This window comes from Pimephales promelas, chromosome 7, assembly GCF_988280905.1.
Source record: "Pimephales promelas chromosome 7, fPimPro1.hap1.1, whole genome shotgun sequence".
NCBI classification, from domain to species: Eukaryota; Metazoa; Chordata; class Actinopteri; order Cypriniformes; family Leuciscidae; genus Pimephales; species Pimephales promelas.
Window position 1 is genome coordinate 17,184,167 of NC_142775.1, and position 70,839 is coordinate 17,255,005.

Here is a 70,839-nt window from a genome sequence, read left to right on the forward strand (position 1 = left end):
TGTTAAATGGCAACAGTTGTTCTAACCCTAATTGATGGAGTGTGTAGCTTTTCATTTCTTAAACAACCATGGAAGACTCATCATGGCTATATTCCAGGATGACAAAGCCAAGATGCATCATACCCAATGGTTGGGCGGGAGCTTGAAGAATCATTCTCACACATGAATTGGCACCTCTGAGTCCAGACCTTAAATTCATTGAAAGTCTTGCTGGGGGAGACTTTACAGAGTGCGCAAATCTTGCATAGTCAATACAAGATCCTGACCAAACACTTATAAATGTTTGGATATATACACTTCTTGAAGGAAATTAAAGTTGTTATTTTTCTTTCTCTGGGCCGGGGAGTGTATGTCATAACAATGTATGTTGAGGATATGACCTAAAGTGGTCATACTTTATATCTGGTATATTTAATTACTATGTACTTACATAAAAAAAATGTTAGGTACAATATACTTAATGTGTTAAGTGTTATATTGCAAAACACATTTACTGCTATTGAAGTGGGAAATGGGTTAGGAAGTATAAGAAAGGGCAAAGGAAGAGTCAACAGTGTAATTAATTTAATTACATGCAGTTTTTTAAAAAAATATTAAAAAAAATATATTAATACAATGTTAAAATGTATGAAGAGTTCAGATGCAAAAGCCTCTAAATGCCATTTGAAATTTTCATCTTTAATGATGATTTTTATCAAACTTGTATATTTAAGTTCAGTAATTTCACTTAAATAACAATTAATAGATAATTATTATTGCCATTTAAGTGAAATTACTGAACTTAAATATACAAGTTTGATAAAAATCATCATTAAAGAAGAAAATTTCAAATGGCATTTAGAGGCTTTTGCATCTGAACTCTTCGTATGTAAACAATAAGTGCATTGTGAATTTAAAGGAATATTGCAGGTGCTCTGCTTTAACCGAGGAGTTTAAGTGTGCCATGGTCAGACTGGAAATTACCTTAGCAGAGTTACGTGACAAATGTGTAAGGGAGGCAGGACCTGTGTTAAAAACTGGTAGAAAGTGGTCAGCAAAGAAATCTGTGGTAGAGGCAAAGGCTGCCCTTCAAATAGAGTATATCGTGGGACAGGTACAGCATGGAAGAGGGGGTTTTGGGCTCAGGTTAGCTCCTCCTAAATTTCACAAGGCAAGCCCAGCTCAAAGAAGGAAGCTGGTAGTCAACAAGGTGCGAAAGTAAGAGGAGAGGATGGTGTGTATAAAGGCCATTTACCAATTTCCCAGGCCAAGCAGGGAGAGTGGATGAGATGGGAGAGTGTGGAACAACACAAGATCAGCTTGCAAGACCTTTGCTCAATAGAAGGGAGTAGGACCAGTTTCCTCATCAGGTCAACATGATGTACTCCTATATCCACAGAACCTAAACCTCTGGGTAGGAGAGGATCCCTCTTGTCCTTTGTGTTCATCACCTGCCACATTTTGACAGGATGTAAGGTGGCTCTTAGTCAAGGTCGGTTTACTTGGCGCCATGACCAAGTACTGCAATGTTTGGATTTAGCATTGGAAGGCAAGCGTAACATGACCAATAAGTTGCCGCCTGTTCTAGGCAAAACATTACACACAGAAGACAACATTCCTCCGCCCAGGAGAGCAACTACCAAGAAAATGTGTAAAAACCAGTTTGCGCCCAGGACAACTAGAAGCTGCTAGGAACTGGAAAATGCTGGCTGATCTTGATCAACGGCTTATTTTTCCACCTGAGATTGCCACCTCTAATCTCCGACCAGATATTGTTTTGTGGTCTGCATCAGCACGCATTGGTTAACCGATAGAGTTAACAGTGCCATGGGAGATGCTGTATATAAGGCATATGAGAGGAAGAAACTGCGGTGTGCTCATCTGGCCCCTGAAGCAGAACAGTGAGGATGGACAGTCCAGGTCTATCCAGTGGAAGTGGGTTGTCGAGGATTTGTGGCACGCTCTACAACCCGGTTCCTCAGAGACATCGGATTCAGTGGCCAAGAGTTGCGTCGCACAGTAAATAACTTATCTGAAGCAGCAGAAAGGAGCAGCAACTGGATGTGGTTGAGACAGAATTATTCTGGTTGGCTGTGTACAAGCTGCCACGCTACGGTTTCGTAGAATTCTTGAAAAACTCAAAGAGTCTGTTGGTTTATTTGTATAGTTTGCATAGTAATTACAGTTATTACGTTCCTGTGTATATTGCGTGAATGAGGGTTGGTGTTTGGGCAGATATTGAGTTTTGCGGTAGGTAGTATGCCATACGGAACTGTTGCCACTGAACCTACTTTAACGAAGACAGTGAGGCTCGACAGCTGTAGTCAAACATGTCGGCGCGTATGGTTGGTTTGCGGCGAGATTGTGAGATTTTGGTTAGGTCACATGTGAACTGTGAGGAAGGAGCAACCTCAGCAGCAGGAGGGATGTGAAGGTCAGTAAGCTGGGCTGAGTTGAGTGGGGGACGGAGGGAGGTGACTCTGGGACGCCAGAGTCACTGTCGAGCCCTCTTGAGGTGTCGTGGGCTAGTTGACGAAACACTGCGGACGGAAGTTGTCCACTTGAAGACCCTAGAGATGTTCCCTGCTCGGTTCAATCCTTGTCGTGGTGGTCCACTGGGAGACCAAACTTGTAGCACCAAGTACACTGCCAGCCGTTAACGCCGGACAGAAGGAGATTCACATCACCATATGGAAAGAAGCATAAATGAAAAGCTATAAAGTGTCACTTATTTATTTTCTTTGATTTCAAGTGGTGCTCAATGCAGAGACAAATGATGTCCAGCTCCACCTTTTTGGATGTCTAATGGGTGGAGGGATATGTGTAGGGTTAGGTTTTGGTTGGATATTCAAGCTCCACCTATTATGCCCAAAGTATATTAAGAGAGGGGGAGCTGGACTTCACAGTCCACCCTGTGGCTCTGCAGTAAGCAGCCTTTCATTTATTTTACTGTTCTCAAAGCCCTTCTCAAGGGGATATTAGGCACCGCCTCCCTAATTGTGCATCCAGGAACGTCATGGGGTCTTTTCAAACCGGCTCCTGAAGTAGATCAGAAGTGTCTTTGACTGCTGTCATTGAAATGTGCTGGCTGTGCCACTCTGGATGCTCCTCAGATGGAAGCTGGCTTGTGAACAGGAGAATTAGTCATGGGCTGCACACCATCCAAATCCAACATACTCCCCTACTCTCACGTGCGCTTGAGTCGAGATCTGGACACCTGTTCTACGTTTGTGCCCAGTTTAAAAAGCTCCATTTCTACGCCAGAGAAGCCTTCGCCTCAGCTCTGCCTTGAGACGGCCAGTGGGAAGCAAACTTTTCTGAGTGGTAAGAAATTAGTTAATCCATACTAAAAAAATATGGATAGTGATACACAAGAGGAAATATTATGGGAGGTTGTGTATCAGAACACTTTAGCAGCTATTAATATGGTTAAAGTTAGGGAGAGGTTTCGTGGTTCAGATTAAGGGGTAGCATATTTTTGGTGTATTCAGAATCTGCTAATATGACTTCACCTTAAGTGCACTGTCAAATGGTTAATTTAAATGTTACAAAGTCATATAAAGTGGGTTCGATAATTTTGTAGATCTAACAATTGGTAAATTATACTTTTGCAGATGAATGGTTATGTTTTCTGTTAATCGGTTTGATGCTTTTGTAGAAAATTGACGGATTTGCTGATAGGTGGATACTAGAATAGACACTTTTGCATGGGTATTGATACTTAGATTATAGAGAGATAGACACATTTGTTAAGATAAATACATGGATAGATAGTTTTGCGGTGGGATAAGGACGAATAGTATTGTAGATGCAATGAATACTTTGCAGATATGGCATATCATATGGATGGAATGCATCATACTTTGCAGACAGATGGAAATATAATTTGCAAAAGAATAAATGGATGATGGACATAGTTGACATGCTTTAGATGGGTGGATCGATACATTTGCAGATAGGCTAAAAATAAAGTTGGATACTTTTGATGGATGGACAGAAGGACGTCACATTTGTTTAAATAAATAAATGGTGGATTAGACATAGGCCTATTTGGTTAGATAACTAATTGAGTGGATAGTAGGCGTAGGCTACTTTGGCAGATGGGTGGATAGATAGTTTTGCAGACCTATATGGATGGATAATGGATGGATTGTAAATGGATAGAGATGTAGGAGGCATTGCAAACAGAAATATGGATACGTTTTCAGACAGACTGTGGTAACGTGTTTCTTGCAGTTCCTAATCCTGACTCTTACGGGCGCTCCGTGAGTCAGCCCAGCAGCCCGGACGGATGGAGCACAGTCAGCACCGCCAGCCCGTTCGGCCTGGCTCGGCCGTGCATTAAGCCGAGCTGCACTGACAGCGACTCCGAGGACGACGCGGCAGCCGGCAGTAAACAATGAGTGTCGTCATCATGGTCGTTGTTTTTATGCCCCTGGCTTCAACCCGCTAAAATGCAGATATTTTTTTTTTTAGCCTACTCAGAACAGAGTAATAGGCTACATTGGAAAACTTTAGTATAAAACATAATATAATACATTCATATAATATACCAATAATATATTAATAAGTAGGCCTATCTCGTCGGTGTCTTTTAAAATTAAAAGATTACTTAGGCCTATGCTACTGCCCAAACCATATTCAATTTAGCTTTAATTCATAAAAAATAACGTAGCATGACTCCATAGCTCTGTTTTACCAATTTATTGTAGGCTATAAATAAACAAAATACAACAACCCTATTATTGTTCTGAAATGACAAGAGAATTAACACCAACGAGCAAGCCTCGCGGTATTTAGTGGTGAATTCCCGCGAGAGTTGGGGGATTTCGGACAGCGAAGAGGGCGAAATGGAGAAATGAGGTCTGAAAAGGAGCAGAGGGCTGGAAGCAGGGAGAGAGGCAGCGTCGAGATCCAGTTCAGGGACTGTCAGAGGGAGCAGGACAACGTTACGGTGAACCCGAAGCACAAGGAGGAGAAAAAGGAGATCTTCTCCAAGGTAAATGGCGCAGTTGTTTGGATGATGATGATGATGATGATGGAGGGAACGGGATTCAGCACCATAGACAGCGAAGACACGAGAGCCAGTCGAAACGAATATTGGCATCAATCACTTCAAACACAAATGCATTCGCACATTAAAACAGTTAATTACCCCTTTGAATACATTTAAAAACCCAGGTGTTGAATGGATAGGCTACGCATAGCCTATATAGGCTAATTATGGGGAGAAAAACAAAATATATATATTATATCCCAAATTATCTCTTTTATTATATATTATCTCATGTGTGTGTAAAGGGATAATTCTGTAATTTATTCATTATTTAATCGCACTCAGGTATCGCACTTTCTTATGTGGAACACATGGAGAATTTAATGGACACTGTAATTCTAAATTCCTTAAACAGAATAATAGTGATTATAGATTTATGTACAGGGATGTTGGACTGTCCAATGGGACCAGAGCCCTGGAAACAAGCTACTGTATATAAATTAGACAAACAATTTGTGAAGAATTGAAATTAAATGAGAAATGTCCCAGTTAGGATAAATGTCTCTCTTTTTTCTCTTTTGCAATGTTTAAAACACGTTCATTTAGTACAGTTTTCTGAATACATGCTTCTTTTATATAGGTTGTCATACGCCGACTGCCACCCAGTCTATCAAAAGACCAGCTCGAGGAGCATCTGAGTCCTCTTCCATCTTTTGACTATTTTGAGTTCTTCCCAGCTGATCAGAGGTATATTTGGTTTGTGTATGAATATTCTGTAATTGTGATCACTGTCACTCTTATGCATATGCATGTTTTTATATATTAATTCTCCGCAGCTTATATCCGCATCTCTTCTCAAGAGCGTACATCAACTTCAAAAACCCAGAGGATATCATTATTTTCAGAGATCGTTTTGATGGCTATGTATTCATTGACAATAAAGGTGATTCATTTTACTCTTTTTAATATTTATTCACTCTCAATCTAGTTAATCCCACTTATAGTATAATAGATTTACTTTTTACAAAAAGCACAACAGTGGGAATATAAATGGTTTATATTTAGTTTAATATAATTTATAACAGGTCTTTAATATATTAATTGTATTTTTATTTAGGCCAAGAGTATCCAGCTGTTGTAGAATTTGCCCCATTTCAGAAGGTTTCCAAGAAAAAGTTAAAGAAGAAAGATGCTAAAGCTGGAACGATTGAAGAAGGTATTTATAATATTTAATTGATAAAAAAATGTATATACATTTAAAGTATACATTAAAAGTGACTTTGCTGATACATGGCGAAAAGTTAATAAATTTGTTAAACACTTAAATCTTTTTTCAGACCCAGAATACAGGCGATTTCTGGAAAACTACTCTTGTGATGAAGAGAAATCCATGGCCAACCCAGAAACACTATTGGGAGAGATTGAAGCTAAAACCCGAGAGCTTATAGGTATGGTTTTGGAAATCGTTTGGTGCTGTTATCATTTGTGTAGATAAATGTATGCCCTGGACAAGTATTACAAAGCTGGTCCTATTTCATTTTGATGAGAACACTTTTTGATGTTGAGAAATGAATAGAGATGTTCGATCATGATATTGCTATGTGTTTCAAAATAGCGGTTTTCAAAAAAGTCTGTGGTGAAAATCACCTGATCTAGAACAGAACATATTTTCAAATGTGAATTTTAAAATGTTTGTGTGATTTAAAAAGATAATCTGCTGGATATTTTAAGGACAACATATGTTATACCTATGTTATACTGCTCATTAAAAGAAAAACGCTATTCAGATATTTCGGAAGGGAATCCAAATGGCTACATATAATGGTTCTCTTTCTTTCTTTATGACTATAAATTAAGCTATATGTTCCCTCTGTGTGACTTTTTTTGTAGCCAAAAGGACGACACCCTTGTTGGAATACATCAAAAACAAGAAATTAGAGAAACAGGTAAGGGCTCAGTGTGCACCATGGTTTTCACTGCGGTTTTGTACTGTATATACATGATTCTTTTCGATTCTAGAGAATAAGAGAGGAAAAAAGAGAGGAGAGGCGTAGGAGAGAGCTGGAAAAGAAGCGGCAAAGGGAGGAGGAGAAGAGGAAACGCAGAGAGGAAGAGAGACGAAAGCGGAAGGAGGCCGAAAAGCAGAAGAAACTCTCTGAAAAAGAGATTAAGATCAAGGTATGACTTTAAAGCGTCATTACATCCTGACTACTTCTAACTTGTGGTTATCAGTACTGAACTGTAAACCAGTTTTTACTAAATGAATCCAGCTTTTGAAGAAGTGTGACCGAGACGATGACGTGGACTCAGAGAGACTGAAAGATAAAGGAGACAGCGGAGAGATGGAAAAGAACAGATGGGAAAAGCCGGCAGGTCACACTAAGTCAAAGGATTCGAAGGATAAGTAAGAGCTACCATACTTGGACCTAAACAAAAAGTTTCAAATCTCTATGTAATTTCAAAATGCATCTTAAAGGGATACTCCACTGTTTTTTTCATATTAAACTATGTAAACTAAAAAAAACTTTTGCTGATATTTTACTCACCACCACTCGAAAAGAAATTAAGGTTTTTGATGAAAACATTCCAGGATTTTTCTCGTGTCATTTGGTTCAATCAACGAACGAAATGAATGAATTGACTCGGGAAAAGATTCGTTCATTTTTATGAACGAGTTCGAACAGGAGAGTCACGAACGTGCATCACAGAACAGAGCAAGACGACCATTTGAGCTTATCAAACTTAAACTTTTTTTTTTAAATGAACGATTGTTTCGCTTGATAAGACCCTTATTCATCGTCTGGAATCGTTTAAAGCCCTTTGAACAGTTTGTAGTTTGCACTGAAAGTGTCTTTTGGACCTTGAACCGTTTGGTTCCCATTGAAGTCCATTATATGGAGAAAAAACCTGGAATGTTTTCATCAAAAACCTTAATTTCTTTTCGACTGAAGAAAGAAAGACATGGACATCTTGGATGACATGGGGGTGAGTAAATTATCAGCAAAAGTTTTTTTTTTTTTTTTTTTTTTTTAAAGTGAACTACTCCTTTAACTAGCCCAGTTCATTCAATAGGGGCCAAGGAGAGAAGCGACCAAACACCTCCATGTTTTCCCTATTTAAATACAGTTACTCAAGCAGTGTAACTCGACCTAGGACGGTGACATAAAATAAAACGTTGCACTTTTCTAAGCATGTAAAATGGATAACCATATTGTATGGCGGAATACCATAGCAAGTGCTTGGGAGCACTTCGACTCAGCATAGTAATGTCGCTTCTCTGCTTGGCCCCTATTGAATGAACTGGGCTAGTTAAGTGCTATCAAAGTGTCTCGCGCGCCAGAGACGAGAGAGGAATGTATCAACTCGTCTTGGTTAAGGGAATAACATAGTTTAATATGAAAAAAAAAAAACGGTGGAGTTTCCCTTTAATGATCTTATTATTAAAATGTCAAATCTTTCGGTAAAACGACAGACCAACAACTGATGACATTTGTTTCTTTTTTGATCAATATACAGTATTTCTCTCTGATGTGTAGGTCACAATACGGATTAAAATATTATCCGCTACTTTTGTTTCTCTATGGATTTTGAAACATTTTGTTCACATCACATCACATCATATAAAGCAGAAATATCTGCACTATTTCTAGGTCACTAATCAATCAAATTTGTGTCAAGGATCATGTGGATTTTTTCTTCGATGTTTGTTCTTCCATTAAGGCCCAAGATGCTCTTTAGATAATTCTCAAATCATACTGGAGAACAAGGTCATCAAATTTAGCAGATTTTTTTTTTAATGTAATGAAGTAATGAAAATGTATACTTTGAAAAGTTACTGAAAAGGACCCCACCATATACACATTTATTTATCTAAGTGGGCTTTCCACAGCAGGAGTCAAATCGAGAGTGACAAGGAGCAGCGGGAAGGTCACGGCCGTCGGCAGAGGGACAAAGAGCATCGCGGCAGAGACGAGGAACGTAAGCGTCAGAGGCATCACTACGAGTTTGACAAGTTCATGCGACGCAAGGAGGAGACCAAATGGGGCAAAGGCTACTGCCAGGACAGGGCCAAGAAAGAACAACATCATGCCTATTCCTACTGCCCAGAGACTGGAGACAAGCTGGGAAAAGAGGACAGAGAGGACATGGGCAGCAGGAAAGAACGGATTCGCAATAAGGTAAATAAAAACTAACAGAGTAGCAATGTCTCAACCACAGGCCATTTGCAGTCATCAGTCAGTTTGTCCGGTCTGTGTAGCAGATGAATCCACTAATGCTTTCAATATTTACACACCTGTACTTGATTTATACATCATTATGTCTGTGGGAAATACAATACGATTCTGCCTCCCTCCAGGGGAGTTCAATGCAGCCTTCACTGATGTGTTGAGGTAGTTAGCTGTAATTTGGCTGTTGGCAATATTATTGACGGAAGACAACGTGTCTCTCAGTCTGTGTTAGCGCATCAGGAGAAAAGGACTTCCCAGTCTGAGGGGCCAGACCAGATAGGAGGGGCTCTGCCAGCAAAGGTACAGCTAGTTTTTGAGCCTTTCTACCCACGGGAGGGGATGCTTCACATGCTGTATACTGCGAGGCCTCGCACCTTACAGTGCCAGGCGTACTTGATGACAGCAGAATGTTGGTTAAGCTGTAATGGCACAGACGAGGAGCCGTTCCCAATAAAAGGAGCTTATATAACTGAAAACGACGGCCCTGTTCCAAAACCGAGTGAGTTGCCTATGTAGGCAGCATTTTTAAGGCATTGGACAACAAGAAATGTAAAATGTAATAGTCCTTATTTTGGCCAAATTCAATATTATCTTTCATTTATGTATCTCGTTTCGCAAAAGGCTATCCCATAATGCATTGCGACACACTCAGGGGAAAAAAATCCAGTCAAGATGGCAGACGAGAAATGTTGATTATATATTATTAGAGTTGAAAACATATTAGATTAAACATCTCATTTAAACCTGTAAATCCATTCAAGAAGTCTCCCAAGGTGAGAGAAATTTTAATTATGAATAATAGTTTTAAAAAAAATTAAAATAGATTCAACATATTATTTAAACCAGGAAATAAACTAAAAGTTTATTATTAAATTATTAAGGCTGTCAAACGATTAATCGCGATTAATCGCATCCAAAATGAAAGTTTGTGTTTACATAATATATGTGGGTGCACTTTGTATAATTATTATATATATATACACACACATGCATGTATATTTAAGAAAAAAATATTTATATTTACATATCATATAAATTATATATAAATCTATATACAGTATATACATGAAAATATTAATAATATTAATATCTTAAATATATACAAGCATGTGTGTGTATTTATATATATATATATATAAAATAATTATACACAGTGCACCCACATATATTATATAAACACAAACTTTTATTTGGATGCGATTAATCGCGATTAATCGTTTGACAGCCCTATAAATTATACATAAAGTCAATACAAAATATTTAAGATTCTGATCTATTTGGGGAAAATAAGGTGAGCTTGATAAATTGAGAGAAATTGATATATATATATATAGTTAAAAATGTCTATAAAATAAAAAAGCTCCTCTTCTACTCAATATTTGTGTGGTTTTATACTTATTAGAAATTGACACTGTTAGTTAGCAACATGTTATTGCCAAACTCTATTGAAATGAATTGAAAGTCGAGTCTCCTTTGCCTTTCGCATTGAGTTGCTGATACGTAAAGCGTTACAATTTTATGACAGTTGTCTTAAAACGGCAGCTCCCTGTGTAGACAATAAATTGCATTTCGCTTGGTTTTGGAACAAATCCTAAAAGTATATAGAAGAACACTTAAGATCTCGCTCATTGTAACCACATTGAAATGCTTACATGCTGGATTCTGATTCAGTCATTTAGCAGATGCTTTCATCCAAAGTGACTTAGCGTACACTTATTTCCAGAAGTGATGATAGTCTGGTTATTAGCCCTGAGCTTTAGCCATTATGTGTCACCCCCGTCACCACCACCGTAAACAGATACAATTCAGTATAATGTTTTTGTTTTGGACTAAATGGATTTTGAGGGGCTGTCAATAGCTGGTTGTCTGTCTTTCTGAAATGGGATTAAGACGGGGAAGGAAATTGATTATACTGTATGCATGAACAGCACTTTCTTAAATAACCTGCCATGAAAAAGCCGTGTTGTCTGCGTTTGTGGTATGAAATATGAGTGTATTGCTTTTGTCTCTTTTGTCTTACTCATTTCACGGCACAGGACCGACCAGCGATGCAGCTGTACCAACCCGGGGCTAGAAACCGCAAGCGCACGGGCTCCGGCAACAAGGCCTTTGACTTCTCGCCGATCTCCCCCGATCACGGAGGAGAACTTTGCTACAAGACAGTCATTGGTACAGGCTCAGAAAAGAGTGCTGACGAGTGAAAAAAAAAATACCATGACAGGAAGATGTTATGCCACTATAGGAAGAACGCTGAACTTCAACCTTGTTGTTTTGTCTTCTGAGTCATCTGTGAGTATAGTGCATCGAAATCACCGCTTAATATTTTATACACAAAGTCAACAGTGTCATAAATGTAAAATGATCCACTTCATTGATACAAATACCTCATTATTGACAGAGATCAGATTTGTATGCCTTTTGTAGTGTAAGAAATTGATTCCATTAAACAAGATATATATATATAGAGAGAGAGAGATTTTACTGTAAAGAAAATCAGTGTGTTGTGAAATCTGTATTTTAAATAAATGTAATGTGGGATGGGGAACAGAGACATATTTTTTTCTTTATGGATATATTAAATGCTACATTGTATTAATGAAACATTTAAGCATGTAACTCTTAATTTCACATTTTCACACTGTAATGCCTTTGAATGATGCCTCTATTGTCCCTGATGTATAGACGTTCTGGCTTTTCTGCTTTAACAAATGCATCTCTCACAACAGGATATAGCAAATTTCTTAGTATTGTTTCACCTGCGGGCCAAGAAGAACAATTTTTTTTTTGTTAAAACTGTGTTCAATTAGGTCAAATAAGATGTTGTTTTGTGATATTTCTTATCAGTGTGCATGTTTTTGAGAAATTCAGCGGTGGGAGGCTACATGGGGTTCACTTGCCTTACCTTTGATTTGCACTTAAAGATCCCGTCCGTTATTATATACAAAAATACAGGTTTTTAGTTAGTAACAGTAAAATTACTGTTTAGTTAGTATGGAAGTAAAATAATGATAAAAGTATTTGAAACAAAAAAGTTTTACTTCCATAAGTTAGTCCAACAAAAATGTGAAGTCTGTAGAATACTTTAAAAATGTGATATTGTATTTGATGGATTGATCATTTGTGTACAATAAAGATATATGATTATATAAAGTAATATTTGAATGTTATTATTTTTTTTTATTTATAAATTATATTTTGACTTTTACACTTTAAATAAGTTTGATTAAAAAATTACAGCTTTTTATTTTAAAGAAATGTTAAAGTAGTTTTGAATTTTGAATTAAAAAAAGTAATTTAAATAAAAAAATTTATGGCATTACATATGGGCATATGATAATAGACCAAATTGTACCATAATTAAAGTTTCTCGTTTGCACTCGAATTGCAGCTGAAATAATACTAAAGGACAAACTTTTCTCAAGGCTGGATTTCTTTGTAAGATTTATGGCTTTCACTTGCAAAACATCTCAGCAGCTTAAGTTTGCTCTTTCTGAGTCAATTCTATACCAGAATCAGTTTGCACTGAGAAGACAGAAATTAATAGAATTTGCATGTTTCTCATACAACTTCTTTAGTTCCCACACTTTCAGACAGAGAAAGCAAGTCATAATGACTTTCCTGTATGTTTTTCGACATGACTATTTGCCTCTAATTTTACTTTTAGCCAGTTTTGTTCATTCCTATTGCCCCTGCTTTTCTCGCGCTCTGTGAAATGTGAAAAAGTAACGATGGAAGATGCGATAAATCATCCTGTACAGAAGCAAAATGCCACTTTCTAAAGAAAATAGTAGTTTGCCGTTCTCCAAGGAAACACATTTATTTTAGGTTTGTTTGTTTTCTAGTTAAGTGCATTAATAACCAACATAAAAGTAGAGCCCACAAAGCAAACAGGAAACAAGATCACAGGTATGACTGAGATTAAACACCCTGAATGAGTTTCTTGACTGTAGTTTCCTTTTTTTGCTTTTCTTTTGTACAGTTTGTAACAGATACGTGTATCAACACCAGATTTTAAAGGCTTGGCCAATGAAACACTGAAGTTTCTAATAAAGCATCTACGAGTTTACTAATAAAAATTTGCCATATCCCAAAAGTAAAATATTCATTTCACTGTTTGTTTAGGGTGGGACCCCTCAAGACTACATTATTTGGCGTCAGGAAAGGTGTGTGCCTTTATTTTTACTGGTTTATGTGGCGTATTGCCTTTCACCACATCCTCCCACATCAATTTCAGGCTTCGAGTTCGCAGTCATTTAAAAATTCAAATAAAAAAAAAAACATTCAAAAACACGTATCACTATCGAGAAAGAGAAACTGTGTAAAACCAGCCACCAATGTCATTAGAGGAACTTCCTCTGGATGCTATAAATTCAGTTTTGTTTGCAAACTGGTAAATGAAGATGTTATAACTTTGATAATGAAATACTTATGCAATTTCTTATGTTTTAAATGTTCATGTTATGATATTTTGAAATGAAATATGTTGTTAAATTTCACACATGAGTAACTCTAAACTTACTATTTTGATCTAAATGAGTAGTCAGGCGGTGTACTTCCTCTCATCAAGAGGTTTCCTGAGTCTAACAGTCATGCCTGTAGATTAACAGCCATCAACACACAAGGGAAGTCGCACATGCTCTTTAAGGTATGTACACAAGCCTGAAATTGCTTTTTAAAATGATGTATTTGCTAAACTTAAGCCAGTATACTTCACATTCATAATCCCAGATTTTACAAGGCTTTCCTTAAAGGTAAAAGATCATTGTCTATTGGGAATTATTGTGAAATCGTACATTTTGTGGATGTGCTCTGCTTGTTAGTTAGAACTGATTCATTGTTACCTGACTGTTTCGCTGCTCTTGTGAAGTTAGACCTGTGTGATCGTTTGCGAGACGGATGATCACAAAAAAATCTCAGTCCGTAATTCCCCCGGATTTGACAAGTACTTTAGAAGTATTGAGTTGCAAATGAATCTCATTTTGATATAAATAACATCAAGTTAAAAATATAGTAACTGATAACATGTATAAACTCGCTGATCTCATACTATCAACATCATTTCACACAGAGAGCCTTTTATAGTTTTGTCTAGCAGATGAGTCATGATGGTGTAACACTTCATGGGTTATGAGAAAGTACCTTGAAAACAAAACAAATTTTACTCTGAGATCCAGTCATGTGTTTTTTTTAACAGTGTAAAATATGGAATCATTATAATAATTTGGGTGAGTTCTGTTCTCCATATAAAAATGTGTAAATGGACATTTTTGTGTTACTTTTAACATTTTTGCGGTTTTATGAATTTGTGTTTGTCATTAAATATGACAAACCTCATTAAATATGATAACAGGCACCATGAAATTTAGTAATATACTTTTTTCTAGGCAATAACTGTGGCTACTGAATGTTCATGCTTTTTTTGTGTATCTTAGGAAATTTGCTTTAAAAAATAAACCTACGCTTTAAAAAAATAAACCTACCATGAGAACTGTTATTCACTGACGTAAAAGGTGTGAAAACTAGACATGGTTTCACCTACTTTAGAAGGGTCTACATGTAGGTCATTATCTACCCATGAGAATGGTTTCACTGCAACAAAAAAACAACAACATGAAAGTGTGATCATAGGTTATTAGCTTAGACATTTAGACAATACCCATTGCTGCTTTTTTGTAATTCTGTTAATTATGCAAAATTCCAAATCCAAAATGACATGCAATACAATATACATCAATTTACACATTCCCTGTGAATCAAATTTGAGTATTTTGCAGGAGCCCTTGTGCAAAACCTACTTAAAACTTGCTTATTACTTGATGAAAGAAACAACCATATAAAATACTTTGCGAATGATGGCATTGAAGGACAGTTTGTGTAGTTGATATTTAGCATGGAATTCAAAAGGCGATTGAAAAAAATCCAAACAACGGCAAAAAAATGATCTAATGAACAATGGTTCAGTTAAAGGGGTAATTCACAGATCCTGTCATCATTTACTCACCATCATGTTGTTCCAAACATGTATGACTTTCTATATTCTGTGAAACACAAAAGAACATCAGTGCTTTTTTTCGTCCATAAATTGAATGTTAATAGGGTCCGATGTTGTTTGGACACCCAACACCTTTTATAATATCTTTTTTTTGTGTGTGTGTGTGTTATGCAAAACACAGAAAGTCATGCATGTTTTAAGCCACACAAGAATGAATAAATGATGACTGAATTTCTTTTTTTTTTTGGTTCAACCATCCCTTTAAGTCTACTTATTAAGGTCGCACAAAATAAAATAAAAAAATTAAAGAGCAGAAAATAAATGACTCAGATATAGCGTTGATTTTCAAACAAACCCGGGAATACATTTTAGTCACTATATAATGATACCCTTTAAGTTTGCAGAAAGGTGGCGTACCCATTAGTTGGCACCATGACCTAAAAAAAAGCTTATTAAATCTTTGAATATCTCTTCAAGAAACAAGGACACGGTTTCAGAAACATTACTTTACGTCAAGTGTTTGAAACTACAGCCCACCTCTACTATTTCAATCTGTGCAAGGCAGCCGCACTACAGCTGTAATGACTATGAAATCTGATGCTGGCACACTTTGTGGCATTAAAATAATTTTTCACTTCCTTTGAAATAACACGAAAAAAGTCCCTTGCTCGAGACTGATCGTGTGAATCATTACAGTTAACGTTTGTGAAACAGCTCTAAAGTCTTACAATAGGCAGTGATTTGCTGGTCATTTGTGCTTTGTGTGTATAGCTCCATATGTGTACCTGCTGAAGTAGCATGTTTGGAAGGCCTATAACGTGGCCCCAAACTTCCTGTTCATGCGAGAGTGTTATGAAGCATCAGAGGTATATCTCTAATGTGTGAGTGACTGCAGGTCTAAAAACTGCGAAGACTTTTCAGCAACGCATTACAGTGTCTTAGGCAAGTTATACTAAAATAAAATAAAATATTTATTTGAATTACATTCACAAATTAAATTATAATTAAATTATAATTAACATATTTCTCTTTAATTATTGTTATATTTTTATTACATATTATCAATGGTATTATTATTAATTTAATTTGTATTCAAATGCATAGATTTATAATAATATAATTTATATAATATAATTTACTACATAAATTATAAAACTTTATGGAAAAACTACATGTAAATTATTATGCATTATAATGTATGAAAATAATTTGTAAAACAAGTGCTCATAGTACAACTACACTGTAAAAAGTTTGCTGTAAACACTTTTACAGTAACCAGTAAGTTACTGTACCAGCAAGTTACTGTAAAAGTGTTTACATTATCAGTACTGTTATTTCATTTACAGTAATACAATTGTAAACTGTATTAACATTTACAGTATGAGTACTGTATTTTTCATTAACAGTACAAGTACCGTATTTTAATTTACATATACTGTACATATACTGGAATAATACTGTATTTTGTATTTTTATTTACAGTATTATAATTGATTTCCTACAGATTTTTTTTTATGATTTACAGTAGAAAATAATTACAGTAGTAAACACATGTTTTCCCATAATCCTTGGCTCTTTACAGTATTATACTTTTGGCACATTTAAGAGTAATATAATGTGCATATTACAGTAAAATACTGTTCAAATTAAAGTGTACAACAAATAAAATAGCATTTATTAAAAAAAAATCCCCAAAAGATCGCTTGATATTTAATTCATTTCGATAAAATCATTTGTCATTTTAATATTGTACATTTACTGTCTTGTTCCTGTCAGTGAGCCGGAATACCAACAATGCAGATGTTTATCACACAGTTTGTGGTTTTAGTGATGAAGTTTGGTTAGTGTAATCTTACAGTCTCTTCAACCTTTTCCAACAGGTGGAGAAAACAATCATGAATGGTTCGCAACCAGGCATCGTCAAAATGGACAATGCCACCTTGGCCATGTTTGACAACAAATTAACCAGCGATATTGTGTCAGCCATCTATGTCATCGTGACTCTGTTCAACCTCAGCGGTAACGGCGTGTCTCTGTTTCTGCTGCTGATGCGCACCTCTCCGAAAACCCCCTCCATCATCTTCATGATCAACCTCACCCTCACTGACCTGATACTAGGCACCGTGCTCCCCTTTCAGATCGTCTACCAAATGCAAGGCTACAACTGGACTTTGGGCACGGGCATGTGCAACGTACTGACTGTGGTATTCTACGCCAACATGTACTGCTCCATTTTGTCCATGACTGCCATTAGCGCCGACCGCTACCTGGGGATTGTGAAACCGATGAGTTTCAGAGAGAGGAGGGAGAAGAAAGCATTTGCGATTATTGCCTGTGTACTGATGTGGCTGCTGGTCCTTGCCATTCTGAGCCCTCTGGAAACAACAAACCTGACATACTATGTACATGAGCGCAATATTACAACATGTTTTGACATATTGAAGAAGGACATGCTCCCTAGCGTCGCTCACTGGGCGGGATTCCTGTTCGGCATGTTCATCGTCCTCTTCCTCTGTCCGTTCATCGTAACGGTGTATTGCTATGTTAACATCATCCGTGTCCTGATCCGAAGGACCAATAGTCAACAGAAAGGCCGTGCCGTGCGCCTGGCGTGCATCGTCCTGTTTGTGTTCATCTTTTGTTTCGCTCCCAATAACATATTGCTCTTGGCCCACTCAATCGCAAGGCTGTACTTTGACAAATCTCTCTATATCTATTACAAACTCTCGCTGTCTCTTAGCTGCATTAATAGTTGCATAGATCCATTTATTTATTATTTCGCATCTAAAGAGTTTCGTCGGAAGCTAAGGCAAATTCTGCGGTTGCAGACTCTCAGCACTGGTGAGACTCAAATGATTGAGGGTCACAGAGAAAGCTTTTTCTCTGGACGTTCAACGTACAATGCAAATGAAGACTGTGACAATTTTTAACATTTCTGTTTTACTTTTGGTCTACTTTTTATGTTAAGATTCTGGGGGAAATGTCATAAGAATCCGAAAATCTCGCACTGTTTCTAAATGTGTCAGAGCACGAGCGCTTACACTATAGGCCGCGGACACTCTGACATGGTGTTTTAGCATTTATAAGTATCGGTTTCATTCAAATTCATTCCACTTCCCATTTATATTTTTTTATTGTTGTTGTTTTGTTCTGTGTTGATCTCCTGACTGAGCAGCTGAGGAATAGCATGCTGCTCACGTGCATTAGGACGTGTGATATTGTGTATCTTTCTTTTTTGGTATCATCCGAGATCCTCTTACCAAAACGGTTCCCATATTCTTCATACAATGCTGTGTGATTATACTTGTGTATCAATTTCAGTGATTTCAGATCTGATTAAAAAAAAGTAAAGACTTATTTTGGCAGCTATTTTTGACATTGTTGATTTGTGAATTATTTTTAGACTGTGAAATGTGTAGTTCCTATGATTGAGCCATGGTGTTTCAATATTTATCTTACTTGAGCTGTAAAAAATATTTTGCTTAGTTACCTGTTGTGTATTTTTGTTTGTATTGCTGGGCATAGGCCTAATGAAACAGTTTTAATATTTTGTAACACAGTATATGATGTCATATGGAGCATTTATTATGTCAAGTTAATTTGAATAAATACATGTGAGTAAATAATTAGCATCTATTGTCACTCTAAGATTATGGGCTATTCAACAAAATCCATGTAACAATCACCTAATGTCTATTTTCAGTTCGGCTACATGCTCCAAGAGCAAAAGACGATGTCACAGAAAGGTCAGGATTTGTTTTCAGTTCCTACGAAACAGAACTATTGCATGTCAAGCAATGTATACTGTGTGTGCAGAGTAGGAACATGTAGCTAGTAATACATGTATGGAACAATTTTTAAAAAGTAAAACAAATTAGTACGAGGCTTCGGAAAAATCAGTTTGTCTTGATATAGCCTTAGTCCGCAGCCTGCACTAAAAGGAAATGAAGCAGGTTGCAAATACCACTTCAAAGTGTGCTTAGACAGGTAAGATTATGGTTCAAGAGAGCGCAAGAAAGAAAGCATATTCCACAGATTTAATCATTTATAGGCCTAAATCAAAGTTACCAACAGAGAAGTAATTTGTCTTTTAGACAATGAGGCAGAAAATAAAAGCAAAAGTGTGTCTGCATCTATATCATAGAGGCAAATATTACTTTTGAAATATGAAAAGGGTTGGTAGAATGTTTGGGTAAGCATTAGGCTACAATTCTAAATAAAATACATAAATGTTTTGTTTTCTTTACAAAAAAACAAAAAACAAAAAAAAACAGAACAATAATGCGCATTGCATTTCTGTTGCACATTATTATGTTTTCCTTTAAAGATTTCCACGAACAATGATGACAAGGTTTATTATTTGCTTACTTGCAGTGACAATTTAAAATATAATTAAAATATAATTCTTAAAATTTGTCTTGAGTTTGGAGGATTATCATCTGTCTAATCTGACTCAACAGCTACCATTTTGAGAAAAAAAAATGCTTTATTTAATAATTTAGTAATCATGAAAAAAATTATTTACATGGCTTACACATTCATCAACATGCTTGATTTAGATTTTCACGTTTAGATTTGGAAAAATGTGTTGTTGGCTATAAATTTTATTTGCCATGTAGAATGACTGTCTATGAGACACGAGACATCCACTAACGTTACCCCTTAGTACTATCTAGATTTCTCCACTCTTTCCAATATTTTAAAAAGTAAAGCCGTGTCATCATCTTACCATTCCAAAAAGCTCCTTAAAACTAGATCCGACCGAGTTGAATTGGAACTTTCGAATTGGAAATGACGCGTAGGAGGACTAGGACCGCTTTGTTAACCAAGTTGCTTTGTTTCTTTGCAACAGTAGGTTGGTTAACTTTTCACTAATAGGTCTAACTGATTATTAACGCACAATTACTATAAGCCACTTTTGGTATAATATTTTATTTGACATTTGCGTCCTATACTGCTGCAGCTGATTTAAAAGCAATGTTCTAAACTAAACTCTCTCTTTATACTGAGTGACGTTCTTCTTACATTAGCTTACTGCGCATGCGCGTGGTAGACTCCTCCTCTTCAGGACCTTGCTCAGTGCTGCGTTAGTGCGTTTCGGGAAGCGCAGAGTTGAGTGGAACAGTCCTTTCCAGGTAAAAGCCTTAAAAATACTGATCAATTAACATTTGCTTCTTTTAGATATATGTAATTGTCAAAATCGATCTAAAATAAAACATAAATGAATAGCGCTCACGATCACGCCAAGTCTTGCATGCATTCACGGTATACTCAGAGTAACTTAACTAAACACTCTTTAATGCAGCCACGATGTGCATTCATCTTTTTTCTTAGAAACGGATAGGCTGATGTTGAATTTCCGAAAAATAGTTATAACGACATTATGACCTGGCCAAACGGTGGTCAAGATCACCTTAACCTAGGTTGCTGTCACAAAGAACATAGACATTTGATGGTTCAGCACACACAGTTGTTGTGTAGGTAAACTCCATGTCCATGTACTGCACCTGCTGTAAGTAACTTACAGTAAGTTTGATGATTTTGACACGAATTAAGTGTTTCTCTTGATTCCCAGGATAGACTTCTGGAAGTGGCAGAAAGGAGAGAGATACCACCATGCTGTTGAATCCAGTAATATCCAAGCTAAGTGGAAAGCTTGTTGTCCTGGCTAGTGCATCTCCAAGACGGCTGGAGATTTTATCGAATGCTGTACGTTTTTTTTTAAGGTTACAGAGGCAATGAACTTAAAATTATCAGTCGTTCGTCTTTATCTTTTCTTCTCCATCTATGAGGCAGGGTCTACGATTTGAGGTTGTTCCCTCCTGGTTTAAAGAAACATTGGACAAATCCTTGTTTAAAAATCCATATGAATATGCAGTGGAGACGGCTAAACAAAAGGCTTTGGAGGTGGCTCAACGAATGCCATTTGTAAGTTGTATTTGAAAACAGCAGCTGTTCTCCAACTTTGTTTCTGTCAATTTTTAATGTACCTTTTATTCTGTATGGGTTCAGAAACACTTGAAAACTCCAGATATTGTAATCGGAGCAGACACTGTTGTGGTAAGTAGCTGTATGTTTTTATGTCTTCTACATTTGATATTTAGTCCTGAAAAGTGCCTTGCTGAATTTGTCGCCTTTCATTCTCAGACAGTTGATGGCTTGATCTTGGAGAAACCAACGGATAAGCAAGATGCGTATCGTATGCTGTCCAGGTGCATTTTCATTTCTGTTTTGTCTTGAGTGAGAATTTATTGCATATAGTATTTCAGGTGCTAAATGAATGTATTTCAGGTTGAGTGGTAAGGAACATAGCGTCTTCACGGGTGTTGCAATTGTGATCTGCCATGAAAACACTGGTATGTGATTTATTTATTTTTACAATTATAGTCTTGTATTTATGAGATAGACAGATCATTTAAAAACAATGATTTGTTCATTTTTGCAGGTACAGATATGGACTACAAAGTAGTTGATTTTTATGAAGAGACAAAAGTTAAATTTGCAGAGTTATCTGAGGAGATGCTCTGGGAATACATCAACAGTGGAGAGCCCATGTGAGTTTATGAGATTTTGACATCCTAAATTCTTTGAAGCTCGGTGATCACATTTTTTCGAGCTTGGTCAGCATTTTTGAACCTGTGGAATTTGAACCTTGGTGGAGTTGTTCATTTTATGTTTGCTTTGACGTGCTGAAAATGACATGTGAAAAGTCAGCAAAGTACATTTCAAGTAAAGAGATCATTTTTGTCAATTTTGATTAAATAAGACCATTTTCTGTAGTCTGGTATTTCACCTACCATTTAAAATTTGGTGAATGGCAGGACTGACAGATTTGTCTATGCTTGACAGGGACAAGGCTGGTGGTTACGGGATCCAGGCATTGGGTGGCATGTTAGTGGAGTATGTGCAAGGAGATTTTCTTAATGTGGTAGGCTTCCCTCTTAACCATTTTTGCAAGCAGCTGGGGTTGATTTTTAACAGCCCACCTGACAGTCCCACACACAAGAACAAATGGGATTCGGATGAGTCTTGGACTCTGGTTAACAGCCTTTCTGAAGGTGCCGCAAATGTGGAGGTTAAGCTATTGGAAAATGGGAAAGATTGCAGTAGGATGTCGATGCAAGATCAGAATGTGACGGGGCCGGAGTGTGCCAAGTGCAGCAGACAGGATGTCCCCCACAGTATTATCAACTTACTGGATGGGTTCAAAGCTTCAAAGGTAACCGTGATTAGATTACTTTAATGATTCACTATTACAGAAATGATTCACAAAAAAAATAAATAAAATAAAATTCTGGCATTATTACACACCCTCATGTCGTGCTTAAAACTGTTTTTTTTTTTCTGTTTAAAACAAAAGGATAATTTTTGAAAAATGTTCACATAGATTTTTTAAATTTAACTATAGTTCAGAGTTACTATGGGGTTTAGTCTCATGGAAAAACAAACCATTAACACATGCACTATATTTCAAGTCTTTTGAGGTCAGAGTGTTTTGAGGTCTTTTGTGTTCAACAAAATTGACTGGCACTAGTGTTAGATTAGATCAAATCCCCAAATCAGAAATGTCAAATCCCATCTCGGATGCCAGATCTTCTCAAAAGTCCAAAATTGTCCAAAATCAGTTAAACCTGTAAACAGAAAGTCTTGTCTGGTCTTTTGCCTGATAAAGCTAGAGAAAAGCAGAAGCAGGAGGCGAAGTGATGATGATAATTATAAAAACAGCAGAGTTTATTGAATAGTCTTAGTTGCGTATGTTTCAGACTTCGTATGTCCAATACAAATCCCAAGGGGGAGAACAATAGAAAATTACTGCTTGACAACATCGTCATGTGACGTTAAAAACCTTGAAATGGAGACATTCTCGTATCTCCTAGTCATAAAGACAAACATCCCTTAAAACCACACAATCATAAGATTTAAATAAATCTTTTTTTTAATAAAAAATCAAATGGTAATATGAATAAATGGTAAAATTAAAAAACAAAGAAAGTAAAACACAACACAGATGTATTTATATCTCTCTCAAAGTAACACTCACACAGGTTGCTATTGAAAATCTTTAGATCCTTTAAATGTTTGGGTAAAGCATCCCTTTGAGATGTTTATTTAATTTAGGCAAAGGAATGTCCATTTTAATATATACATGGTTTGTATGATTTATTATTTATGAAGAAATGTTTGGTAACAGTTCTACAATGCATTTCGACAGACTCTATTCACAGCATCCAAACTGAAGGTGTTTGATGTGTTGAACGGCTCTGAAAGTCTGACATTAGAAGAGGTTGCTGTCCAAATCAACGCCTCTGTTTTAGGCACCGAGAGGCTTCTGGAAGCTGCTGTCTCTTTAGGGCTGCTAGAAAGGGTCAAAGAGCGAGATACAAGTGGTAAGATTTACGCACTGCCATTTTACTCTCACATATGGTGCTAGTGCCGTAGAAATCACATGTGGTGGCCCTAAATGTGAGTTTCGAAAGCTCTGAAAGCTCATTGTTCATTTATAACCTACAAATACTTTCTCTGTTCATTGAATCAAGGCACTTGCATGCATGGATGCATTTCCTCCTACTGTATGATACATGTTCTCTTTGTTATGTCCGGAGGTGGACTGTGAATGTAACATTGTTTATTGTCTATTACAGTGTACAGAAATACAGAACAGGCCAGTCGCTTCCTGGTATCGGACAGCCCAGTGTCTCTGCATGGCTACATTCTCCACTGCAATGATATGGTGTGGCCTCTCTTCAGTCATCTAGAGAACGCTGTCATGGAGGGCATCAGCCAACATGAGCGGGCCTTTGGGAAGAAGAATGAGGATGTGTTTCAGGTAGACGCACGTTTTTTGCTTACCTCACCCATGGATCGTGCTCTTTTAAAAGCTGTTGACATTCTAGTACTGAGTAGAGCTTTTTTCGTTTTCTAGGATGCCTATTACAGTAAAGATGAAGTTAAGATCCGATTCATGGATGCAATGCACAGCATTGCAAGAGTGACTGGAAAAGATGTGGCAACAGCGTTGGATCTTTCTTCCTATAAAACAGCCTGTGACATTGGAGGTATATGATCTTCCCCTCAGAAATACAGATTAATAAGAGTCTTATTTTTTAGAATACAGTCCACAACTATTTAGCAAATCAAGTAAAAGTGAGTGGGGAAAACACTAAATGAATTTGACAGCAAAATCTATACCAAAATGTATTTAAAATACATTTATTTCAATCTAATTATACTAGAAATCCATTAATATATTTACTTACATATCGCTTGAGACTTACTGATATAAATATTATAATTAAACTTTATTTGGAGTACTTCTTTATTGCACATTTATTAATATTAAAGGGATACTCCACTTTTTTGGGAAATAGTCTCATTTTACAACTCCCCCAGAGTTAAACAGTCGAGTTTTACCGTTTTCAAATCCATTCAGCCAATTTTCAGATTTTTAGAAGAATAACAGTAGCCAGACAGTTTCTGGTCTCATTGACTTCCAAAGTATATATTTTTTCCTACTATTGGAAGTCAATGAGACCAGAAACTGTCTGGCTACTGATATTCTTCTAAATATCTGAAAATCGGCTGAATGGCATCGAAAACGGTAAAACTCGACTGTTTAACTCTGGGGGAGTTGTAAAATGAGACTATTTCCAAAAAAAAAAAATAATGGAGTATCCCTTTAAGCCTAAAATGTGTCTTAATATCACTATTAGTAAGGATGGTGTCAGTCTTTAAATGCAAGATATTTAAAGTATACCTAAATTATACTTGCAATAGTTCCACTTTAGGACAATCAAATACACTTAATTATATCTTTAGTTGGGGCTCAGCACTTTTTCCGGATAACTAAAGTACAATTAGTACTAAATTAGTAGTTCCAATTTTGCAGACTTTAAGTATATCAATTTAGCCAACAGTACAATTGCAGGGTATTTATATTAAGTACATAAATTTGTAAATGTATTTATACTGTACTTAGCATAAAATAAATGTATTTAAAATAAATTTTACTGTATTTATTTTTCACTAACGCTAATATAATTTCAATTCAAATTGAAGTAAATTTTAAAATGTTTTAAGAAAATTAAATTAAATTAGGAACGAAAAAAAAAAAAAATATATATATATATATATATATATAAACATTTTGGTAGATTTTTTTTAATGCTCAGGATTAGTCAAAATTCCCCAGTCATAAAAGACCTACAGGTTCCCATTGAGTCGTGAGCGAGTGACCATGAGATATCACTTGAGCTTGAGATTTGAAGAGCTTGTTCTCAAAAGCTGCTTATCTGAAAAGGAGTTGCGAGTTTGTTATGCAAATTATATGTGCTTCTGATTTCCAGTTTGGGCTTTTTATGCCAAGGACTTCTGTATTTATTGTATTCTGTTTATTTTCTTCTCCCGCGTTGACCTAAATCAGCCTCACGAGATGAGCATATTAGAATAATTTCTCAAGTATCATGTGATCATTTCTCAAGTATGAAGTAGAGTAATGATGTTGAAAATTCAGCTTTGCCATCACAGGAATAAATTACATTTTATTACATTAAAATAGAAATAATAGTTATAGTATTTCACAATATAATTTTTTTTAACTGTATGTGAGAATAAGCCGTTTTTTTACCGATTTATGAAATGTATGTTTTATGGTATGATGCATGTTAAGAAAAGCGTTCTTGCACAGGTTGCACTGGTGCCATGGCGTACGAGTTAACTAAGGCCCACCCGGGACTGTCAGTTATTGTATTTGACTTGCCACAAGTCATTGAGATGAGACGCCACTTTAAACCTAAAGAAGATGATGACAGGGTGTCATTTGTTGCGGGTCAGTGAATACTTTATATGAGCTTTTTTATGATGAAGTATTTTTTATAATGTATTAATGAGGAATTTTGAGTAATGTGCAAAAGGCCGGATAAAAATCTAACATTTTTTCCTACTTTAATTTTTTTCAAATTAGGAGACTTCTTTAAAGATGACCTGCCTAAAGCAGACCTGTACATTCTTGCACGAATCCTCCATGACTGGTCTGATGAGAAACTGCATGTATTATTGAGCAAACTGTCCAAAATGTGCACACAAGGTAAGTTCTTTAAAATGTGACACTATTAAACTCTTAATGTGTAAGCCTTATTCTGAAGTATCAAAATGATTGATGCCAAGGATCCTCTAATACAGGGGTGGGCAAAATCTGGCCTAAGCTAATCAATGTCACAGGGATTACTAGAAAGTTACAGGCTGGTGAGTGGATCTTGAGGGCCAGAGTTTTTCATCCCTGCTCTAATATGATGATCCTTTTGCAAATTGCCCTGTAGCGCCCCCTTGCGGCCCTCTGGGGGTTTCTGCACCCCTGCTTGTAAATGTAAACCCTTGGCCTAATTCAAGTGTCTTCAACCAACAGCCCACGACCCCCTAGCGGTACTGCAGTGGGTCCTCTAATTGATGTTTGATCAAAAATATTTATTTATTTTTTTGTCAAAAAAAAAAAAAACATGGAGGGGGGAAAAATCACAAAGTTACATTTAAGCACCTTGAAACGAAAGCAAGAGCACCCTCAGTTGATGCTGTTCTAATAAAATATTATCGGCCAAACAGATTGGAAAACACTCCTATTTACAGTGTGTTTTTGCATCGGTGAGAAATGTAGCCAATCACAGACATGTTTGTTGATCTTTTGAGCGCAATGTCCAATCAGAGGTGTTTACGTTAGAATCCATTCGCCGCTCAAAACGCCAGAGTTTTTGTTCGGTGACGAGTTTGGTCACTCTTGCGACTCTCATTAACTAAGAAAGACACTATGTACTGTAAGTTAGAGATTCATTATGCAGTGTATAGACAACTTCTTTGATTTTAATGGAACGTTGTAAGATCGCGAACTGAGATGGGTGACAGCTTTTAAGTGATTGTAAAGTGAGCGTTGTTTCATGCTTTTGAGGATATATAGAGGACCAATGGCCAATTACACGCTGAAAGTGACATCTACACATAAATGAAGATCAGTGATAACTAGCCGCACTGAACAAAAAATATGGCATGTCAAAATAGATACGCGCAATGTAAATGTAGTCAGACTAATAGATTACTAGAAAAATATTCGTATTAATATACTTTTTAAATTCCATTCCAATTATTTGTGAAAGTAGTAACTTGTAGATAATCTTAAATGCCTCACTGTACATTGCTATTTGTGTTATTACATCTGCACTTTACTAGATAACACGCACTTATTTCACATACTCGGTAATTTGATTCTTAATTTTCCATCTGACAGTCAAATTAAAATGTGAATTTTTAATAAACTTGTAGCTAAAGTGCAGGTAAATGTTTAATTGTCCATCTGATAGATAAAAATAAAAATATATGACTGCAAACAACAAATGATATTTATCGCAACGTGTTGTTTAATATGATGAGTAATATACAGACAGCGATGCATGTGCAACCACAAAATTGTGTATAGTTCTGATCTATTGTCTTAACATAATATAACTTATTCTTGATCATAATATGGCTAGAAGGTTAATATGTAGCTCTGTTTGACACATTTTATATCGGAGATCCCTGCTCTGTGTTTCTTATCGCCTACGGGGTCGTTATTATAATCATTACGAATTATGAACTATGAATTTTCAAATAGCCATGCTCTAGAGTCGACAATAAGGATGATTATGCAGATACTTTATTGATCTGCAAGTAAAAAAAACATTGTTTTATTACCAAATCTTGTCATACACTGATAACTACTACTGATAATTATTGGTAATTCAAGTGTGGTAACAAGTGAAAATGTATTGAAGATTTATTAATGTTTGTTGACAAATATAAACATACAATAAAAACAGACATGACATAAGGGAACAATTTTATATAAACTTTTTATATAATCTGTGCTATTTTAACTTTGTTCAATTTTTAACCTAAAACGATGGTAATACACTATTATATGGACATACAATGGGCATTAACGGCTTGCCTTTTTACAGCAGATTTATTTCACAAACAACTGACAGCCTTGATCTAAATATGATTTTCATAAAGTGCTTGCTTTATGAATAACAAACAGGCTGTGGACTTCTGGTGTCTGAGATCTTCCTGGATGAGGAGCGGAAAAGGCCGAGCCGGGCCCTGCTGCAGGCCCTCAGTATGACAGAAGGAAAGCAGAGAAGCACCGCAGAATACAGTGACTTACTAGAGAAGCACGGCTTCACTCTCAGACACATCCAACACACAGACAACCTGCTAGATGCCATGCTATTTGTCAAAGAAGATCCAAATGACAAAAGAACATTACTAGGCTGTTCTTCAGCATCCATTGAGACTGCTGAACTTGAGTGATATAACTACAGCATTTGTTCCCGGAAACACTACAGTTTACTTATTCTAGTTCATCAACTATGAAAAGTAAATGTACTCAAGTACTATGAATATTTCTGATCTAAAAGCTCAAACTAAGTATTTGCACATGATTATTATTATTAATTACAGGTAGTTTTTAACTGGTGATGTTGTATACTGAAATAAATATGGTTTGAATTTATAGTGTTCTTGTCTTTAGCTTGTTTTTTTAGGTTTGTGGTCATATTGGGAAGTTATCACAAAGGCTAAATCTCATAAGTGAGGTTTTAATTTAAAAAGGTCTATTATACAATTTTCTTTTCCCTTTAGCAGTGGTTTTGTAGGTTGGTTTATTGTTCAAAACTCTTTAAATTAGAGTAATATAAGAAATTTGGTCAGTTAGAACATAAAATAGCATTACTACATGATATAACGCTTAACAAATTGCATTACCGGGTTAGAAATTAGTTAAAAATAGCATGTCATGACATGAAATGTTCTATAGGACTTGTTGCTTCGGGTGCAAACATCGCGAGAAATCTCGAGAGTTGGCTTTAGAGGGCACACTACGCATCTCCCCATCACTCACTTTCTGCTCTACTCTACCTCCTGCTTCTGCAAGCAAGCACGTACAGTAACTTGCATCGTGTTTTCTAAAACACTGAGCTAAAGGATCAACGCTGCCATGGCTGATGCTGCCCTTTCTTTCGCTAAAGACTTTTTGGCCGGTGGTGTCGCAGCGGCAATTTCCAAGACCGCAGTTGCACCGATAGAGAGAGTCAAACTGCTGCTGCAGGTGAGACCGTGAGAATTATCACCTTGACTAATCTTAGCGCACTCTAATATCTCATGAATGATGCATGCAAATACATACTCCGTTTTCTGTCGCATGTAAGAATTATCTTGTGGCGTTGACGTTGATTAACGTTGAGACACGACTTTGTCCTTCAGAGGCCATTTTTTAGTTGTCTCTTCGCAACATCCGCATCCTTCGAGCATCTTTACTCTCAAATTGACATTCTAATAGCAAGTGTCTATTCTTGAGTCCTCTCATTTGGATCTTTATATCAAAATTTTAGTAAATCAAATGTATTTTAAGGTCAAACGGTGAATTTCTATCTGCGTGCTAGATGATACATTATGTACCCTGCAGTCTTGTGTCATGTTGCAGGCCGTAGCATTATGTTAAGACCTTCCTGGATCTAAATTATTATTAAATCAGCAAAGTCTAGCCATTTTGGATCAAAAATACAGTAAAAACTGTAATTTTGTGAAATAAAGTTACAATTAAAAAATAGTCTGTTTTCTATTTTCATATATTGTAAAAATTTATTTTGGAACCTTGTTTCTTCCACATAATAAAAACTAAGGTTATTGAGACTTTATTAGTGGTGCTCACTGCAGAGTCAAATGACGTCCAGCTCCTCCTCACTGGATTGTGGGTAGGGTTAGGGTGTGGTTGGAACTGGTTATTCTCGCTGGATTTAATGGGTGGAGTTGGACCAGCCTGGATGGTCCAACCACCTGACCTAACCCCAGAGCCATAGAGAGATGGCTCTGCCTAACCCTGCCCATAAACCTGTCGCTAAACATAACTCCACCCATTAGGTCCACAGAGGTGAAGCTGGACAAGGACAAGGTCCAGCCATTACATCCAGAGAGGGGGAGCTGTATGTCATTGGGCTCTGCAGTGAGCACCACTTGATATTTTCAGCATCAGTTTTCAGTGTCACATGATCCTTCCTAAATTATTCTAATATGCAGATTTACTGCTCAAAAGACTTTTTATTCATCAAAGATTCCTGCAAAATAATAAAAAAAAATACAAAATATATGCAAAAATATCAGGCATCATAGTTTTCAACATTTATGATAATAAGAAATGTTTATTTAGCACCAAGTCATTATATTAAAATGTTTTCACAACTGGCTGTTGAAAATGCAGCATTGCCGTCACAGGAATAAATTACATTTAAAATATATTACAATAGCGAACAGTTATTTTAAATTGTTATAAAATATATTAGTATTATACAATTATATTATATTATATTAAAATTATTTTATAGTATTATAAAATAATACTGTTTTAATGTATTTTTGATTAAATAAATGCAGCCTTAGTGAGCATACATTTTTTTTCTTTCTAATTGCTAGACACTATTAATGAGGCTTTCAGTATTTACCTCCATCCTTTCCTGTAAAAACCCCAACCTCAAGATACAAACATCAAACTGATTGGTTGATTCAAATATATCATGTGACTCACAGGATTTTGTGTTTCAATTTACAGGTACAACATGCCAGCAAGCAGATCACTGCAGACAAACAATACAAAGGTATTATCGACTGTATCGTGAGGATTCCTAAGGAGCAAGGGTTTGTTGCCTTTTGGCGTGGCAACCTAGCAAACGTCATTCGCTATTTCCCCACACAAGCCCTCAACTTTGCCTTCAAGGACAAGTATAAACAGGTTTTCTTGGGTGGAGTTGATAAGCGCACGCAGTTCTGGCGATACTTTGCTGGCAACTTGGCCTCCGGTGGAGCTGCAGGAGCCACTTCCCTCTGCTTCGTCTACCCCCTAGATTTTGCTCGTACCCGATTGGGTGCAGATGTCGGGAAAGCTGGCAGCTCCAGAGAGTTCAATGGGCTGGCCCACTGCCTGGCCAAAATCTTTAAGTCAGATGGGCTGCGGGGTCTGTATCAGGGCTTCAACGTCTCTGTCCAGGGCATCATTATTTACAGGGCGGCCTACTTCGGAGTCTATGACACTGCTAAAGGTAATAGGTTTGTGCTTCATCTGCAGGGTTGTGCGCCAAAGAATCCATTTTAAATTCCAATGTAATTCCTGAATTTGAAATAATTTGAATAGAGGTAGGAAACAGAATGCAGAACTGCAATTTGAATGTTTGGAAGTAGAATTAAAAGGAATTGAAATTCAAAATTCTGAATAAAAATAAAGGTAAAACATTAGAAAAGCATATACAAACTTATTGGCTTGACAAAGCCTTTTTTTTAAAGTTTTTTAGTATTGTTGATATACTATTATAGTATTATAGTAGCTTGTATTTGTATATTATTATAGTATTATAGTAGCTTGTATTTGTAAAAAATGTTTTTATTTTTATTAATTTCAGTTCATTACTTTTTTTCATTTCGGTTGTAGAAATTTTAGTATTTCAACTTATTTTATTTCAGTTAGAGACCAGTTTTTCATCAAATATTTAATAATCGCTTTAGTTAATAATAACGACACTGGTTTGAAAGTTTCGAAAAAGTTTTCTTTTTTTTTTTAAGTTAAGCTTTGAAAATGTGTATTTAGTTTATAAATTTCTTCCTATTTAAAAATCAACTTTTGTGGTCCAGGGTGGAGGAACACTTCACTTCCCAGAATGCATTACCTGTGTGTTTTCTTTGAATATTGTGCAACAGTGGTAACTCAATTCATTTTCTCTACTAGGAAATTGATTTTGAACGATAACATATAAAACTTTAAAGGCGGCTGTGAGCTATGAGTTTATTAATCCATGTTTTCCACAGGGAATTCCATTGTTAAACGTGAGTGTTTAAAAAAAAAAAATAAGCTGAAAGAAAGCAAGACGATGGCAAATACTTAAAAGGTTTAATACTTCCGGAACCCGACTGATCCACTCTATTGGTTATTGGCTCTTTTATTAAGAAGGCGGGACTTATTCCGCCATATTGCCAATTGCACTTTTCCCCATTCATATTAATATGAGACCACCATTTTTGTATTTCTAAAGTCTTAGATTACAACTCTTCCTGTCATTCCAGTTAAACTTGTGATATGGCCATTCATACTGCTAATTCTTGAGTTCTGAATTAAACGAGGTCCATGCATTTTTTCTTGTGTGGTGGCGTACAGGCATGCTTGCTGACCCCAAGAACACCCACATTGTGGTCAGCTGGATGATTGCACAATCTGTGACGGCAGTGGCTGGCGTGGTCTCCTATCCCTTTGACACTGTGAGGCGTCGCATGATGATGCAGTCTGGGCGCAAAGGAGGTATACTGGCTCATTTGAATAACTCCCTGCTCTCTATCAAGTATGCATTTATTTAAACTCAGGCCTTTGTCTTTTGTCTTCCCAGCGGATATAATGTACACTGGAACCATTGACTGCTGGAGAAAGATCGCTCGGGATGAGGGCGGCAAGGCGTTTTTCAAAGGGGCTCTGTCTAATGTACTCCGAGGAATGGGGGGCGCTTTTGTGCTCGTGCTTTATGATGAATTCAAGAAGTATGTCTAAACAACATATGCTAAAAGAGAGTAGAATAGATTTCACCACAGTTTCGTCAAGCTTTAACCAAACCCTCTCCACCTCCGCACAGATGTGGTCTGAATTAAAACGTGTTAGCAAAAAGAAATTATTATTTTAAATTAATTCTGTTGGTTGCTATATTTTTATGTTCAGAAAATGCTCTTTCCTTTGATGATAAAAACAAAAAAAATCCAAATTGTATCGAAAGCAAGCATCTATATGTGTGATTTAAGTGTGCAGCCAGAGAAATATTACAGATAAAATGATAAAAAGAAAAATAAAGCGAAATGTGTTGCGTATTTATGCTCAAAATTATTTTAATTAAGATTTTGTCTATAATATTCCTCCATAAATCTGAGCCATTATAAGTATTCTTCATTTATATGTTGTCTATTCCGTGCAATACCATAATTCCTCCTCAAGATGGCGTGACACGACAGCATTTTGTCCTGCTTTCATATGCAGTACCATGTTCTTGTAGTCCTTCGGTTAAGTTTTTCAATTCTCCCAGCCAAGCTCTGTGGTTACAAGGGTATACGATATCACTCTCAAAACAAAATGTGAAGCTCAAACACAGAATACTGTTCCACAGTTTAAACGTTTTCTCAAAGTTGGACTTGAAAAAACGAACTGAGAGCAAGTGTCCGACGGAATCATAGACGTATTAAATATGACGCTTTAATTCACAACAGATTTGCCCTCTGTGCGTCTCCGCAATGAAAGAGAGCCCAGTAAAGTGTTCCAGCAGAGAATGTGTGGAGCCAGAGACATGGCATTCACAGTCAGACCTTAAGTGACACGAAAAGTGTATTTCCATGATTTCTCTTTTTGGAAGTCCGCTTAAGTATTTTCCATCTGGGATAATGAGGGGAGTCATATTTTCATGGTCATTTTCTTGTCAGTCTCTGTGTTTGGTTGCGTCAGGCTGATCTTGATGAACTAGATCCCGCTTTTAGAAGTATAAATGTGAGGGCAAGCAAGGAAGGGCGTTTTGAGTTCAGTAATGACACTGGAACGTTACACTCATTTTTAGCATGTTGAGCTATTGTAATATTATTCCACACTTTATGGAGAAAAAAGGCTGTAGTCTACTACTTAAAGATTCTACTTGCAGTGATGTACGAACACCAATGCTTGTGAATTCAATAAAAGTCCATACCTTATATGCTCTTATGTTTTCAGATTTTTAATCATTTAGGGTTTGTGGCAATTCGACGTTTATTAACGCTCCATAATCTAAAAATATAAAAGACAATCTAAAATATTTTGTCAACTTAGTGACAATAATTGGAGATTAAAATAATAGCAGATTTGTCTAAAAACTAAAAACTGAGATGAAAAATGTACTTTGCTATGGTTAAATATATGTTCAGTGATATCTTTCAAAGATTTTTGAATATTGGCGCTAATCCTTTCTCTATATTGTGTTGATATGGCAATTAGGCTAGTTGTGCCCCGCTCATCATAACTGTAATTAAATTGCAGGGAAATCAAGACTTTAAGAGTAATCCCTTACTTGACTTTACTTGAAAAGTAATCCAATTACAATAATTAGTTACTTTGTAATCCATTACACCCAACACATCTTATGAATGTATTAGGTTGCAAGGTGGGCCTTTTACCCCACACAAGGGGTAAAAGGTGCTCATTATTTAGACAAATATTTATAAATAGCTAGATTTAGCTATTAATTTAGGTAAAATAATGTATTTCTTATAATGTGTAAGTTAATACGTGTTCGAAATAATCACTTTAGCAAAGTTTGCACTATTTTCTGTTTATTGTGATAAGTAAAATAATTTTTGTTCAATAACTTGGCTATAATTTCATTAAAATATGTTTATATAAAATACATTTTTAATATATATATAAAAAAAAGATTCTGAAAGCATTGATTGAGATCCCATAATTTAATATAGATTTACAGCAGAAACATTAAATCATATTTTATTAGCCTATATGATATGATTAATATCTTTCTATTTATTTATTTTTTTTTAATCTGGTGATTTATTTTTAAGGTGGATACCCAACTTAAAGGAGTAGTTCACTTTAAAAATAAATTTTGCTGATAATTTACTCACCGCCATGTCATCCAAGACGTCCATGTCTTTCTTTCTTCAGTCGAAAAGAAATTAAGGTTTTTGATGAAAACATTCCAGCATTTTTCTCCATATAATGCACTTTACTGGGAACCAAACGGTTCAAGGTCCAAAAGACACTTTCAGTGCAAACTGTTCAAAGGGCTTTAAACGATTCCAGACGATGAATAAGGGTCTTATCAAGCGAAACGATAAAATAACAAAGTTTAAGTTTTATAAGCTCAAATGCTCGCCTTGCTTTGTTCTGTGTGAATCTCCTGTTCAAACTCGTTCATCAAAATGAATGAATCCTTTTTTCGAGTCATTTGGTTCATTCAACGAACAAAATGAACCAAATGACATGAAAAAGATTTGTTCATTTTGGTGAACGAGTTCGAACAGGAGAGTCACGAACGCGCATCACAGAACAGAGCAAGGTGAGCATTTGAGCTAATAAAACTTAAACTTTTTTTTTTTTTTTAAATAAGCAATCATTTCACTTGATAAGACCCTTATTCATCGTCTGGAATCGTTTAAAGCCCTTTGAACAGTTTGCAGTTTGCACTGAAACTGTCTTTTGGACCTTGAACCGTTTGCTTCCCAATGAAGTCCATTATATGGAGAAAAATCCTGGAATGTTTTCATCAAAAACCTTAATTTCTTTTCGACTGAAGAAAGAATGACATGCACATCTTGGATGACATGGGGGTGAGTAAATTATCAGCAAAAGTTTTTTTTTTTATTTTTTTTTTTAGAGAACTACTCCTTTAATATATCGTATTTAGCAGCTGAATCTAACTAGCCTAATGTCAACAAATGGAAAAGTCAACTGGCTTCTAATATCGAAAAACTGTTCGTTGAATTAGCTTGAGCAAAACTGAAAATTACCAAGAAGACTGGCAAGCAGGACATCTAAAAAATAATAAAATAAAATATATATATATATATATATATATATATATTTGTCTCAATATATTCACTAATTTTACCAATTCTGATTTGCTATAGATCTACATCATTTTAAAAAACTAGCACAAAATTAGCACAAAATCAACTTCACGTCAAGGAAAAATTATATATATATATATATATATATATATATATATATATATATATATATATAGTATATATATATATATATATATATATATATATATATGTATGAAGAGTTCAGATGCAAAAGCTTCTACATGCCATTTTATATTTTCTTCTAGAAAGATCTTTTTTATCAAGCTTGTTTATTTAAGTTCAGTAATTTCACTTAAATAACAATTAATAGGTAATTATCATTGCCATTTAAGTGAAATCACTGAACTTAAATATTCAAGCTTGATAAAAAATTATCATTCTAGAAGAAATTTTAAAGTGGCATCTGAACTCTTCATATATATATATATATATATATATATATATATATATATATGGTAACACTTTACAATGAGGTTCATTTATTAAACATTACTTAATGTATTAACTAACATGAACTACAGTAACCATGAGCAATACATTTGTTACTGTTTTTGTCAATCTTTATTATCGTTAGTTAATACAAATCCAGCTGTTCATTGTTAGTTGATGTTACTTCACAGTGCATTAACTAATGTTAACAAGATTTTTATGAAGGATTAGTATTGAAGTATTGTTCATTCTTATGAACATAAATGTAAAGTGTTACCATATATATATATATATATATATATATATATATATATAAAGAGAGAGAGAGAGAGAGATGCCTGTATATTCTGCATGGTTAGATTGTAGAGATTAACTGAAAAACATAGCCAATACTGTGTATTAACAGAAAAGCAATAAGCGTCCATGGCAATAAAGGGTGAAACGGCAAACCGATTGTCTTTCTCAGAGCATTTCAAAGCTTCTGTAATCAAGGCTGATCTACAATCTTAAGCACAGCTGGACACATTCTCTCTATTATGCCTCTGATTTTGTTTACTACAGACAGACTTTGCAAGACTTTATAATGAAAACCATGCAAGTCAATCAACTGACAGAGATCAAAGGCCAATGTAATTTACCAAAATGGCCATAATACAAAGCAATCTTCTGTAATGTGAACTGCCTCGTCCGACTCCAAGCATACTGTACATGTCAGATAAATATTAAGTCATTTTCTTTAAACGCAACCTTGACAGGGGTTTGGAATTGCCAACCTGCAAGTAATTATAATACTAGTGTTAAGTGCTTTGATATTAAAATGACTGGTTTAAAACCATTAGCTTTCTTCAGATAACAGGAAATGTACAATTGTTACCATATGTTGATACTTTAGAAAACTGTGTGTTCATGGACAACATGTGACATGAAATTAAAACATTGTCTGCTTTCCCTTATATGAATTCTCATACATTTTAACTGGAATTTGGTGAAACATTTTTTAACATATTTATTATGGCACCATAACGATTATGTCTGGGCGTTCATATTTATGTTTTGAATTTGCAACTGCTAAGCAGACATAAGAAGTCCACATGATGGCACTGTTGAAATGAAAATAAAAAACAAAAGAATGGTCGTGAGATGTAGGCTAAGATGAACTGCAAAGAAACAGATCTAGAATTACAACAAACATGAACTTTCAACAAAACTTAACATTAAAAGCATGCGTTTCTATATCAGTCATTCTTTTAATTGTATTTGTTTGTGCAGGCATCATCCATTCTGAAATGATGTGCAGAGCCATTTTGACTTAATTTGAGAAAAAAGTAACAAAAAAAAGTTTGTGAGATACAGCGCTAAGCCTTTGACGGATATCACAGTTAAACGAGCTCCGGTGATTGTGTTCTGTGGCATTATTGAGGTATCCACCAGATCCGAGGTTTGTTGTGGTCAAAATCCCATGTGCTCTCAGTCAGTCAATCTATGAGCAAACACTCATTGAGGTGTGGACTGTGAGAAGTGAAATATTTCATGACAGGGCTTTCATCCAGACCTCTGATGACTCTTTGTTGTTATTTCGGAGTTGTCCCAGCGGACCACTCTTACCTTGCAGTCTGCTAAACACACACATACATACACACACACTGCTCGCTTCAGATGTCTTGCATGCCATGTTCTCTGTCATGTCACGCACCTTTATGCTCTTTCATTCTGTTTGAAAAACAACAGTTGTATGTATCTGTAAGGGTGTTGTGTCCTTCATTTTACGTGTATTTACGCTAAAGGATAGACCTTTCTTGTTAGTAAATAAAGGAGTCTTTGACTTTTAAGACTATTAAATCAATGATTTATTCCAGGAATTCATAAACAAATAATAATATATTAGGCCTTACTTGACAATTTTAAGTTAATGTTTCTATGGGCTCTATACACGGCGGTATTTCCGGTGAAGGTGTAAGGATGCTCGATAACTTCCGCCGATCGTAGGAAGTTATTTTCATTTTTACAATGCAATACCGAGAATTTATATTGAATTTTTTCTCCATGGTTATACTAAAGAAACGTTAGTCACAAAAACAGATGAAACAGACACCCCTCGTTGTGTTTATGCTTCTTTGTAAAATGATATTAAATAAACATAACTACATATAAAATTACATCTAAACGTATGTACGTTTTGTTTCAAAGACGGGAGGACATTAAATTTTGAAGACTCTGCCATAATCCCGTTTTCCTCAGTTTTCCTCCGCTTTAATCTCCACAACCGGAAATGGACGAGCATCCTTGCGTCAAATGCGAAATTTATGCGTGCATATAGCCCATTGTTGACAGTTATGTGAAAGGTCACATGACATGCTGGAAAAAGTTTTTGTTTTTCATTTAGCAGTTTTTTGAGTATTTAATTTTGATTGTTTTTATTTTAAAATTATTTAATTTTTACAATTTAATTGTTATACTAGAACTCTCAGGGGCTCAATCACCATGTGGGAAAATCCTGATTTTTACTATCAGTCAATTTTTTTCAACACATTTTAGAATAACAGTGTTCTATATATTATTTTTGAAAAAAACCTTTGGATATTATATATATATATATATATATATATATATATATATATATATATATATATATATATATATATATATATATATATATGTCAGATAAACACTGTAAAAAACATTTTCATGATTTGTTGTCACAACATTTTTTCTTTTTTCAAATCAACTTAAATATTTTATGTAGTTCATATTACATTATATCTTGAGTTTCTGATGATTAAATCAATCTCCTTCATTGTATTAACTAAATTTTTCCATTTCAATGAACTTAAAATTTGAAGTCAACCAGGTTACTTTATTTTTTAAGTTAAACCAACAATATTTTCTTTTTATTATTATTACTATTTGTCATCAATCTGTTGATTTACTAAGGCCTGTTATGACCATAAAAGTAAATGTAGGTTATGTCAGCATCAGAAAGCAAATAATGTCTTCCCAAAAAAGATGCATAGATCAAAAAAAAAGAAACGTGCACTTACTTTTGTCAGGCTGATAATGCTCTGAGATACGGAGAAGGTTCAATAATACATTCAGTGCATTAAAGGAACTAGTGGTTAGTGTGGTTAGCTCGCGACAAACATGTTTTTGCTCAGCAGCTTGTGTCTTGTACACTGCAAAACGTAGGCTAAGTGATGACCAAACCTGATAACATTCCATTTTAATGAAAATTTAAGGGTTTTTGAATGTGAATGCACTTAGAATGTAGCTATTATAAAACCCAGTAAAAGCGTAGTTTTAACCAAAGGAACCGTAGATCAGAGAGTGTGACGTCTCTTGAAGCATAACTTTTCCACACGTGTGGAAAAGTTGTGCTTCAAGAGACGTCACACTCTCTGATATAAAATGTCACAAGGGCACTGTTAAGGTCAACAAAAAGGGTCAATGTCATGCCTTAACAGTGCCCTTGCCTCAAACAAACCGATACGGATCATCACGTGCAGTCATGTTGACTTTCAACAGCTGTTTGTTTGATTGTAAAGTCAGTCAGTGGTCAAAGCAAACAAAACAAACCGTCGCTTTCTTTTCCGCCGTTTGTTTGCGGTGGCTTATTGGCCCTGACATGTTCCAGTGCCTCTGCTTAAGACCAGTGGTGTCGTTCCAGTGTTTGACGACTGTCACACATCACAAAGCTCCACTTTTGAAGCGCAAATAGGTGACCCTCCACCTCAGTCCCACGTCTCTCTCTTCTTCTCTCTAGCAACAATAACAATCAATTCTTCAACATCAGAAGGTTCTGAAGAACAACTTATAAATCATATGCATCCCCTGCTGGTCTCTTGGCGGCCGAGTTGACTTTACTGAAGCGTTTCTTTGATCGTGCACTGCTTTGATTCACTTTTCTCTCACCCTTTTAGCTAAACATATCATTGGAATTTGGCTCTTTGTTCCTGACAGGTCTCGTCTTAGCTCGGTTTCTCTGCAGACATGCAGCCCTTCCCAGAGGGGCGGTAATCGAGTGCTGCTCAAAGATTTATCCTCATCTTTTCAAACGACTCTCTCTTTTCCCTTTCACTCTCTGCCTTGACATCTTCCATCCCTCTCTCTTTGGCACAACTGAAATGACTTGGTTGGTGTGGTCAGTGTCATTCAACGATGTATAAATAATGCTGAGCACAAGTCTCATTAATCTCTATTACAAGCAGAGATCTTGAAAAAACAAGGAGGATGCAGTGGATCTTTGAAAACTATCGTCCTACATTTATATTCTTTGTTTGTAATCTCAGAGACCCCAATAATTTACATGTAAAAAAGATGAGAAAAGAATTTGTAATTTGCCAAATTATTCAGATTTTTCCCTCTATTTTTTTAAAATGTTCAATCAAAACCCAATAGGTTAAACATTTCTAGCATTTTGTAACATATAGAAAATATATTCACAAACTTACCACAGCAAAACATGGTAGAAAATACAAATAAATAAAAGAACAAATAAAAACACAGTGAGAAAATTAGAAAGCCATATCATGTGAAAATTCTTATAACGAGACCAAGATGATTAGTGCAGGTTATCAAGTTAAGATCTTGTTTAGAATCAGTTTGCATAATGTTAGGAAAAGTCAACTAATTCTTAAATGTTACACATGCTTTTTTTTATATGTTAACGGAATGGAATTAACCTGTGGGTTAATTTGAATAAAAAGACAGTAATTAAGCAATTCGACAAATAAACGAAATAATTAAATAGACATACTGTAAATGCACTGGAATGTTTTTTTTTTTTTTTTTTTAAGTTTTCATTACAAGAAAGTATACACCAGCTCACTTCCTTTTGACTTTGAAATGTGTAATGAACATCTAGGTGCGTGCAAAAACACGATCATTATCTATATATATATATATATAAAAAACAAAAAAAACCAAGAAAACCAGTTCCAGGCTCATATGTGACTGTTCACACGCAAAGACTTGTTCAGACTCGTGCATCTACTTTTGTGTGGTAATTTACAGTATATCTATGATATGTGCAATGCATGAAAAAGAAATTTGTTTATTACATGTATGTGATTAAGTTCTGTGGCTGGAACACATTTTTATCAAGCTGCTTGTAAGGTTTGGTTAATAAGACTATGTGAGTCGTACAACTTACAGTATCAAATTGGAAAAATGATTCACTTGAACATTACATAATTTTTATTAATTGTGGCACAGTCACAGTCAAATCTGGTGTGATTTTGTGATGCTAATTGTAGAAGACTATACCATAATAAGCATTTTGGTAAGTTTTAAATATCACAAAAGTAAAAGAAATACATTTAGTAAAGTTGTTGTATTATATGTCGAACACTTGTTCACTTCCTCCCTCCCACTGTGGGTGGTTCTAGGTAGCTTATCTTGTGGTGGAATGAGTGAGTTCTGTTCTATACAGTGAGAAAATACCAGATAATCATAAATAATCATATTGAGACATACAACTGTTGGGGGAAATACTTATATTACCATATAACATATGTTTTACATATAACCTATATTTTACACCTTGACATATTTATGAAAATATGGTTAATAAATCAAATCTAAAGAAGAAAAGAAGGGAGCAATTTATTTCTGATACAAGAAAATTGACACCAATAATAATATCCTAACTTAGGTGTCACCGCCATTACATATTTTAAACAGTCCTATGCTAGACCTAAATTAATATTGACAAACTATATCTTTTGAAAGCTTACAATCTGTAGGTTTCATTTTTGGTGATTGATTTTCAATAAATCTATCAATTAACAATTAAAAATCAAATTGCAACAAGAATATTTTCATACTCATAAGGCATGTTAAGACCTTTATTTTGAAAAAGTGATGACCATGCAAATCATGAAAGAATGATAGAAACCTCAGTTTGTTTTCATGGCAATAGTTCAAAAGATAACATACATAAATTTCCATGTTTTAGAAAAAAAGGTATGAACATGTTTTAAATATAAAGAAAATTATTACAATTAGAATTATAGATTGGAATTATAGATTCAGTTTGTGAATTTTGATGAACGAGTTCGAACAGGAGAGTCACGAACGCGCATCACATAACAGAGCAAGACGACCATTTAAGCTTATAAAACTTAAACTTTGTTATTTTTTTCTTAAATGAGTGATCGTTTCGCTTGATAAGACTCTTAATCCTCGTCTGGAATCGTTTAAAGCCCTTTGAACAGTTTGCACTGAAACTGTATTTTGGACCTTGAACCGTTTGGTTCCCTGTAAAGTCCATTATATGGAATTTTTTAATTTTTTTTTTTAGTTGATTTTATGGTTATTTGGTGCTTAAATTCTCACATGAATCTATCATCCATTACCAGAAGTAAAGCCCTGGGTTTTTATATCAATAAATATACACTGATATTTTTTACAAAGAGCAATAAAACATGAAAGTGTTTTCTATAACATCAAACGAACTTAAAAGGTTTTTCCCTATAACTGGGTGAAATCACCAACTATAACTTCTACTAAGAATCTACCAGAGTCCCAAGAAATAAATGTGAACTGAATAATGAGAAAGACTTTAAAACAAAACTTGATGTGAGAGAGTTAAAAATCAGAGCCCTCCCTCTATGAGTAAGAAATGAGGGGGAGTGAAGGGAAAGGAAACGAGGGGAGGAACATCAGAGTTTGGTGATTCAGGTATAACTTGTGCCAGCTGTTCCTCTGTGCTTTAAAGACTGACACTTCTTCATTGAAGAGGAACTGAGAGAGGAACAAATCATGAAGAACTGGAGTGTGTATCTCCTGATAGTCCTTGCCTTGCTATTTGCTTCAATGTCCAATGCTGATGATGATGAGGATGAGGATGATTATTATGGTGAGGAGTATTTTGGTGAGTTCTTCTTTAATTTTTAGTTCTTTTATCCCTAGGAATTAACAGAACAAACATTCAATATTTATTGGTTAATGTAACCTTTGATTAAACTGAGACTTGATTACACATTGTTATTTTTACATATGTTTTAAATTAATAACTTTCATAATACAACAAAAAGTTTACCATCACTTAACTTACTTAAGCTGGACTATAACGCTATTTTCTTCTAGATCAGCTGTAAGGCAGAAACAAACTTTGTTGTACTATTTTCCCGTTGTCACTGTAAAGCTGCTTTGAAACAATCTTTATTGTAAAAAGTGCTTTAAAAATAAAGGTGACATATTTATCTATATTTTATATCTTTATCTATATTTATCTATGAAGAGCTGTTAAAACAGTTTGTAGCTGAAGAGCATGAGAAAAGACGTGTATTAGGCAAAGTATTATGAGAATAACTCCCGCAGAAGCATGATTATTACATCACAAATGTGTAAAAGGTCACAGGTTAAATGTTTAGGAATGTTATGTGACACACATTCTTGCCAGTATTTAAACAAACTTCTGATGGCAATGATAAGTTTGCTGTTAAGTGACGGTGCATCACAGTGCGTGAGCTGTCTGGAGACCCACATCAAAAGGCCCGAGGAGGAGGAGGCGTTTAGATGAGCTGGTGTATCCTGCATACCCGACAAAGTCTCACCTCAGAACACATTCATTAAATAAAAAAAACATGTTTTCGCAATCATCTTATTCATTCAGTTAATTTTAAGGCTGTTACTCATATTGTAGGCTCAACAGATGTTCTCAGCATTGTGATTCTGCTAAGTTTTTTTTTATCTAAACATGAATTTAATTAATTAAAAATTAATTAATCTAATGGAGTCAATAAGACGAGAAGTGTTAGCAATACAAAGTTTCAAACATCAGTTAGATTAACGTAACCCCGGTTCTCTCTAGCCCTCCTCTTATCCTTGGGGTCAATTTGACCCCATTTAATGTTTAACGTCTGTAAAAACATAATTTTTTTTTTTTTTTTGCTTCAAATTTAATGACTTTTCCTAATTTAATGGGGACAACTCTGTAAACATAAAATTAACCTGCTAATATTTTTTCAAAGTCCTGTACAAATTTTGTAACATCGGTGTTCCTTGGGGTCAATTTGACCCCAGGCTCTTTTAGATGTATAATAAAACAGAAGAAATATTAAAATTTCACACACATTTGTTTTAGTTGTTATATTGAGGTCATTATTACATGTTATAATTTGATTGATTTTATTTTAATTTGAATTTATAATGTTCATTGTATTTTTACAAATTCAATATCATTTTCAAAAAACGTCCCTCTGTTTTAGGACTCTAACCAAACATAACCATATCTGTAGTATTGCGAGAACTACTAGTAGTTCACATGACATGTGGCATAATTCTCAAGATAACTAATAATTCTTTTCTGTGTATTTGGGAGGGGAAAACATATTTTTTGTGAGAAATTTTATGTTTCCCGTGCCATGGGGGAGGAGAAAACATAAATTTTGTGAGATTGACCCCAAACATAACTTGTGTTACTATCCTTGATAAAATAAATAGTTTTTCTTTCCAAATGTCATAGATTACATAAATCTATACTTAGAAATATTATAAAACAAATAAAACTCCAGATGTATTTATACTTTTCTAATTTTAGGTCAAATCAGTAAGATTTTATGTTGATTTGTAAATTTATCCATAGTCGTGCAATGGGTATTCTGGATGTATAAGGGGTTAGGTGGGGTGGGGAGGGGGGTGGTGGGTGAATGTCAACTTAAAACGTTACTTAAGTAATCAACAAAGACATAAATTAACTGAGACAAACCTTTGTAAAAAAAAATAAACATATTGTGGAGGTTTACATTACTGGGGTCAAATTGACCCCAGAGGGTAAAAAGTGTTATCAGATTTAAGGATAACAGGAGGGCTAGAAGAGGGAACGAGTATTGCGTAACGGGAAAGATGAACCTTTTCGAGATATTGAAGCCAAAAGATTATCTTTAATTTTTGTATTCATTTTCAACGCCGTGAAACAGCTAGCAGACCTAGTGCAGGCTGTGCAGGAACTGCAGCAGCCAACCACTGAGCCCGACGTGACGTCACGTCCAATGAAAGGCGCTTGCGCCCTCATCGCGTTTTAGCCTGCCAGTATAGGCGTGGCTTAGCATAAGCGCCAATCACCTTCGGGACATACCCATGCCTAGGTTTGAGGATAATTTTAGAGTCATTTGGCCCAAACGCAGCGCTAACGGAAAGCGCATGCAAATCCCCCACCCGTTTGCCTGATGAATGTGCTGACAGAAAAACGGTTTTGATGGAGATCCACAGAATCTAATGGTTCACAGGGATACATTTTCAGGGCCTCTAAGACCAATGAAAGATCCCAGATAGGAACCGACGGGGGCCGCGGAGGGTTCATCCTTCTAGCTCCATCCTCTAAGAAAACAGATGACCAGCTCATTTCTTCCTATTGAATGGCCACGCGTCGACTCTGTGAACGCTGTGATGACCACCACGTACGCTTTGAGCGCGGAGAGGGACCTGCCCTTGTCCAACAGCTCTTGAAGGAAGACGAGCACTTGCGAAACCCCACATGTCTGTGGGTTCTGTCGTCTGTCGGTGCACCATTTGGAGAACACAGATCATTTAGTCAAGCTTTCTAGTAGATGGAGCTCTGGATTGTGTAATCGTGTTCATCACTCTGGGCCATCGTTCAGGTGGCCTGGCACATGCGCAGCTCTCAGCGAGACCAAACGAGGAGGCCTTCCATCAGGTTCACGTAGGACACTACAGACATGTTGTCCGAACGGACTAGAACATGGTGGTCCTGTAAAAACGGGATGAACGGCCTCAGCACGTTCTCGACCACCAACATTTTCAGACAGTTTATGTGGAGGAGCTTCTTGTCTGACCAGAGCCCAAAGGCCGGTCTGCCCTCAAAGAGTGCGCCCCAGTTGGACGTGTCCGTCGCAATGACTTTTTGATATGAGACAGCTCCCATCATCACACCCTGTTAATACCAGTCAGCCCCTAACCAGGGCTGCAGAGCTGAGATGCAGCTCTGAGTCACTCTGATTCGTTTGCAGCCGTTGGTCCAGGCCCAGCGAGACGCATGGGCATTTAGCCACCGTTGCAGTGGGCGCATGTGCAGTAAGCCCAGCTGAAGTACTGCTGCAACTGAGGCCATATAGCCCAGCATCCTCTGAAATGTCTTCTGGGGAACGATGCTGCCTTTCTGGAAAGAAGTGGCTTGGTGACGAACATGGCATGTGTGCAGTGTCGATAAACAAGCTGTCCTGACTGGGCGTTAATGAGCTCTTGGTCCAGTTGACCGAGAAACTCAAGCTTTCCAGGTGACTGAGGAGCACTGTTCTGTGAGAAAACAGAATCAGCCAATCATCCAAATAGTTCATAATTTGCATGCCCTGATTTCTCAAGAGTGCGAGGGCCGCGTCCATGCACTTCGTTGATGTGCGAGGTGCCAATGACAGGCCAAATGGGAGGACGGTGTATTGATATACCTGATTGTCGAAGGCGAATCTCAAGAATGGCCTGTGCCGGGGTGAGAATGGCCTCGAGAATGGGGGTGGACGAGGACGGGCGCTCTGGCGTCGCTGCGAAGGCTGGCTAGGCTGAGCTTGGACGCTTTGAAGTAGCTCGCGAAGGAGGCTGGTCACGTGCGCGGATTGATAGCCTCAGTGTTGAAGGTCTCGAGCCGAGCCCGTCGGATCGACATCGGCAGTTCTTCGCAGAGCTTGCAGCCTTCAGAGGAGAGGGCGAGCCCACCGTGTTCCTGTCCCAGGCAGAGAGTGCAGATTGCGTGGCGGTCTCAGATGCTGAGCGGGGCTCTGCACGAGCCGTAGGAAGTGTAAGGCATCTTTAAAAAGACGTCTTGCTGCTCTTTTAGATGTTACAGCGGAAAATCAGAGAAACATCCTCCGAGCCCTGCTTATATACGCTAAGCCACGTCCATACTGGTGGACTATCACACTGTGAGGTATGTCACTTCAGGCTCTGTGGTAGGCTGCTGCAGTTCCCGCAAAGCAGCAAATGACGCAAATGAGCACGCTAGACAGCCTGCACTAGGCCTGCTAGCTACTGCACTGCGTTAACAATAAATATAAAAATTAAAGATCATTTTTTGGCTTCAATATCTTGAATAGATTAATCTTTCCCGTAGCATAAGCAAACTTACGCAATACGAGTGAACCTCTCATAAGAGAACTAACTGTACATATTTTCAATAAGTACAATATTTACCAATTAAATAAATAAAATTAAAAAAAAATATTTGAGATTAAATTGCAGTTTATATAAATAGTTGTGAATTGTCATGAGAGTGTGTTGCAATACACAAAGAAATCAACCTAGAAACAAGATGATGATATAATAGACTAATATTAATACTGAAGTCCTCAGGTCAGTCGCTATTGATAACAGAGACAAAATGGTGGAACTTACATTTGAATGAAACAAAAATGAGTTTATGGCGTGAAAAGAGAGACATGTATCATTGGATTCAGTTACAGTTGTGGATGAGCGGTCTGCTACAGCGTTGTCTTGAAACGTCTATGGAAACTGGAGGACATGACTGACCAATAAGAATCAAATATTCAACAGAGTCATGTTGTGTAAAGAGATAATACATCCAGACGGTTGTTATCGCCAAATAAACCCAGACATTGTGATCAGGACATACCGAAGTCCTTCGATTTCATTTTGAATACAATTGTTAATTGATGGTAATGAGAAACCAGCATGAATGAGCGGTCTGTTATTCAGTGCTGCTAACAACAATGGTCATTATCTAGAAATTTCAGACCACTGAATGCTGAGATTGACCAATCAGAATCAAGTATTTCAGAGAGCTGTGTTATAAGGAAAAATATTTAATAAACACATTCTGTAAAATTGTGCATGAACCGCTACTCATTATTCTGTGTTATTTTTCAGCCATGGAAGACATTAACCCGGACCAGATTGTATTTAACATTAGTAATACATCACATGGTATTAATGTAACATGGAGCATACCACATCCACAACAAAATCCCCAATGTTATTTAACTGAAGTGCAATACAAGAGCCAATGTGTCAAAGACTGGAAGGTATTGAACACTCACAGACTTACTCATTTGAGCTTCAGTAATGCTCACATTGAGCATAGAACTGAGGCAACTAGACTTGCTTGATACAGTGTGACTGAAAAAAATGCTCATGAATCTGATATAAAATGACACATGTTATCTAAAGCAAAGATGGATAATCTTACAGTATGTTTTGCATTTTCTTATATGCAGAGAGGTCAGAGGATTGAAGTTAAACAAGAACATTATGTGTATAATTTGAACCTGTCCACCCTCAGCATAAAGATGAATTACGATTTCAGAATAAGAATGAAGTTGTGGTGTGTGAACAAGAATTGGAGCAACTGGACAAAAGTGCAAAGTTGGGGAAACAATAAAGGTACCGTCTCTTTGTCTTTGAAAAAACATGTGTTCAGGTTCATGACCATAAATGTGAATTAAATGGTCATTAGCCATAACTTATATAGTATATCATTTATGGTTCAAAAACAAATTTTCTTTTTACATCTCTTTATTAGCCTTTACTTTCATACTAATATATAATTGTAATCAAAATGTAATGAAAAAAAGGTAATTGAAATAGCTCAACACACTAAAAGTTTCCCCATATTCAATTGAGAATGCAACCCTTAAGGACTTTTGCAGTCTCAAAATTATTCAACCCTCCTATGGCAAGCATATTTATGACACCAGAATCTTAGCCCATTCCTTAATCTTAGCCCATTCCGTTTCCACTGCCGGGCCAGGGCCGAGCCGTGCTAGTACGTGCCAGGGCCAGTCGCGTTTCCACTGTCACTTCCAGGGCTTGATTGGGGCCAATTAACGGCCAGGATTTCTGCCCCGTCGAATACCTTGGGCCAAAGTGGGCCAGCTCGGGCTAGAGGCGTGCTCAAGGTAAAAGGCGCAGTTTATCGGTGTTATGGAACGTTATGATCTGAAGCAAGATGCACATTTCACTTTTTTATATCGCGCAAAGAAGAAAGAAAGGGTACAACGTCAATTTGACGGCCTGAGAAGAAACAAGGGATGTTACAAAATACATCGATGCTGAACTTTCTAAGCTGAGCATTCAGCGAGCAACGCTTCAAGTTCAGGAAAAAATTAAAAAGTTGCGGGCTCCAGCGCAGTCTCATCCCAAGACGTCATACAACTGACGCTTTTGACCATACGTCAACATCCGCCATTTTAGGGTACCCTTAAACGTCGGTTAGATTACGTTATCTAATCCTAACTCTGCCCCAGACCTAAACCTACCCCGTCACCTAACTGACGTTTAAGGGTAAAGCATCAGTTGGATGACGCCCCAGGAACGTCATCTAACCGACGTTTAAGGGTACCCTAAAACGGCGGATGTTGACATATGGTCAGTTGTATGACGTCTTGGGATGAGACCGTGTTACAGTCTCAGTATTGTACAAGGCGATTAAAATGCACAATGGACAAAGCGGAGTTCAGAGAAGGATTTTTCCATGGTTCGACTTGATGGACGGTGTGCTGGGTCACGTCCCTCTGTTAGTGGCGACTCGCGAGACAATCGGGACTTTGCAGCCATGGCCAGTGAGTTAATATACATGCTATCTTCCTAACTTAAAAAAAAAAAAATTAATTCATAATACCGGCTGAAATGGGTTGGGTTGTATGACGTTTGATCCAGAAAGGCGTGGGGTTTTGGGCAGCGCTGTGGGGCTACTGGCCCGGCAGTGGAAACGCAAGCCCGGTTTTTGAGACCCTAGGCCACTGGCTCGGCTCGGCTCGCTGTTAGCTCTGGCCCAGCCCTAGCCCGGCAGTGTAAACGTGGCTAATGACCTCCAGTTCAGTAATATTCTTGGGCAAATCCTACCAGAGATTTTTCTAAGTTCAAGTCAGGTGACTGTGATGGTCACTGTAGAATCTTCCAGGACTTCTTCTGAAAACAAGCCTTGGTTGCATTTGAGGTATGCTTGGGCTAATTGTCCTGTTGGAAGATGATCCCCAAGCTTCAGCTTCCTTACTGATGGCATGATGTTTTCTTCTAGGATTTCCTGATACTTTAATGAATCCATCTTGCCTTCCACATGCTGCAGGTTTCCAGTGCCAGAGAATGCAAAGCAGTAAAATGCAAACCTGTAGGCAGAGTCTTCTTATCAGCATATGCTTCATTCTTCTTACTCCAGATAAACCGCTGATCCATAGTTTAGAGTCCAAAGTTCCAGCTTTGTTAAATCACTCCACAGAACAGAATCCCAAAACGTATGTGTCTTATTTATTTGATTTAGAGATTTTTTATTCTTTTATTGTGCTTTTGGGTCAACAGTGGTGTATGTCTTGGAGTTCTGGCATGGAAACCGCATGCTTTTAGTACGGGCCTTACTGTGCAAGCTGAAACCTCAGTGCCTGTTGCCACCAAGTCTTTTGTGCAGGTCTTTTTCAGTCACTCAATGGTTTTTCTGAACTTGCCTTTTCAGAAATCTGGTTGCACCCGTTGATAGCTTCCTTTTTCTGCCCGGTCCAGGTAGTGTAACGAATGTTCCTTTAACTTTGACCTTGGCTTGCAAACTTTGCTTTTGAACATTTAGTGCCTTCGCTTTATGAAGATGATATCTTCTATTCTCTTTTTGGACCAGTCTTTTCACGTAGCCATATTTCTAACATGCCGTCAAACATGAAACTAGCCTAGCCAGTTGAGATATTGCATGTGTTTTAGCTCAAGGATACCTGGTGCAACTAATGAAGCCCTTGATTAGTTGCAGATTTATGATGTTGTAAGGGAGTCTATTTCAATTTAAGTCAGTTGAATTTGGGGAAACCAAATGAACAGTTCAGCGATTTCAATTGCTTTTGTTTGATTTGTTCATGCAAACAGATGAAAGTCTATAAATTTGCCCAATATGATTTGTAATAGGGGTTTAATCATTTTGAATACAACTGCAGATAAACTATATACACATATACATACATATACCGCATCCCTCATCCACCACAGTTCCCAAACCTTTCCCAATAACTCAAACCCATTTTCCCCGCGTCCCTCCTCTATATAGTATTCATGAAGTAGTCTCCAGTTATAAATAAACTAAACATTTTGTTCACAGGTGCTTGTATGGTAGAATCATCTGCCAGCATATGGGTTTATATTCTGATAATTGTGCTGCCACTGACTGGCTTACTTCTTGTTTATCTGCTGACTCAACAGGGGTGAGTACTGACACTTTGGTTATTATAATTTATCCAAACAATTTTTTACTGAATGACTAAATGCTGATGCCATTCTTTGGTCTTGAAAGAATTAGAAGACTGATCCTACCTAAAGTACCGGATCTCAAACACTTCAAAAATGAAATCATGGACATTGATCATTCTCAGGTAAGGCCATTCAAATAGAAAAAGCATTAATCTGACAGAATAAATTTCAAGATGTTTGTAGCTCTTACTACTAGAAGATAATTTGCATTTTCAAGCCACAGGTTCATTCAGGGTTTATTTTAATAGCGGTTTGGGATTTATCAATATATTACAGTTTGTGTTAACATTAGGATATTTTCAGATTTTTTTTTGCTCAAATGTGAAGTTTTTAAAGCTCCAAAAAATGCAACGATCCATCATAAAAGTAATCCAAAAGACTCCAGTAGGTTAATAAATGCCTTCTAAAGAGAAGCAATGGGTTTTTTTGTAAGAAAAATATCCATATTTAAAGCTTAAAAAAGTATGATCACTGGCTTCCGACACCAGCCATACACGTTCACGAGAGAGTCGAGTTCCGGCAGAAGGGTGACCTCTGACCTGACGTAAGATGTAGGATGAATGACGTAGGCGTAGCGTAAGCTAGGTAAGAATTGATGAAAGCGGAAGCACAGAGGAAAGAGCAAAAAAAAAAAAATGCATCTCAAGAATTAGAAGTTTAATATAAGAGAAGAGGAGCCTCGTCCTACGTTGGGTCAGAGGTCACCCTCCCGCCGGAACTCAACTCTTGAGAATGCTCATACGGCAAATCCATCGCTTCGCTTCAGAATACATTTATTAACCCACTCACTGGAGTCGTATGGATAACTTTTATGATGGATTGATGCGCTTTTTGGAGCTTCAAAAACTTGGCCTCTATTCAACGCCATTAGAAAGTTGGGAAGAGCAAGGATATTATTTAATCCATATACGAAGGATAGCTTGAGGGTGAGTAAATTATGGGATTGTTTTCATTTTGGGGTAAACGATTCCTTTAAGAAGAGTTCACTGAAAGGTTCTTTGGGGAACCAAAAATGGAACGTTTATTTTTATGATAATATAGATTGACGTTATCTTGGACAGCTATAATTAAATAATTTTGCCTGTTATTTCTATTCTAAGTGTTGGGGGAACCTTCCGCAGTTGAATGAAGAGTGCACAACGACAGATATTGAGATTATTGACAAGAACGAAACGGAAGAGCAACATCAAACTTTGGTAATACAGCCCATCGACACCAGCTCTGAGCAACACGACAACATGTACTGCATCTACTCCTCTGAAACATCTGGTGAAAACACAGAACCACAATACTCTCAGATGGTGTTGGGGTATATAACCCTCTAAAACCACTGAGAGTGACTGAAATGATATTGACTGCTTTTTTTAGACTGATTGGTGTAAAACATTACAAACTTCATGAGTTGATCTTTATTGCTATATAGAGACAAAACTTGTCTCAAGTATGTTGTCATCACAGTTTGGAAGCTTAGCATGGCCTTGTTAGCCCCCGCTGTGAGATCTTGTTACTACACAATATGATACGAAATGGTGCACAATATGGTGCAGACACAAAAGCATCTTTCCTCATTGACAGCCTCTCAAAATTAGCCATCATGATGCAACTAAAGTCTGATTATGCTGCTTGTTTCCAGGGCAAAGTCAAACAAGCGCCTTAGAGATGAATGCTAATGGATATTTTTCTCTAGGCATTTTAGTTCTCATTGCTAAAGTCTGTGATTAGGATTTTGGTTAAGCAAGCTATTGCAAAGAACATCATTCAAGCGTATCTGTAACAAACAACGTGAGTGCAATGCAATAATTGGACAATGGAGGGCACTATGACTATCCTGAAGTGTTAAAGAGTTGAACATATCAAAGCCAACACAGAACGAACTCTTCACAGCATCACAGGCCTCTCTTAAGGGAGGATGTACGTTAATTTGAAGACTGATTTAAAAGATTAATGTGAAACTGCATAATAGATGTAGAGTTTCAGTGTGATGGCGTAACAAAGCCAGGGCAGCAGCCACACACTCCGATCTGTTGTGATTGATGAACTGGAAAGTGGGTGAGTGAAAATGAGCAAATAATCATTAAGAGATAGAAGCAAATGTGAACCGCACACAGGTGGATGAATACAAATGAAAATATACACTGTTTCAGTCATACCTGTTGCAGCTTATAAAAATTGCAGTGTTATTTTTGTGCAGAGTAATAGCCCTAGTATTGGCAAGGCAAATATGTACAGTCAGAAAAAAAAGTATGAGACAACACAAATTTTTTTATTATTATTATTATTATTAAGCAGAACATAATACAAAAGAGTTATATAGGATGTCATCAATACAAAACACATAAAACAGAAAATAGGATGTACGTGTAATTATGTGAAGTGTGTGTGTGTGTGTGTAAAAAACGTGTATCTCTTTTATAAGTTTCCTATATATGTGGAACAATGCTCATTATATATACGATATATAGCAATAGTAAAGATCAAAGATGTAGAAAGAAAAAAAAGGAAGACAAGTAAATTATCAGAGAAATGGTGAGGTTGTTGAGAGATGAAAAAGAAGAGAGAAAAAAAATAAATAGGTACATAAATTGAAAAAAAAAAAGCGCTTTTAAAGGAAAAAAAACACTTTTTTTTAAATTTAAAGCTGGAAATAAAGGTTATTATTATTTTTAAACCTAGAAAATACATTTTTCAAAATCTTAAAAAGGGACAAATAATTAAAAATAAATATTTAGTATTCAGCTTTGTTTAGGTCATTGTGGTTTTGACCTGACTTTCAAGCTTCCACTGAAGCACAAGATGGTATTTGGGATGTTTTAAAGCACATCATCTTTAGGTTTTTCCACAAACTCTTATGAAAAAAAATGACCTTCATTTCTTTTTCATTCAAATAGCTGATAAAGGTGCAAAATAAAAGCATTTTACACACGGTTTCAGATGATGGATGGTTAGACCCTACAGTACATGCATTTGACACCCACAGAAAAACTCCTGATACTCTTGAATTTTTATACTGTGGGTAAAGATTTGCTCAAAAATGACAGTGCATGTGCTTTATACTTTTGTATTTATTAAACATTTTGCTTTTTTTTTTTGTCCAAAGGTGTGTCGCTATCTGTTTTTGATATGCAAACCCACTGCCAGGAAAAGATGTGATTAAGTCCTGTCTGGTCTTGTTCAAGACCGAACAAGATTCCCGTATGAACATCTGTACGAATAAACCAACGATTGATAGATATCTTAAAGATAGAGCGTTGGGAAATTACCTTGCAAGTAAAAAAGAACCTTTGACCAATACCATAGAAAAAGTTTACTCAGAATAAAAAGTGATGGGAGATAAGATAAACCACTTTCACGTGTCATTTTCCATCTTCACCTGTTAAGGAGAAACTCTTTTCCGAGAAGGGGTACTGGAGGTGGGATTGGTTTGTACTTCATAGGCCCACATGATAATTGCCCATATTCTGCCCGCACAAATAACCAATCAGAGGTAGCTAGTCACCATCGTGATGGTTTTATCAGAGTTCACACCAGCGAGAGTCTTCATACCTCCTCCAGCTTACATAAGAGAAGCAACAAACAGCTTGCTCGATTAATAAATTAAGTATGCTAAATATAGCTCACAGTCATGTTTCTGCAGAGCTATTTAATGATAATCAACATTCCAACAATTACATCTTTACACTTTTAATTATACATTGTGCTTTTCTGTCTGGCAAAAGGGAATGAATCATGTTCCCTGGTGAATTGTTCTCCAAAGCATTAAACCAAAAATATGTGGGTCTATCTGTTATGATTTTTGCTCTTAAATACCAGGAAACACACACACACATACACACACACACACAACAGAGATCAGCCTTGCTGGACTAAAATGTTTTATTTATTGTAATGCTTTAGTGGGGGAAGACCCAGATCATGCATTCATTATCATAAAGGCCCCAAGACATTCCACACAAAGAGCGAGACGAGTCTACGGCACCTAAAGAACGTGCAGGTGGAGGAACGACTAGCTGTGGCGACGTGACAGAAGATGACAATGTCAAAGAACCGCCATCTCTTGCACGTAAACTGTCCCTGAAGCAGACACTTAAGGGAGATGTAAAACGCTACACATCTTGCCGTTGTTTTCACTCTCATCAGCTTGTTTTTAATATGCTACGTTGAATGTGTCAGGGCCCCCAGGCGGTAAATGGTGGATGACAAATGTTACTGCAAGCAAACCCACTGGAGGCTGACCATATTGTACCTGTGCCAGGATTCTTGAATCTCCTTTTTATCCAAAGCTCAAAGCTGGAATAAGGAGCGCCTCTCTTTTGTCACCGACTACTAGTCTGTTCCGGGTTGCGCTCGCTCGGTGGATGCACAGTAAAACAGATGTTGAAGATTCTCACAAAGACTGCGGAGGAATAGACCCTCTTTTCTATTAAATTATTTAGAGTTGAAAAAAGAAACAAGAGTATCAACATGTTTCCTCTGAAGCCCAAGCGTTCAGGAGGAATGAATAACATATTTATATAGTAACTCACGCCAAATAGCTGCAAACTGAAATAAATAGCTGTGTGATCGCCTTTAACCTGCAATGACAAATGTTAAATTCCACAAAAAAACTGTCAAAGCACTTTTTTTTAGCTACCGAATGTATATTTTTCCTTTCAAGCATCATAGAGCAAATTAATTCTAGAGAACAAACTCCACCCTGTTGTCATTTATTTATATTAAAGCTTAAAACAGTGAAAACTTCCACACCTCTTACAGGCATATTTTAACACTTTGCTCTTGATAACATAAAAAGGTGTCACTGCCAAGCAGTGGGGTAATGCTTCTAATTATGTTGAACTCACAATAAATAAATTATTTACTTTTCACCGGGTGAGCGTGACAGGTTTGCCAACAGCCTGACAAATGGAAGAATCGCTTGCAAATGCAACGAGCATACTCTGTATATAACATGCAGCGGCAGAGAGACTCAGACAGGGCAAGAGCTTGACAGCCTTCCCCCCCTCCTGTGTTAGTCTCAAAATAAAGCTCTGTTTAAGGACTATTGCAGTAAGCCTGATTGTGCCAAGCCTGATCTGGAATTCATTAGTGCTTATTACTTGTGACCTCACCTGCAAGTCGAGCCTATCACGATTAAGCCTGTTCCTCAGGCACTTGCGAAGACTCTCCTCTGAGGTTATGGAAGACGACACCAGACAGACAAATTACACAAACCGAAGGTTTCGAAGGATGAAGCGAGTTGTCATTGGGCCGGTGCACTGATTAAGTCTACAGTACGAAAAACCGAGACAAAGAGATAGGTATTTTGGCTGGGGCTTTCCAAAGAAACCATTGTGTCTGTGGGAGGAAGGATCTGATTATTAGTTTTTGCCACTAGCACAGATGATAGGCGGAAGTCTCAGCAGAGAGTACGGAGGAAGCGTGGTAGTGGGCGGGGAGCCGGCAGAGAGCTGATGTTGTATTCAGCGATCTCCAAAGGTCAACCTAAAACTGTATTGTTGTTCCTCAAGGATGAATGGCGTACATTCATTATATAGGCGCTCTGTTTCAGACCCTGTAAACTGCCTACGTAGGCCGTGTTGTAAGGCATTATAGGCCAGCTCCCGACACTGAGGCTGTTCCAAAAGGTTGGCAGAATGATTATGCTGCTTTCTAAGATGCCTACTTTTGGTATCTTAAGCAAAGAATGAAATCCCATAATGCACTGTGAAGTCTGTGGGGAAAAAAATATATATCCATGATGGTGGACAAAGCATTGATAAGATTAAAAAAAATAGAAACTTTTAAGGTTCTATATAGAACCTTCTCTTCTAAGAGTGTAGGCTATATCTTGTCTTTAGCTTAGCAACATGCTAAGCTAAAGACACATTCTGTGAAACAAAGATGGCAGAATTAATTAAATAAGTCATTTACTATCAAAAGTATTAAATAATTGTTTAATTTAATTAAAAACTACCAACTTACCCATTATGTTTGTTCTATGTATTTTTATGATCATTTGAGTATCATTCTGTTAGCCTAGCAACATGCTAACTGGTACTGGATCTGACAAAATCCAGACAGAGACTCTCCATCTCTGTCTCAAATCTCAAATAAAGTCAAAGACTACAGTATATTTTCTGACTAGTTCAGTCCAAATGCACCAATATGATTGTGGACTTGAGACGGAGTTGGCAGAGTTCAGATTTGTCTGGTCTCAAGTACTACACTAATGCTAAAACTGAGCTCTACCCTGCTCTTTTCCGAGGAACCAGAAAATAAATTATTCTAAATTATCCCAAGCTGGTTTGCTGGTTTTAGAAGGTCTCCCAGTCTGGTCTGTTGACTTGTTTCAGACACTTTTCGAGGCTATTTAACTAACAGTTATTTTTTTCAGCTATTTTTATGCAGCTCACTAGATTTTGAGTAGCGGGTTTGTTGTTACATCCAAATCCAGAGCAAATGTAGACAAATTGTCTCAGCATTACATTCATGAATCTTCCAGAAATAGGTTCATAAATACTTTGCCAAAGTACAACAAGCTGACTAATTAGGTGTAACATGACTAATTGTATGTACACTAGTAATAAGATTCTTATCGCTTCAGTAGAGGAGGCCATTTGTGCAAACTGATTTGCCAATATTAAATGCTGCCAACTTCAACACGATGCTGCTCACTATGGGGGAAAAAAAACCCACCCCCCAAAAAAGACACACAAACACACACACACATGCATACTGGCCTTCTACCGAGAATATCTGTCTGCTCCAAAAGTGTCATATTATGCCAGTACAGCAGCTGTGTGAGATGTATTTTTTTCATTATTATTAAGTATTCACATTTACAAACTAGCCCTGTTCACAGATGAAGTCTTACCTTATAAATTATAGATGCTGAAACAATCTCTAAAACATGTTCATTAAAGACAACGCTCTTTTTTTTTTTAAAGGGTACCGGCTCATAAATATTTCTTAAAAGCAAATTTCGTCACATACACACACACACACGAAAAGACTCCTTCCTCGACATCTCGAACATGTGAGAGGCATCGCATCAGCCTTCACAGACAAGCAGAGGACACACACACTCACACACAGGGAGACAGGAGTGCGACTGCGTCGTCTGCGGCGGTGACGCCTCTCTCTTGGAAAAGCTGAGCTCACGTACGCTCGCCTGCTCTGGAAGTGATGTTTGTGTGGATGACACGTATGATCCTTTAATCTCAGGCTCAGCTTGTTGAGCATCAAATTGAAATATCCTGAACAGATGTAAAAACACATGTGAGCCTCAACGTGCAAGCTGTGCCGAGCTTTGTTTCATCTGCTGATGATGGGAGCCTTAAGGAGATCTTTTTAAAATTTCATCACTATTCAAAAGGATAATTAATACGTACCCCCAGGCTTTGATTATGCTCTTCTTACTGTGTACGGCTGGTGTGGAGATAATGAGACACTCATCAGTCGCTGCCAGAGCTCCCCAACAAAACGCACACAGTTTGCATAAGATACTGGAGATTCTGCAAAGGTAGCGGTGAGAGATGCTACCAGCTTAATGCTAATTTTGATCGCGGTGAAACCGAAACGATCTGTCGACGTGATACACGTGTTTCAGGTGTTGTGTTTACAGGGGTGCCCGTGTTGAACAGCGACACTGCATTGTCCTTGGTTCCTGGGTGGTACACACTTGCCTTTCATTTGTGACCGTTGTTGAGCAGGGGATGCCTGGGGAATCTGGACAGAGAAGAGTGGCAGATGTTAGGAGAGATTATAATGAGATTTGTCAATTGGAATGCAGTTTGGTGGCCATTTTTTCTGCTTAGGAAAAAAAAAAACCTCTGACCTTTGCCCAGCACATTCCCCGAACACCTGAGTTACAGGCAATTACTAAGCCACTCTGCTCCCCTGACCCCAGGTTAGGTGCTATATGAAGTGTTGCAACGGCAGTATGGGGTATAGTATAATATAATGACACTTGAAGTTTGGAAATTTGGAAATGTGTGCAGAAAAATAGATTGTCAGGATCATTTTGTAAATAATTATATTTACAAAATGATCAAGCTGCACACTGTTAATCTCAAAGTTGCAATATAACAGAAGCAGCAAAAGATCATTTATTTCATATTGTGATATATTAAAATAGATAAAATTGCAAGAAAAGGACTCATCGGTTGTTGATTTAATGGATTCAGATCTGATTGTGAACCTGGAGTCTATTGTAAGGAAGATGCATGGTTTAAGCAGACCTAAATGTCTGGAGAAGTCTGGCAAATGTAGACTGTTGTTTCTTTGGAAGGTTGAGTTATGAAATTTTGAAAAAGAGAGGAAAATGTCCAAGGATAAGTCATTTGCAATAAGTGATAAGTGAGTTGAAGAAGAAATATTTGTTAACATCTTCTAATGCCATGGCAGCATTACAAATTTGTCAGCTGTCTTATTTCTGATTCAGACAAGTGTAGAATGAACAACAGCTAACCTGAGTTTAGTATGCTTTTATTTCTTGATATGAGACATTTGACCTCATCAGCATGAAGTCATTTGCCAGATTTGCATGATTATTATCATATATTTCACAGAAGAACTCGCAGCACGGCTACTCATGTAAAAAAAAAAAAAAAAAAAAAAAAACATGAATAAATAAAACGGTAATAAAAAAATCACCCCTCTCAGCATGTTGTCCCTACATACAAAAGACACCTCTCTTCTGAAAAAGACAGGCTAATTAATTCCTGTGGGTTAAAAAAAAACGAAAAAAAAAACATATCATGATCGCCAATCAGCATAGTCATTACAACAGATGCCTAGCACACACACACGTGCACAGATGCACAACACGCATACAAACCCCGCTGTGAGCTCCGTCTCCTGCTGCTGTACGAGGGCTGGCTGTGTGCTACGGTAGTCATGCAGCACTCATCTGCTCACAGGGAAGAGGCTGGCATAGACAAAGCCCTGCCTGTAGGTAAGCTGTACACCACATCAAGGAGCTCCAGAGGTTTCCTGCAGTGACAACTATTTTGGAGCAGCACACTGATGAGCCTGAGGATTCATTTGCAGGTCCACCTCTGGGCTTGACACAACACCAGTGACAGGGTGACAGTCAGCACGAGAGTTTGTGTGTGTGTGTGCGTACCTGAATCTGGGTGGGATTTGGGGACACCTGCTGTAGCTCATAGTAAACAGCATGGAGGTACGTGTATATTCATAACCTGATGAATCTTTCAATAAGAAAAAAAAAATATATAGAGAGCAGGTCTTGCAGGTGAAAAGTGAGCATTAATTATCAGAATGGATCCAGGTGGTTGGATGGGAGAGGATAAAATACAAGCGTGTATTTTTGATGCAGCTAAAATAAAGGGAAGGAAAAGTTTATACATTTAAGACAAGTATATATTTCAAATAACATCATTGATGAATCATTCACAATAAAAACAGTAAATACAGAATTTTTGGGTGATATAAAAAGTGAAATTTCTCGTTTAAATTATTAATTTAATCCTAATCAATTGAATGTTTCAATATGTATATATATATATATATATATATATATATATATATATATATATATATACAGTATAGTATTTATTTGTTTGCCTAAGCTCTGAAATTTGTATTGTGCAAACATTTGGTAAAACAAACAAAACATTAACATATAGGTACTGACATATGTGAGTGCTGTACTGTATGTAGTCACAAAATAAACCATTAAATCTGAGGACAAGAGGTTACCGGAGATGTATTTGAGATGTCCATTCACTTTTTATGGGATCAACAGAGAATTTAAAGGGATAGTTCACTTTGAAATTAATTTTTGATATGTTTTAGCTTACCTCAAGGGCATCCAAGATGTAGGTGTCTTTGTTTCCACAGTAATTTCAATTTTGACATTTTTCGGTCAAACCGTTGTTGTCTATCAGTCATATAATGGAAGTCTATGGAGCTCACCTCAAAGAGCATGCACAGAGAAGTCACAATTAAGCATGATTTAATGACTCGTAAATGTAAGTACACATTGATGGCCAAAGACACGAAACGAGCGGTTTGTGTGAGAAAGTGAACTGTATTTATATCGTTTTTACCTGTAACCACAGCCACGTGATCTGAAGGCACGGGCGCTTCGGCCTGCACATGCGCCGGAAGTGATCGCTTGCGCATGTGCGTCACTCATTGTTTACACAGAGATTTCGGAAGTTTTACCTTTCACTGTGAAGATCTACTGTAAACATATTTAGATATACAGGAAATCACAATGGAAGACGATTTCGATATATGTTAATATGTTTACTGTGGAAACAAAGACACCTACATCTTGGATGCCCTTGAGGTAAGCTAAAACATATCCAAAATTAATTTAAAAGTGAACCATCCCTTTAATACCAGGTGTAAACAGGGCCTTAGTGAATGGGGTACCAAAACAACATAGGCAGCATTTGCTAACAATGCTTTCGGGATGCGCCATTCATTTTCCCCTCACAATGATGCTAATGAAGTCAGCGACAGAAGTGCGGAAGGAGCATCCCAGTGAGACTTACTTGGCCTATAATGATGCATACTCATTGACATAATTATGTCAGAAATAGATACATATGTATGTATATAATATGCACTATATTTTGTCATCTATTCAGAGACAGTGAAGGTTGAGTTAGTTTTGTACTTGAGCATTAGTGGTGACGTTCAGAACAAATACAATAGATTTGCTGATGTTCAAGCCCAAATCGCTTAGGGGCCCCATGGTACCCTAATGCATTCTTTTGTAAATTTGTTGGGTTGAGCCAGAAGAAAACCGCTGCCTCTTCCGTATGGCTGCTGGATTCTCCCAAGGTGCTCCTCTATTATGCCTTTTGCAAGAGGCATCTGCGGCCGCCACACAAGATGCTCTATTATGCCTCCTGTGAGAGGCATCTGTGGCAGTCACGTTTTGAAACTTCACACCGCCTTTTACACAAAAAATAATTTGATCCAAGCCATCTGCCACTCTGTGATGGATACATGTGTAGAGACACGGGTTTCTGACAACACCATGTCGTCTCTTCTCCAGACAGATAATAGCATGTCAGAGTCACTGGCCAAGGGGCCACATGTTAGCAGTCGGCTGAAGTGACATTTGAGATGGGTCTTGGGACCCGGTGGCAGTGGCAGCAGCCATCCAAGTGTCCTACAATTCAATTCGGTGCTTGACAGCGTACGAAATTATCTGTAGACAGATGATAGATCGTTAGTGGACTGAACATTCCATATGCAGGACATTCAAGGACTTCTAGATCACACATTTTGAAGGTACCTCTTTAAAGTTAGAATAAAATCACAATGGACAATCTCAAATCAAATCAAAAATCAAATTGTCATCTTTAATCAAAGTGACTTCCCCTACCCCTTGCAACAACATCTCTTCTATGATGATGGTTGTGTCCGAATTCTCCATTCAAACCACTACTACCTACCCCCTATATAGGGGGTAGGGAGTAGAGCACTATATAGTGAGCTCACCAGCATAATAGAAACACCACTTTCGGACACTACTCGATCGTCTCTTGGCTCCGCTGATTTCGCCATTGCTGTCGCCCGTCCGCCATTTTTACGATCAGCGCAATGCATGATGGTATTTAGGGCTTGGGTTAGTGACCACTACTTTTCAAAATGCATTCTGGGATACATTAAGTGGACTATACAGGGTATAATAATCATCACTATACATTCGGACAGCACTAAAAAATGGCGAGCTCACCATATAGTTCAATATATAGTGAGTAGTGGGAGATTTCGGACACAGCCGATGTGTTCACCGGTGTGAGGGCGGGACAATCTGTCACTCGCATGAGATCGCAGCAATAGCAAACCACAATGATCCAATGATTCAGTGATCAAATTCCAGCTAGCAATTTTAGGTTCTGGGAACGTTAGTTTTTGGTTCCCAGAACGTTCCCTATTGGTTCCACAGGAAAGTTTTCTTAACGTAAATAGAACGTTCCCTGGAACGTTCTAGAAACTAAATGGGAACATTCCTTTTAGGAGAACCTAAAAATAACCTCCAGGGAACATTCCCAGAACGTTCCGCGTAGGTTATAAAATTCAACCTAAAAATAACCTACAGGGAACGTTCCCAGAACGTTCTTATTTGGTTCCCAAAAAAATTACCAAATAGGAACCGTACGGGAACGTTAGGGGGACATTCTGTGTTTGCTGGGAAATCCCGGCCTACGTTACAGTTTCACTTGGATATACGTCACAATATTGATGAAAAGACTATCGCGATTTCCATTTCCGTGCCGACTTTTGACGTTTCAAAATGATCCTTTTCAAAACAAGCCAAATTTTTGTAATCGCGCAGTTGAGGATGTGCTAACAGCACTGTTTCTCTTTGAGTGGACTGACAGTTCCAGTGCAGGCCGAAGCTTCTTCGGGATCAGGATTTCTTATTCTTCTGTCTGCACTCCCCTCAACCTGAGAGACAAACAGTGTGCCGTGGCTCCGAGCTGCAACCTCAATCGGTCCTAATCCTCCTAACCCACTCAAACTGGTCAATGAGTGTCAATCAGGCCTTGCCCTCTGCTCGCATTCGCAACAAGTTCTGTATCCTTAGAAAACAATTATGATTGGGCTGTTGTGAAAATTGATCCCTGGGTTGAAGAGCTCCACGCACACGTTCTTCTCTGGCTGGTGGGGTCCTGCCATGGGAAGCAATTACTGCTGGTTGCCAGCTGACAGCCTCATTCCAGAGTGAGTCAGGGCTGGCTTGATCCTCGGGCACTCTCTAGGCAAATTGTATTCTCGCACTCATCTCAAACCTCTTACCAACTGCTGGCTTCTATCAGGAAAATAGATTGTTCCCTTTGTTCCCAATGCATGTTGAGGAATGGGATGGACATGACGTTTCAACAGTAAGGAGCTGCTTTAATTTTAATGGGCCGCACTGTACGCCGGGGCGGAGGGGGGCTTGGAAGGAGTACAGGCTTTCTGCCTGCAGACCTGGAGGAGGCCGGAGGATGGGACCTCCATCAACTTGACAGGTATCATATGACCCTAACAGTGAAGTGCAGAATCCAGGTCCCAGGTTTTCTTATGTTTGAGAGTCGGATTGCTCGACTGGACCACTTTGGCAGTGATGGCTCGCTCAAGGTGATATTTGTCAATTACAAACTTTCCAAAAATAAAAATTGTTTTAGACGCCTGAAACGAAAAACTAACACTGCACCTCACCTTACTTTAGGATAGCAGTTTGCAAAATATGGTTTCATAATAGGAAACTGTGCATATTCTAAATATGGTCACAGTGGTCACAAAGCTATTATTTCTAAAACATATGATGTCTTCAGGACTCTGGAGATAATATTGGGTAATATTTATGGGCAGCTCATCATATCAAATAATCTCTCAGCTGATTTTGTTTTATTTTTATTTTTTATATAGGAACATAGGGAATAACAAATGTCACATATTTCCAGGGATGAAATTCTTAAGGAACCAATTATATTTCTTTTATCCTGTTAATGTAAGTCACAATAGTATGTTCAAGCTTCATTAGGCCTACTTCACAAAGGCTTTATGTATCTTACTTTCACTGTAATACTTACTCCCTCAAGGAATGAGAGAGGCTGATCCTTTTGGAGCTCCTGCAGGTTTAAAATGCAGCATGAACAAGGGGAAAATTCTTCGAGTTTCAAAGTATCATCTGTCAATTTACTTATTAATTTAATAAACACATCAAGAGACTGCACAGCGAACACTTTAATCATTGTAATTAATGCATGTAGCTGCATTCCCCTCTCTGTGTGTATTAGCAAGCACTAGAGAATAAATAAATTAAAATATATACAGCCTTCAACTAATTATCATGCAAATACAGCAGCAACAAAGCATTGAGGGGCCGTTAATCTTTGCCAAAGCCTCACTGCAATTCCCAGATGTGCTTAAAGCTGTCCATAGCACAATTAGAGACGAAGTGAGATGGTAAGGGAGAGAGAATCGTCTGTCACTTACTCATTGTCAAATTAATTCCGTTTTTTTGCGCGCCCTTGGCTTGTCAGGCAGCAATACACTGAGTCACCTGCCTCACGCGACTTTATTGGGGACGTTTGATTCGTTAACAAATCGTTAACAAATATGTCCATGTCTTTCTTTCTTCAGTCGAAAAGAAATTAAGGTTTTTGATGAAAACATTCCAGGATTTTCTCCATATAATGGACTTCAGTGGGAACCAAACGGTTCAAGGTCCAAATAAGAGTTTCGGTGCAGCTTCAAAGGGCTTTAAACGACACCAGACGATGAATAAGGGTCTTATCTAGGACCCTTCGAGTCATGACTCGAAAAAAGATTTGTTAATTTTGATGAAGAAGTTTGAACAGGAGAGTCACAAACACTTATCACAGAACAGAGCAAGGCGAGCATTTGTGCTTATAAAACTTAAACTTTTTAATTTATTTTTGAAATGACCGATCGTTTCGTTAGATAAGAACCTTATTCATCGTCTGGTGTCGTTTAAAGCTGCACTGAAACTCTCATTTGGACCTTGAACCGTTTGGTTCCCAATGAAGTGCATTATATGGAGAAAATCCTGGAATGTTTTCATCAAAAACCTTAATTTCTTTTCGACTGAAGAAAGAAAGACATGGACATTGGATGACATGGGGGTGAGTAAATTATCAGCAAAAGTTTTTTTAAAAGTGAACTACTCCTTTAAATGTTGCGGTAAAGACTAAAAAATGACTGCAAAACTGTACTGAACACGGAAGTTGTAAAGTAACAATTTATCGCAATTTTCGACCATTTAGCCAAATATTTTATAATGATATCCACATACAGAAGATGCAATTATCACATTAGTTATGACGTAAAAGAACAATAGCTGTAGGTATTTGTTGAAGCGATTCGTATGAATGATCCGTCTTTCTAGAAGCTCGAGCTCAGATCCATTTAATCACCTGACCTGTTGCGCAATGTTCAGGCGACCTCAAAGTTCACGCGAGTCACGCGATGGATACGCTTGCATTTGACAAGGGCACGCGCTGGCGGTGTCAACATTACAGGATTTTAATTGACTTTTGGAGATGAGCTGGAGTATACAAAGAAATCACCAAATGCTATCAAGAACTCATCAGCCTAGACGTTTTGTCCATGCATGGTAAGAGTGAATAGGGCAGGGGCATGCTATTATGCCGCCTGCCAATCCAATTTGTTCTGCATGTAGAAAGATACATTGAATACTGCGGCTGCGGGTTGCATCACATGGTTTTGTTTGCAATAGAGTGGCAGGCTGATTGCTTGAGCTAAAATTGAGAAGATGGTGAGATCAGGCAGGGCACTGGAGGCCATTTAAAGGAATACAATTTTTGCAAGGTATATCAAGGTAATATCAAGATAAACTGCATGTGAGGTTATACTACCTCATATTTAGGATGACCAGACTTTTTTTTTTTTTTAAACTGCAGTCAGTTGTTTTTCCTTATTAAAAAGTTTTACATATAAAAATATGAATATAACATTTGGAATTATTTTATTTAAATAATAAGATAAAATAATTAATTAAATAATTGTCCTATTCGGCCACTTCCAATTCCACTTCCACATGAGCAGGTTATTTTGTTGTTGGCTTGGTTTCTAGATAGTGCAACTGTCAGATTCCAGAAGTAAACTTCCCATTCAAAGAACACTCTCATGAAGCACTACAAATGATATATTATATTATATACTGTATATGTATGTATATATATATATATATATATATATATATATATTAAAATATCTTTAAATCAATAATTTTAGATATTCACATTGTTTTTATTATTGATTATTTATTGTCTTTTGCAATGCTTCATGTGATTATATTTATTTGCCCTTTAAGTAGGCTACATTGTGTTTTTGTCCAATTGTCATTTTTTTATGCTTCAAATCAAAGTTCGCATGGTGATTCACTTTGTAGCTGGTTGTTTTGGTGCATGGCTTGTAACTCTTAAGGGTTAGTTCACCCAAAAATTTAAATAATGTAATTAATGACTCGCCCTCATGTCATTCCAAGCCCGTAAGACCTCCGTTTATCTCCGGAACACAGTTTAAGATATTTTCGATTTAGTCAGAGTGTTTCCTCTCCCTCCATTGAAAATATATGTACGATATAACGTAGACTCACTGTATTCCGGACATCACGGTGTTCCGGACACTAGACCGTTTCCCGTTGTTAAAATGTATGCGTTATATATTAGAAATGACTCCTTCTACCTGTCCGAAACACAGTGAGTAGAATTTTTCATCCGGAACACCGTGAGTCAACGTTACTATCCTTGTCCAGAAAGGAAATAAAGACATCATCAAAGTAGTCCATGTGACATCATTGGGTTAGATTTTTGGACCATTTTGGTCCAAAAATAACAAAAAATACGATTTTCTTCAGCATTGTATTCTCTTCCGGTTCTGTTGTCAATCCGCATTCAGTGACGCTGATTGCTGACGTGTTTCTGGTGTATCCGTGTATTCGGGTTCAAATAAATATGGCTGGGCAAAAAAATCCAAGTCTTCCTCTGTGTCAAAATACTTAAACATGTTTGCAAAGATTGTTTTGTTTACAGTGTGCATCTCCCTCAGACTGTAAACGAAGCTCGGGCACACTGATAACACGTTAGCAGCGTCACTGAACGCGGATTGACAACAGAACCGGAGGACAATACAATGCTGAATAAAGTCGTAGTTTTTGTTACTTTTGGATCAAAATGTATTTTCTAATCCACTGGTGTCACATGGACTACTTTGATGATGTCTTTATTTCCTTTCTGGACAAGGACAGTATATCGTACTTACATTTTCAATGGAGGGACAGAAAGCTCTCGGACTAAATCTAAAATATATTAAACTGTGTTCCGAAGATGAACGGAGGGTGAGGGTGAGTTCTTAGACATACCACAGCGTGGGAACCATTATGACTTACCTACTTTATCTGTGATGGGGTGGATAGTGAGAGCTTGGGTGTGTGTGTGTGGGGAGGCGTGGGTGTGTGTGGTGTGTGAGGTTAAGGTTTTTCTTATATTTTGTATCTACTCTGTTGTTTTGCTGTTTAATGTTCAGGACCCCCATGAAAACGAGATGTTTCATCTCATGGGGCTGATCCTCAAATAAATGTTCATAAATAAAATAAATAAACCAGGATTTATTACTGAATTCCAGAAGCCTGGAATTGTCATGGGTAAATTAGGAAATCATGTTTTCTCATCCCCAAAAATGTTGACAAAAAGCTGTTTTCATGCAGTGTTTTGTCTAGAGGAGCCTATAAAAGGCCTACTAGTTACAAATACTTTGCTTTGCATATGATCGTAGGCCTTCCTTTTTATGCATACATTTAAGTTATGTGCAAGCCAGTAAACAAGTTCAGTAGTTGAAAGTTGCTCAGAATTAACTGATAATATCATATTAGAAACAATTTTGAGAAATGTTTCTGCTCTGGCACTTAACACAATTAGAGGCCTTATTGCAGCATTGTACAATAAAGTACAATAAGTCACCCAAACCCTTAACACCCGTGAATGCTTCCAAATCCATTGGTAACCCACTTAAGAGGAATCAAATTCTCTCAGGTAATTACAGCTACGGAGCGGCGTGCCCTTGTACGCAAACTTATATGCTCCAACGAGGACTTTAGTCGGAAATTTTAATCACATTTTCCATTCATCCCTGATGAATTCAAAGTATATGGCCCTGTTTTTCTACTATGAAATCCAATTTTGGCAAAAGACTAAAATCTAATTGGCCTCCTTTTGTTCATCACGACAGTTACAGCCCGTGCAAAACAAAATAAGCAAACTGAGACTTATTATCAGCACTCTAATTATCATAATGACCTTATTTGCCTAAATATTGTCCCTATTAGTCCAAGGGAAAGTAAGGAGTCCATCGCGTAATGAACCGCCGGGGTCTTGTATCATGCTAGGGACTTTGACATGCCTTTTATTACTTTAACACTAAATGGAGGAAATGATGTGGCTCTTGTTGGTGATTACTTAGTGTCTCCTTGATGTCAAAGTGAAGAGTGTATCCTCTTTTAATATTTGATTGTTTTTTTTTTTCTTACGCAATTTTATCCAATTCATCATTGTGTGTGCTAATTTACTGAGCTTGTGACACTCAGTGATCTGAGTTACAGTGTAAGTGGACCTTCTAAGACGATGTTGTCGTTTGATGTCAAATTTCCTTTTGGCAAATTGACTACATTGAGGGAAAAGAGTTTGTGCAAAACATCTTTTCCTCATTTCTCAGACTTTCAAACCCTACGAACTCTATAAACAACAGTTTGTGCGCAACACTTGCAGTCTTTTAATGTCTGTAGTGCTCATATAGGCTATATGTGTATTTATTTCTTAATGAGGCCACCTATTAATGCACTTATTTTGGTCCATTTTAAAAACATTTTTAATCTATGCATGTTTGCTCTCACTGATCAATTAATCCGTGTCAGGCCTCAAACAGAACTTTAGCATGAGGTTAGTTGCTTATTTCCTACTTATCCTTATCAGAGTTGTGTTGGGGTGTTTTGTGCAGGCTCAAAAGCACAACATTAACAGCACAGTTGTCATAGACGTTCTTGCGCGCACAGTGAACTGGGCATGCATTCTTGTGACACATCAAGCTCGTTAAAATAGCTGAGAAACTATTGGTGGTGAACGCAAAAGAATACAAAATAGCGAGAAACAGTCTCCATAACCAAGGCAAAAGCCAAAAAAAGAAAAGAACAAGAAAGTGAGGCACTGAGAGGAAGATATTGAAGTCTGATTGCACTCCGTCTTTGTCTGGATTTGTTTCCCTGCTTGTTATTATTACGTTTAGAAAAATGACAATTACACGGAAAAAAAATCAGAGGGGAATATTCATTACGTTTCATTATCTGCTCCACCAAATTGCATCAAGCTTATAAAATATTTCTTTCACTTGTTCAAAGGCTTGTTAGCGCTTAAATTCAATTACCGCTGACTGTAACAGACTGTCAGGACTTTTTAGCAAATCATTAGTCAAGGTTTACTCCTGGGCAGAGAACAGCCGCTTGACAGCCTTAATTGTTGTGAACCATTTAAAGGTCCACTAATGAAGCGGGGCTATAATCGGCCAGTAGTAGTTGGCTCGAGATTGAAATTTCCAAAACTTTGGCAAGATCAAAGCGAGACAGTGGAGACCATTTGCTAAATTATCAGCTCGAAATGTGACCTTGCTTTTTCCGTCTGAGACGGAGGGGAGGAAAAGGTTGCCCTCAATCTGCAGTGCCTTTCATCTAGAAATGAAATAACATGGAGAAATATGAATTAAATATTGTCTTGGAGGAAGAGGCGAAGAGATGTACATCTTGACATGGTGACAGCAGCAGAATCTTGCGTTATGGGCAAGGGTTTGATTCCCGAAGACGGCAGAAGAGC

General features: G+C 37.1%; 5 protein-coding genes and 1 long non-coding RNA gene across 14 annotated transcripts in view; all 6 read left to right on the plus strand.

The window, feature by feature from the left end:
- The first annotated feature begins 3,055 nt into the window (after positions 1-3,055).
- upf3a (UPF3A regulator of nonsense mediated mRNA decay) lies at positions 3,056-12,354 on the plus strand. 3 transcript variants are annotated; one of them, XM_039686929.2, is made up of 12 exons: positions 3,056-3,303; positions 4,216-4,978; positions 5,616-5,722; positions 5,812-5,918; positions 6,093-6,191; positions 6,313-6,423; positions 6,866-6,921; positions 6,995-7,153; positions 7,246-7,379; positions 8,868-9,153; positions 9,427-9,504; positions 11,241-12,354. In XM_039686929.2, exons 2-12 carry the CDS (start codon positions 4,838-4,840, stop codon positions 11,403-11,405), a joined length of 1,443 nt encoding a protein of 480 aa, XP_039542863.1. In that variant the 5' UTR covers positions 3,056-3,303; positions 4,216-4,837; the 3' UTR covers positions 11,406-12,354. The 3 variants fall into 3 exon arrangements, with proteins under 3 accessions (XP_039542863.1, XP_039542864.1, XP_039542862.1); XM_039686928.2 differs by having other exon boundaries at positions 3,062-3,303; positions 8,865-9,153; XM_039686930.2 differs by lacking the exon at positions 9,427-9,504 and having other exon boundaries at positions 3,061-3,303; positions 8,865-9,153.
- A 1,038-nt stretch (positions 12,355-13,392) lies between these two features.
- Positions 13,393-18,822, plus strand: p2ry8 (P2Y receptor family member 8). 2 transcript variants are annotated; one of them, XM_039686932.2, is made up of 3 exons: positions 13,393-13,594; positions 13,745-13,849; positions 17,077-18,822. In XM_039686932.2, exons 1-3 carry the CDS (start codon positions 13,394-13,396, stop codon positions 18,124-18,126), a joined length of 1,356 nt encoding a protein of 451 aa, XP_039542866.2. In that variant the 5' UTR covers position 13,393; the 3' UTR covers positions 18,127-18,822. The 2 variants fall into 2 exon arrangements, with proteins under 2 accessions (XP_039542866.2, XP_039542867.1); XM_039686933.2 differs by lacking the exon at positions 13,393-13,594 and having other exon boundaries at positions 13,619-13,849.
- A 1,390-nt stretch (positions 18,823-20,212) lies between these two features.
- On the plus strand, positions 20,213-28,733 carry asmtl (acetylserotonin O-methyltransferase like). 5 transcript variants are annotated; one of them, XM_089133146.1, is made up of 14 exons: positions 20,213-20,331; positions 20,772-20,905; positions 20,993-21,124; positions 21,209-21,256; positions 21,344-21,408; positions 21,488-21,552; positions 21,642-21,750; positions 22,046-22,415; positions 23,409-23,583; positions 23,839-24,023; positions 24,120-24,252; positions 25,881-26,021; positions 26,157-26,279; positions 28,260-28,733. In XM_089133146.1, the coding sequence occupies exons 2-14, from the start codon at positions 20,813-20,815 to the stop codon at positions 28,529-28,531; spliced, it is 1,911 nt and encodes a 636-aa protein (XP_088989272.1). In that variant the 5' UTR covers positions 20,213-20,331; positions 20,772-20,812; the 3' UTR covers positions 28,532-28,733. The 5 variants fall into 5 exon arrangements, with proteins under 5 accessions (XP_088989272.1, XP_039542097.2, XP_039542096.2 ...); XM_039686163.2 differs by having other exon boundaries at positions 28,180-28,308; XM_039686162.2 differs by having other exon boundaries at positions 20,255-20,331; positions 20,777-20,905.
- A 312-nt stretch (positions 28,734-29,045) lies between these two features.
- Positions 29,046-33,112, plus strand: slc25a6 (solute carrier family 25 member 6). The gene is made up of 4 exons (XM_039686165.2): positions 29,046-29,327; positions 30,825-31,311; positions 32,418-32,558; positions 32,644-33,112. Exons 1-4 carry the CDS (start codon positions 29,217-29,219, stop codon positions 32,799-32,801), a joined length of 897 nt encoding a protein of 298 aa, XP_039542099.1. The 5' UTR covers positions 29,046-29,216; the 3' UTR covers positions 32,802-33,112.
- A 9,853-nt stretch (positions 33,113-42,965) lies between these two features.
- On the plus strand, positions 42,966-52,952 carry crlf2 (cytokine receptor like factor 2). 2 transcript variants are annotated; one of them, XM_039685780.2, is made up of 6 exons: positions 42,966-43,160; positions 48,128-48,282; positions 48,475-48,640; positions 51,333-51,435; positions 51,525-51,603; positions 52,582-52,952. In XM_039685780.2, exons 1-6 carry the CDS (start codon positions 43,049-43,051, stop codon positions 52,804-52,806), a joined length of 840 nt encoding a protein of 279 aa, XP_039541714.2. In that variant the 5' UTR covers positions 42,966-43,048; the 3' UTR covers positions 52,807-52,952. The 2 variants fall into 2 exon arrangements, with proteins under 2 accessions (XP_039541714.2, XP_039541715.2); XM_039685781.2 differs by having other exon boundaries at positions 42,966-43,145.
- A 13,492-nt stretch (positions 52,953-66,444) lies between these two features.
- LOC148978322 (uncharacterized) overlaps positions 66,445-70,839 on the plus strand; it is an 8,270-nt gene continuing 3,875 nt past the window's right edge. The window contains exon 1 of the long non-coding RNA XR_016169398.1: positions 66,445-66,572. This is a non-coding gene — a long non-coding RNA (uncharacterized LOC148978322). The remainder of the gene's footprint in view (positions 66,573-70,839) is intronic.

Excerpts from the sequence above, each read along its gene's own strand:
- upf3a (XM_039686928.2), top strand. The coding sequence starts at position 4,838 with ATGAGGTCTGAAAAGGAGCAGAGGGCTGGAAGCAGGGAGAGAGGCAGC. Across the intron at positions 6,922-6,994 it reads ACAAGAAATTAGAGAAACAG|AGAATAAGAGAGGAAAAAAG; the intron begins GTAAGGGCTCAG and ends TTTCGATTCTAG. Across the intron at positions 7,154-7,245 it reads AAAAAGAGATTAAGATCAAG|CTTTTGAAGAAGTGTGACCG; the intron begins GTATGACTTTAA and ends AAATGAATCCAG.
- p2ry8 (XM_039686932.2), top strand. The coding sequence starts at position 13,394 with ATGTGGCGTATTGCCTTTCACCACATCCTCCCACATCAATTTCAGGCT. Across the intron at positions 13,595-13,744 it reads TCAGTTTTGTTTGCAAACTG|TCAGGCGGTGTACTTCCTCT; the intron begins GTAAATGAAGAT and ends CTAAATGAGTAG. Across the intron at positions 13,850-17,076 it reads AGTCGCACATGCTCTTTAAG|GTGGAGAAAACAATCATGAA; the intron begins GTATGTACACAA and ends CTTTTCCAACAG.
- asmtl (XM_089133146.1), top strand. The coding sequence starts at position 20,813 with ATGCTGTTGAATCCAGTAATATCCAAGCTAAGTGGAAAGCTTGTTGTC. Across the intron at positions 22,416-23,408 it reads ATGGGTTCAAAGCTTCAAAG|ACTCTATTCACAGCATCCAA; the intron begins GTAACCGTGATT and ends GCATTTCGACAG. Across the intron at positions 24,024-24,119 it reads AGAATGAGGATGTGTTTCAG|GATGCCTATTACAGTAAAGA; the intron begins GTAGACGCACGT and ends TTCGTTTTCTAG.
- slc25a6 (XM_039686165.2), top strand. The coding sequence starts at position 29,217 with ATGGCTGATGCTGCCCTTTCTTTCGCTAAAGACTTTTTGGCCGGTGGT. Across the intron at positions 29,328-30,824 it reads GAGTCAAACTGCTGCTGCAG|GTACAACATGCCAGCAAGCA; the intron begins GTGAGACCGTGA and ends TTCAATTTACAG. Across the intron at positions 31,312-32,417 it reads AGTCTATGACACTGCTAAAG|GCATGCTTGCTGACCCCAAG; the intron begins GTAATAGGTTTG and ends GGTGGCGTACAG.
- crlf2 (XM_039685780.2), top strand. The coding sequence starts at position 43,049 with ATGAAGAACTGGAGTGTGTATCTCCTGATAGTCCTTGCCTTGCTATTT. Across the intron at positions 43,161-48,127 it reads TTATGGTGAGGAGTATTTTG|CCATGGAAGACATTAACCCG; the intron begins GTGAGTTCTTCT and ends GTTATTTTTCAG. Across the intron at positions 48,641-51,332 it reads AAGTTGGGGAAACAATAAAG|GTGCTTGTATGGTAGAATCA; the intron begins GTACCGTCTCTT and ends TTTTGTTCACAG.